At 36.9% G+C, this 72,089-nt stretch overlaps 2 protein-coding genes across 6 annotated transcripts; one reads left to right on the top strand and one right to left on the bottom strand.

The window, feature by feature from the left end:
• The first annotated feature begins 15,678 nt into the window (after nt 1-15,678).
• On the top strand, nt 15,679-20,138 carry LOC126725642 (uncharacterized). Of its 5 annotated transcripts, XR_007655529.1 has the most exons (3): nt 15,679-15,788; nt 18,458-19,774; nt 19,918-20,138. XR_007655529.1 is itself a non-coding variant. In XM_050430450.1 (2 exons), the coding sequence occupies exon 2, from the start codon at nt 18,489-18,491 to the stop codon at nt 19,704-19,706; it is 1,218 nt and encodes a 405-aa protein (XP_050286407.1). In that variant the 5' UTR covers nt 15,679-15,788; nt 18,458-18,488; the 3' UTR covers nt 19,707-20,138. The 5 variants fall into 5 exon arrangements, 4 of the variants coding, with proteins under 4 accessions (XP_050286407.1, XP_050286408.1, XP_050286409.1 ...); XM_050430450.1 differs by having other exon boundaries at nt 18,458-20,138; XM_050430451.1 differs by having other exon boundaries at nt 15,682-15,788; nt 17,277-20,138.
• Nucleotides 20,139-25,056: 4,918 nt separating this feature from the next.
• On the bottom strand, nt 25,057-70,916 carry LOC126725641 (DNA gyrase subunit A, chloroplastic/mitochondrial). The gene is made up of 27 exons (XM_050430449.1): nt 70,334-70,916; nt 68,346-68,415; nt 68,129-68,194; nt 62,029-62,130; nt 56,855-56,899; nt 56,668-56,766; nt 56,481-56,567; nt 51,995-52,065; nt 48,845-48,953; nt 48,672-48,734; nt 48,319-48,384; nt 48,085-48,173; nt 42,574-42,622; nt 41,695-41,781; nt 40,902-40,995; nt 39,342-39,412; nt 38,955-39,044; nt 33,744-33,869; nt 33,340-33,497; nt 32,362-32,443; nt 32,101-32,265; nt 31,903-32,004; nt 28,296-28,432; nt 26,628-26,748; nt 26,478-26,532; nt 26,260-26,359; nt 25,057-25,528 (listed from the first exon to the last, which is right to left on the bottom strand). Exons 1-27 carry the CDS (start codon nt 70,780-70,782, stop codon nt 25,414-25,416), a joined length of 2,868 nt encoding a protein of 955 aa, XP_050286406.1. The 5' UTR covers nt 70,783-70,916; the 3' UTR covers nt 25,057-25,413.
• Nucleotides 70,917-72,089: the final 1,173 nt, after the last annotated feature.

Raw genomic sequence — 72,089 nt, 5'->3', positions numbered from 1 at the left:
TTTTATACAAACCATCATAAGGGCTATCCATCTTTCATTAAACCCCAAATTTCTCATCACCTCCTCCAAGAAACACCATTCCACTCTATCATACACTTTACTTATGTCTAGTTTTAACGCCATAAAACCAGATTTTTTAGAATTGTGATTATTCATGCTATGCAATGTTTCAAAAGCCACAAGAATATTATCTGAAATCAATCTATTTTTTGTGAATGCACTTTGGTGTTCAGTTATGATTGAGGGTAGGATTTTTTTTTAACCTATTTGCAAGGACCTTTGAAAATTTTTTTGTAAAGGACACTGCAAAGGCTAATGGGGCGGTAATCAATGACAGCAATGAGATTTTTTATTTTTGGGATTGAGGTTATGAAAGTGTGGTTTAGGGGATAGGGTAGTGTGGCGGAATTTAAGTATGACAATATGGTTTTGGTGACATCATTACCTACAAGAGTCCAATAGTTTTGGTAGAAGAGAGAAGACATACCGTCAGGGCCAGGAGCTTTTAACGGAGCCATATGTTTTAGTGCAACTTCTACCTCCCATTCCATAAAATCTTGTGACAATTATGCATTCATATCGTCAGTAACCACCTTCTCCATTGACATCAGTCCCAAACTTGGATTGGAAGACTCAAAGAGTTATTGGTAAAATGTTGTAAAAGCCTCAGCAATGCTCTCGGGTTGGCTGACCCAAGTACCCGAAGAATCTTGGACCCCCAAAATCCTATTCCTTCGATGCCTTTGAGTAGCTCTACTATGAAAATACCTTGAATTTTTATCACCATCAACCAACCAAAAAGCCTTAGCTCATTGCCTTCACATCTGATTTTCCTTCACCAACAATTCATTAATCTCCTTTTTCAAGCCCCTCACTTGGAAATTACTCCCATTTTGCATTGCTTCTTGTTCGGCTTTCACCAACCACTTCTTTTTTTCGACTAATTGTCTCCTAACATGGCCAAAGTTCTTATGACTCCATTGTGATAACTCACTCCCACATTTTTCAATCTTCTTGATCACTTGTCTTTCGGCTTCACAAGGGAATGAACCTCTCTATACTACTTCAACCACCCTTCCACACCCTTTATCTAGCATCCATATTTCTTCAAAGCGGAATGGCCTTGAACTTGGTGGGGGATCTATACCACTTGGAACAATCCATAGAGGGGAGTGATTCGAGGTAGTACATGTGAAGTGAACAACCTTGGTGCCAGCAAAGTGGTTAAGCCAATCTGTTCTACATAAAGCCCTATCTAATCTTTCCCATATTGATTGACCCGAAGTATAATGTTTACTCCAAGTGAACCTTGAACCCGAATACCCTAGGTCCACAAATCCACATGCATCAATTGCTTCACGAAACAATTGCATTTGATTGTGACTTCATCTACTGCCCCTCAATTTTTCTTCAGCTCTTACCAACTCATTGAAATCCCCTGCACACAACCATGGACTTTGAAATTTCCTTTTTAGAGTTCGTAGCAAATCTCACGACTCAATCCTCTTTTGTGTATCCGGTTCACCATAAAATCCTATGAAACGCCACTCGTTATCTTTGTTCTTATTTATAATTGTATCAATATGGTTCTTATCCGACCCCTCCACTGAAATATCTTGATGATCTCCAAAACAGCAATAACCCTCCTCCCCTGCTTGTCCTAGGTGATACAAACATGTTTTCAAATTGAAATTTTCTTTTCACATCTTTTAGCATTGCTTCATCTGCCCGTGTCTCAGCTAAAAACACGACAGAAGGATCTTTTGCCCGCACCATCTCAGCAAGCTCGTTTACTGTACATAGGTTCCCAAGCCCACGATAGTTCCACACTAAGCAACTCATTGTGTTTGGCGAGGCTGAGCATCAGCCTCCACCATTGAAAAAAGTTTGTCACTCTCATCTTTTGAAACCTGCCTATGTTTGCTTGGTAACTTCGGATGAACATCCCCACTCCTCTTCCTCCAAAGTGTCCTCACCTCGTCTGAATTGCCCATTGATTTTGAGTGATCCCAGCCATACGGTACCCTACTGTTTCTTGGTTTGTTGCTGGGTGTTGGTTTGGAATTGGAGGAGAGAATTTTTTTTCATGTTGCCCTAGGTCCAGCAAGTCGTGCTCCTTGATTCTCAGCTGAGGTGGCATGCTGATTATGGTAAAAAATCTCCCCCTCAATTGCTACCTCATTAATTTGTCGTGACTCAGTTAAATACGTCATAAACAATTCCCATTACCTCCTCATCAATCCCCTTAATTGGAATTTCAAATAGCTCTGCCATTGGAATCTGATTTGGAATGGATTTCTCTACACCATTAACTTCCTCCATTAATTTAGGAGCATTAATAGGATTAGATATTATTGGGATAGAATCCATATTTGATCGTACCTCTATTTCAGTAACATGTAATGCTTCTCCCACATTAAATTCCTCACACTGCATGCAATCAATGCTCTCATCACTGCTTGTACCCGTTGCCATGGTTGATTGGGGTGCCTCCACCAAACCTCCATTCCCCACCTGCCCCTCTGCTGCACCTGGTTGTGGATTGTTGACTTGAATCGAGGCATGCACTCTAGGTTTCTGCCGCTTATAATACCCAAGGACGAGGAGACCTAAGTACTGTAAGATTTAAGTGTATATATATATATATATATGTGTGTGTGTGTGTGCGTGTGTGTGTGTGTGTGTGAAGCTTACTTCTGGAAACTTGAATATCGATCATTGCCCCCCACACCTCACAAGCACTTATACTTGTGGAGTAATCATCACACCAAGAGTGTTCGATGGTTGAATAGCTATTCTTTAAAATGAGAAATAACTATTCTTCTCTAAAATGATTGTAATAGTTATTCCTTAGTAGGTGTATTAAAATTAATATATTTCCAAATAAGCAAACTTTACATATGCACATAACAATTATGAAAAAAAAAAATCATAAAAAATAACTAATCTCTCTTTCAAATTTAAACAATTTAGAAAATTTTCTAAAATATAATTATATAAATAAAATATTTCCTAAAATATCTCTTAATTTTTATGCTAATGTTACAATTTAAACAATTTGATTTAAAGTGCTTTTATTCCATTGTCTTCATGATTCTACTCTTGTGTTGTCACCCAACAAATGAAAAGTAATAAATATTACATTACAGTATTTTGTATTCCTTATAATACCTATTCATATTCCTATGTAATCACCATTATAGTGTACCAAACGTGTTCTAACTCATTAATTTTGTTTCATGTTTATGGGTTGTGTCAAATACTATTACCCTTAAATTTTTCGTATATGTTAGACATCCTTGACTTATATTTGCCTTTCATTGCAATACATAACTGAAAAAGAAGGCCAAGGAAGTTCTAGTAGACTCTTGCTTTGTTTAAGGTACTTACAACTCACTCAGCAATATTAGGTTGCTCTTGGTGATTAGGGGTGGCAATATCTGACAAGACTCGCAGACACAACACGACACAAAATTAATAGGTTATAGGTTGAGGCTTAATGGGTTTATGTCATATTCGAGTTAACACAATTGACCTATTTAATAAATATATAGTGTTTGTGTCCAAATTATGGAACTCATATGACCTATTTAACTAAATGTCATTTTATCAATATGCCCTTAAAAATCCTAAGTATATAAACTTATAAGTTCTTGTGGTTTATTTTGTTTGACATATATTGAGATTGATTATTTGTAATATTGAGATATACTTTAGTTTTGAATAATTATTTGTAATGCAGTTATTCATTAGTTTTGAATTTTATATTAAAAAAAAAAATCTATTTGTTTGGTTTTTCCTAGTTTAGATTAATTTGGTTAAGTGGGCTCCAGTTAACTTAATTGGTAAAATTTCTGATAATTGACACGACATCGATAAATTCTTATTAACAGTTTGACACAACTGACTAATTTAATAAACAAGTCGTGTTAGAGTTGAAGAATCTTGATTCATTTAATAGTTGTGTTGGGTTAATATTAACTCATATAGTCGAATACTTATGAGTTGACATAACACGAACTCGACACATAAGCAAAATTGTCACCCCTGATGGTGAGCAATTCATCATCATCATCAAATTTATAAATATATTTAAGTAAATATCATGAATGTTTTGGAGATTACAGATAAGTGGATACCAAAAAGTTATATATTGTTAAAAATAATAAAAGAATAATAAATTGTGAAAATAATTAAACGTGGATGGTTTTGAACCAGGGTGTGGGAAGGGTAGGAGAGGTAAAACTTCTCCACTCAACTGCAAGTCTACCATCAATATTTAGAGTGACTGAATTTTGAATTTTCTTTTAGTGGTCGTGTTACTTTTCAATTACTTTTGCAATTCTAATCTCTCTTCTTTTTTTTTTTTTTTCTTTTTCTTTTTTCCTTTTTTGGGGATAGAATTTACTTTTGCTAATACCATAGCCTCTATGCATATCATGCTATATAATAGCCTTATTTACCTATTTACATACATAAGTTTTGATAGAGAAGCGGAAAATAATCCATCTCCAGCTTGTCCAAACGGATTGTCCAGAGCCTACAGCGCAGGTTGATCCAAGAGTTAACCCAGAAGAAGAAGAAACGTCCATGGATAATAGCACCACTCTATAAGTTAAGTCTTCCATGGATGACATGATCGTCCATTAGGGTCGTCCATGAGCAATCATCAGATATCCTTGGACGACTAAACAGTCCTACACCAGACGGACGAAAACGCAACACTTCGAATAAGTTAACTTCCGTTGGCGGTTACAGTTTTATATCCGTTGAGGTAGTTAACTCCGGATTTGTTGGCTTCCACAAATCCTGGGGAGGTTATTGGACAAATAACCGTCCCAGGCTCCCTATATAAGGGACCGATCTGAACCCGACAGCAGTAAGATTTTCTCTCACACAGTTTTCTAAAATACTTGGAACTTCTTTCTCTATGAGACTAACTTCTCCATCGGAGGGGGTTCGACCGGTCTTCTTCGGTCTCCTCTTTGATTGTATTTTCTTCCTTGCAGACCTTCAACCGTTTCCACAGCCCACTGAAGCCAGGCCATCCACCTTACTGATTCGGAACAATATCAGTTGGCGCCGTTTGTGGGAAAGAAAAGGTTGTTTTGCGACTTTCTTTTCCGCGACAAAGGGTTAGGATGGTCAAGACCAGGTCAAGGGCTACTAGCCCTGGCCGTCAGGGAAGCAGAGGCGCTTCAAGTGATCCCCAGCGTGATCGCCAATCCGCACCAGTCATGCAGACGTCATCCGTTCAACATGTGCAATCCATGGCGGCTGCAATGGCGGAATTGACTCGCCAAAACCAGGAGTTGAGAATAGAGATCAATCAGAGAAGACAGACACGTGAGGAACACGCAGGACAGACACAAGGCCATGGTGATAGAGAGAATACTGAGATTGGAAGTCAGTTTAGAGGCACCACTTCACGGGCGGTACCACACTTGAAAGAGGAGGTGGACCAAATGAAGAAAGTCATGGAGGAGATAAAGGAGAACATGAGGAGGACGAATCCTATAGAAGATTTGGTCCACAGAACTAACTCTCCTTTTACGGCTTCCATCAATGGCCACCCTCTACCGTCAAAGTTCAAACTGTCTTCCCTAGACTCGTATGATGGGACGCGTGACCCCTTTGATCACATTGCAACATTCAAGACGACAATGCACCTTCAAGGGGTCCCTGATGAAATCATGTGTCGAGCCTTCCCTACTACCCTTAAGGTCCCTGCACGAGTTTGGTTCAGTAAAATACCCCCAAGTTCCGTAAGTTCTTTCGAAGAGTTGAGCAAATTGTTTGTTAACAATTTCATCGGGGGACAGAGGCACAAGCGCTCTTCGTCCAGCTTACTGACCATAGAACAAGGGGAGAACGAAAGCCTGCGGTCATTCATCACTCGCTTCAACAGAGAAGCCCTTAGTGTGGACGAGGTGGACGACAAGCTTCTACTGGCAACCCTCCACAACGGGATTAATTCGGATTTATTTATCCACAAGCTATATGAGAAGGAGCCTCAAACCATGGCCGAGCTCGTCCATTCGGCTCAGAACTTCATGAATGCAGAAGATGCAATCATAGCCAAGAAGAGGAAAAGAGCTGAAAGGATGGAAGCGCACCCAGCTCAACACTCAGAACAAGCCCCCTGTCCAAAGAAGGGACGGACGGAAGATAGAAAGGAACGAGATAACAGGAAGACAGGTTCCTTGGGAAGAAGCCAGAATTATACGCCCCTGAACGCTCCGCTTGATCAGGTGCTCATGCAAATCAAAGACGATCCTTCTTTAAAATGGCCAGAGAAGATGAAAGGGGATCCCAATAAGCGCAATAAGAACAAATATTGTCACTTCCACAGGGACCATGGGCATGACACGGATGAATGTTATGACCTGAAACATCAAATTGAGAACCTTATCAAACAAGGAAAGTTGAGGCATTTCGTTGGAAGGGATCGTAAAGATGAGAAGTTGAAAGGCAAAATAGAGGAATCATCCCGGCCCCCACTAGGAGAGATAAGGATTATCGTCGGAGGGAACTCGATGGGGCAATCTTCCAAGTCGAAGAAGACGTATCTCAAAGCGGTACAAAATGTCCAGCTCTCTGGACGATCACCAAGGACGAGATCAATGGACGAGCCAACTATTTCCTTCACCGACGAAGATGCTGAGAGGATCCATCACCCGCATGACGATGCGATCGTCATTACACTGCTTATTGCAGATTATACAACCAGGAGAGTGTTAGTTGACAATGGAAGCTCAGCAGACATATTGTACTACCCCGCCTTCCAACAGATGAGGCTTGGACGGGATCAACTTCGTCCAGTCTGCTCGCCACTGATAGGATTTAGAGGAATGAAGGTGCAGCCCGTGGGTACCATTACATTACCAGTTGTGGTAGGGTCATACCTGCAACAGGTAACCAAGGAAGTCAATTTTCTCGTGGTAGACTGTACCTCTTCATACAATGCCATTATTGGAAGACCCACTCTTAATAGTTGGAAGGCGATGACCTCTACCTACCATCTATCAGTCAAATTCCCTACGGAGTACGGAATAGGACAAGCACAAGGAGATCAGTTGGCAGCCAGAGAATGCTACTTGGCCATGATGGCTTTGGACGAACAGGTGCAGACAATGAGCATCGAGGAAAGAAAAGTTGTTGCAGAGCCCACGAAAGTATTGGAAGATGTTCTTTTGCAAGAAGATGATCCCGAGAAATTCACCAGAATTGGAACAGGTATGAAGGAGAAGGCAAGAAAAGACCTCATCCAGTTCCTGAGAAAGAGTATCGACGTTTTTGCATGGAGTCATGACGACATGCCAGGAATCGACCCGAGTGTGATCACTCATCGATTGAATGTGTACCCCTTTTTTAAGTCTGTTCGTCAGAAGAAGAGGGTATTCGCTCCCGAGCGGGATAAGGCGATCAAGGAAGAAGTTCAGAAACTGACCACGGCACAATTCATTAAGGAAGTCTATTACCCGGATTGGTTAGCCAATGTGGTGATGGTGAAGAAAGCTAATGGAAAGTGGAGAATGTGCGTAGACTTCACTGACTTGAACAAAGCATGTCCCAAGGATAGTTATCCTCTGCCACGCATTGATCAATTGGTGGACTCTACTGCTGGACATCAGTTGCTGAGCTTCATGGACGCCTTCTCAGGATATAATCAGATCAAGATGAATGAAGCTAATCAGGAAAAAACTTCCTTCATTACCAGCCAAGGTTTGTTTTGCTACAAAGTGATGCCCTTCGGTTTGAAGAATGCAGGGGCAACTTATCAAAGGTTAGTGAATCACATGTTTCGTCTACAGATAGGACGGAATGTGGAGGTTTACGTCGACGACATGCTCGTAAAGAGCATAGACGAGGGAAGCCATCTAGATGACCTACAGGAAACCTTCGAAACACTTCGGCGATATAAGATGAAGTTGAACCCAAGCAAGTGTGCATTCGGAGTATCGTCAGGAAAGTTTCCGGGGTTCATGGTCTCGCAAAGAGGAATTGAGGCGAATCCGAACAAGATCCAGGCTATATTGGACATGGAGCCACCGAAGAGTATCAAGGAAGTCCAATCCCTCACAGGACGAGTTGCCGCTTTGAACAGGTTTGTCTCGAAAGCCACAGATAAGTGTTTACCTTTCTTTAAAGTCCTCAGGAAGGCATTTGAATGGACGGACGAATGCCAAAGGGCCTTCCAAGACCTGAAGGACTATCTCACAACTGCCCCATTATTAAGTCCATCCGTGCAAGGAGAAGAACTGTACCTATACTTAGCGGTGTCCCCACACGCCGTAAGTTCAGCTTTAATCAGAGAAGAGGGGAAAGTACAAAAACCGGTGTACTACACTAGCCGGGCACTCAGAGGAGCGGAGGGAAGGTATCCACTCATGGAGAAATTGGCTTTTGCACTGATAACGGCTTCTAGGAAGTTAAGACATTACTTCCAAGTTCATGTCATCAATGTCATGACGGACCATCCGCTTAAGAAGGCAATGAACAAGCTAGAAGCCGCAGGACGGCTGATTCAGTGGGCAGTTGAACTTAGTGAATTCGACATTCGGTACCAACCAAGAAATGCAATAAAAGCTCAAGCCCTAGCAGACTTTATCGCAGAGTTCACTCCGAGTTACGAAGACCTGAGGGAAGGAGAGTACGACAAATGGATCGTCCATGTAGATGGATTGTCTACATTGTATGCTGGAGGAATAGGAGTTGTTTTGCAGTCGCCAGAAGGAGACAAATTGAAATACAAGGCCCGTTTGCAATACCAGACTACTAACAATGAAGTGGAGTATGAAGCCCTTTTAAAGGGGTTGGAGCTGGCCAAATCCGTAGAAGCAGATTCAATACTTGTCCTGGGAGACTCTCAATTAGTCATAGGCCAAGTAAATGGGACATGTGAAGCCAAAGAAGACAGAATGAAGAAATATCTAAGGAAGGTAGTACGCCTTGTGAAGAAATTCAAAAAAGCAGATTTTGTCCAAATCCCAAGGGAAGAGAATGTGGAGGCAGATACTCTGGCGAAGGAAGCGTCTGGGAATGAGGCGTTGGACGAAATAGATGATGTACATTACATGCCGAGTATAGACCTTCCAGAACTGATGCAAATAGAGGGAGAAGGAAATTGGATGACCCCAATAGTGTCATACTTAAAGGACGGAAGGCTTCCAGAAGGGAAGGATGAAGCCAGGAAGCTCAGGGTCAAGTCAGCCAGGTATGTACTTATGGACGAGGTGTTATACAAAAGAGGTTTTTCCCAGCCTCTCTTAAGATGTTTGGCTCCGGACGAGGCAAATTACATGTTGAGGGAGGTTCACGAAGGAGCATGCGAAAACCATTTGGGAGCTAGATCACTCGTCCATAAAGTCATCCGTAGCGGATTCTATTGGCCAACCATCCAAGCTGATGCTAAAGCATATGTCAAAGTATGTGATCAATGTCAACGCTTCAGCAACATTCCCAGACAGCCAGCAGAATATCTCATGCCAATGATGGCCCCTTGGCCCTTCGCGCAATGGGGACTAGACATTTTGGGGCCCTTTCCGACTGGAACTCGGCAAATGAAGTTTCTGGTGGTGGGAATAGATTACTTCACAAAATGGGTGGAAGCCGAACCCTTAACTAAAATTACGCAGCAGAATGTCAAGAACTTCGTCTGGAAGAACATTGTATGTAGATTCGAAGTACCTAGAGTACTAGTGTCTGACAATGGACGACAGTTTGACAACACACCTTTCAGGGAATTTTGTGAACAGCTTGGAATGAAGAACCATTACTCCTCACCCTCCCACCCATAGGCCAATGGCCAGGCAGAAGTAGCGAACCGATCCTTGCTGAAGATCATCAAGACTCGGCTCGAAGGGGCAAAAGGAATATGGCCGGATGAATTACCAGGTGTTTTATGGGCTTATAGAACGACAGCGAAAACTCCAACAGGAGAAACTCCTTTTAAACTAGCCTATGGAAGTGAGGCAGTTATACCAGCAGAAGTACACATGACGAGCCACAAGGTGAGGAAGTATCAAACTGAAGAAAATGAGGAACAGCTCCGTCTTAACCTTGACCTTATGGACGAGATCAGGATGGATGCAGAACAAAGGACAGCGAGGTACAAAAATCTCATGGCAAGGCAATATGACACCATGGTGAAGCCTAGGCGTTTCAACATCGGGGATCTCGTCTTGAAGAGGGTTACCTTGGCAACAAGAAACCCGGCCTACGGGAAACTTGGCCCAAATTGGGAAGGACCCTATAGGGTTATCAACTGCAAAAGGCAAGGGTCCTACTATTTGGAGGCTTTGGATGGGCGGAAGCTGGAACACCCTTGGAATGTTGAGCACCTCAGGAAGTACCATCAATAAGTGCTGACTCTTCACCAGTGTCCTTGGACGGGATATCTGGACGAGCATAAGTGTTTACTAGTATCTAGTGTTTTTAAGTATTTTAATAATCCCCTAGAAAGTACATTAGTGTTTTCACTTTTGTGCTATTCATGGATGAGTTGGTTTGTATTTTTAATTCAATAAGGCACTAGCTCATGAGCATGTGCCATGCCTGTGGACGAATGTTTGCATAAGTTTGGATTTTCAAATATATATATATATATATATTGTGCTTTCAAGTATATTATTGGAATCCTTGTATGTTCATTCAAATTGATCCGCAAAAAAAAAAAAAAAAAAAAAAAAAAAAAAGAAAGAAAGAAAGAAAGTAAGTATGGACGAGTGAAATCCTTGGACGCAAGGATATATCGTCCATAAGCCTTCCTCCAAAGGAAAAATGAAGCTAAGGTCCATCCGTCTAGAACATAGGACGAGATGCAACCCAAGCTAAAAATAAAGCTAAGGTCCATCCGTCCAGAACATAGGACGAGGTGAAACCCAAGCTAAAAATTAAGCTAAGGTCCATCCGTCCAGAACATAGGACGAGATGAAACCTTAGCTAAAAATAAAGCTAGGTTCATCCGTCCAGAACATAGGACGAGATGATAACTAAGTTAAGGGCATACTCATCTAGACCTCAAGACGAGATGAATTCCCAGAAGTGTTCGTCCGAGACATGGACAAGCAAAGACTTTAAAACTAGTTTAACAATCCATTACACTGGACGAGAAATCGCTGAAAAGTCTAATCATCAAGGACGACAAAATGATCGTCTATAATTTTGGAATGATGAAAAATCTAGCTAAAAGGAATCAATTTACTCTATCTTGGTGATGTAATAAAAATTCACCCCCATGCTCAAGACGAGGTGAACTGAATTCCTGGATGGACGAACCATACTGATGATATGAAAATAAAAATTTCATACATAAAGCTGGAAATAAATATATTCAAACACAATGGAAGATAAAAACAGAAGTATTCATTTCTTTCATGAAATTCAAAGAAGGGTGGACGACCAAACGTCCAAAGACCCCTTAAGTTGGGAAAATGAAACTATTTATAAAACTCATCCACAATCTTGGACGAGACCATTGTACTTGTATGAACTAAAAAAAAAAAAAAAAAAAAAAAAGAAACAAAGCCCAAAACAACGGGCACTTCCAGATAAAAGTAAAACAAATTTTAAATTGCAAATCATTTAGGCAAACTAGCCTTAGGATCGTCCTGTGTGACTTCAGTGTTAGCGTCGTCCATGATGTTGACGTCCTCGGAGCTCGTCTGCAGCACAGAACTCTCTGTAGCAAGAGGAAGCTTGAAGGAGTTGAAGTCCAAATCAGGATATGCCTCTTTGGCATCAGCACGGAAGTCTTCATAGCCAGCTGCATAATGACTGTCTAGACGATTCTTATACTCGTCAGACTTCTTAAAAGCAGCAATTGCTTCTTCACGTGCCTTCTCCAAGGACGAGGTAAGCTCTGAAACTTGCCCTTCGAGATGGACGATGCGGGTATCCTTCTCCAAGTTGTCAGTTTTGAGCTCTTCCACTTCGTTCTTCAGCTTCGTCTCGCTTCCCAGCAGACGATTAAAATCCTCGGTCAACCTAATGACCTCCCCCTTCTTGGATAAAATCTCATGGCTTAGCTCCTTAGCCTTATCCTTGGCCGTCTTAGCATCTGAAGCAAGCTCTTTGGCTTGATAGGTTGCTGTATAAAACTTTGACATAGCCTGCATTTGGACGAAAAAGAGTTAGACATTTCATTCAAGATAAAATGTTTATACACAAGGACGAGGAAGAAACTTACCTTGAAAAGGTCATGGATGCCAGAACGTTCAAACTCCTTCACTGACATGTTGTAACATTCGTTAACTTCACGTTCAGTGACGATTCCTTTGAACGTCCTCCATGCGTAACCCTCATCTAGAACCAAATTAGGTGGACGATCAGAGGACTCAGAAGGGCTAGGCTTATGAGAAGCTTTGGGAGGAGGGGGAGGATCAGACTGGACAGGATGGATTGTTTGGACGGGCTCCACGTCCACCACAGGTTCGTCCAAGTTCACTGTTGGTGGTACGAACTTAGGAACCTTTGGAAGGGAAGTCTTACTTGACTTCTGCTTCTTGTGGCCACGACGGCTGGGGAGGTCGTCCAGGTCCACATTACTTGAGATTGGCTTAGACTTCCTCTTCCCAGCCTGGACGGAAGCCACTTTGGCAGTAGGGGCAGCAACATCCTCGTCCCCGCTAGCCACTTTTTTTTCTTTGTTTTCCCTCATCGTGCTTATCCCTATGACGAGGAAAATTAATCAGAAAAATTAAAAAAAAAATAAAAAAGAAAGGAGAGCTGAAATAATAGAATATGATGGACGACACTTACTTCGACGAGTGAGCTCCTCATGACTTAAGTTTTCAGTAGTAGGAACTAGACCAAGTACCCAAGTTGCTAGACGACTAAGGGTAACTAAGTCGTGGAAAGTCCTTCCTGAAAAGGTGCGAATCACTTCTATACGATCCAAGAGAAACTTATCTAAGTGTGGACGAACAACAGCTGTATAACCAAGAGAAAGGGTTAGACAATTGACAGATAAAAAAAAAAAATTTAAGCACAAACAGGATAAAATAGAAAGAAAAACATACCCTCAGGACGAAGGCGACCTAGAGGGCTGGTAAAAGGTGGGAAGAGGGGATTACCCACATCAGCTGGGTCCCCAGCCCAATTTCCAGAAATAATAAAAAATTCATTTTTCCAAAACCGGTCAAACGAACTACGGCCCTTAATTAAACTGTAATATGAACCCCTGGACGAGAACTGGTAGAAACTAGCAAATTTTTTTATCTCTGAGGGCTTATAACAGTAAAGGAACTCGTCCACTGTAATTGGACGGTCCCCTTCCAATGCCTCACGCCATAATACTTGCATGGCAACTATCGTCCTCCAATCATTGGGATTGAGTTGGTTAGGTCCTATACCTAACCTTTGGAAGAGGTCTCTACAGAAAAAGTTTAGGGGAAACCTAAGGCCAGCTAAGAAGTAGGAAGCGTATACCCCTAAGCCAGAGGAAGGGGAACAACACCATTCTCCAGCCTTGGGTAGACGAGGGTTAAGCTCTTTAGGGATTTGATATCTATCTACAAGAGTTTTTAACTTAGCACCGTCTAAAGTGGATGCTACCTCTGGGGCACAACTATAGATTACATCTTCTTCGTCCTCTTCCTCGTCTTGAGGGGGACTAGATGGCTGCCTGGACGAATTGGCCCCAGACCCAGAAGCCGCCCTACGTCGTTGTTCCTGAAATTCCTCTAACGGAATGCCAGGAACCCAAGACGAGTAATGCTCGTCTGAGGAATCACTACAGGACGAACTATCTACACTACCCTCACTCTCAGAGGAACCGTCCTGGTAGTCGTCTATCTCTCTCTCTAAACTAGAAGACGAAGACATGGTTGAAATGTAGAGGACTTAAAATGAAAGCCTAAAAAAGAAAGAGGAAATACCTGATGAAACTAGGACGAGAGCTAGACGAGGATCTTGGACGAGTTGGCAGAAGAGAATGAGGAAAAAAGTGAGGGGCATGAAAGAGAATGCACTATTTATAGGCCCCAGCAACAGGGTCAACGAAACGACGCTCGCCACTCAGAGATTGACACGTGGCGATTCCTTTGGGAAACGAGATCGACACGACTGGCCAACCAACAGTTTCGCGACACGTGGCGTACGAAAAAGTGAAATTTTGTTAAAATCACAACGATGTCCTGGACGACCCTTTGAACAAAGGGGCAACTGATAGAGAAGCGGAAAATAATCCATCTCCAGCTCGTCCAAACGGATCGTCCAGAGCCTACAGCGCAGGTTAATCCAAGAGTTAACCCAGAAGAAGAAGAAACGTCCATGGATAATAGCACCACTCTATAAGTTAAGTCTTCCATGGATGACATGATCATCCATTAGGGTCGTCCATGAGCAATCATCAGATATCCTTGGACGACTAAACAGTCCTACACCAGACGGACGAAAACGCAACACTTCGAATAAGTTAACTTCCGTTGGCGGTTACAGTTTTATATCCGTTGAGGTAGTTAACTCCGGATTTGTTGGCTTCCACAAATCCTGGGGAGGTTATTGGACAAATAACCGTCCCAGGCTCCCTATATAAGGGACCGGTCTGAACCCGACAGCGGTAAGATTTTCTCTCACACAGTTTTCCAAAATACTTGGAACTTCTTTCTCTACGAGACTAACTTCTCCATCGGAGGGGGTTCGACCGGTCTTCTCCGGTCTCCTCTTTGATTGTATTTTCTTCCTTGTAGACCTTCAACCGTTTCCACAACCCACCGAAGCCAGGCCATCCACCTTACTGATTCGGAACAATATCAAGTTTCATCATAACATTTATCATCAATGTTTTTATTAAAATCATATATATATATATATATATATATAGACAAAATTTAGGTGCAACATTTAAGTGATGTTTCTTATGTTCTCCATCAGTCATGTGGCAATACTTAACTTAAAATACACTTTCATCTGATGAGAAAAAAGCTATATGGCTGAATTTTAAAAGGAAAATCTAAGGAACAACACTTAAGTATTATATCTAAGTTTTACCATATATATAAATAGAAAGAGAGAGAGAGAGAGAGAGAGAGATACTACGTCTACAACATTTTTACAACAAATCACAAGTAGTTAGTTGTTATTGGTTCAAATTTGAACTTAACACTAAGATTACTTTTTTGCCCCAACAATAACAACCAGTAACAACCTATCACTTAGAATTTGTTGTAAAAATGTTGTGAAAATATTATAGATATATCATTTCTCATATATATATAAATATATATATATATATATATATTCACGGTTAACTAATAATAAAGAAGAATTATTACGATGATCCAATTATTTTAAGCTTAGTCAAAGTTTTTATGGTTAACTAATAATAAAGAAGAATCATTACGATGATCCAATTATTTTAAGTTTAGTCAAAGTTTTTATAATATTAATTTTATATATATATATATATATATATTCAAAATTCTCTTCTCCAAAAAAAAAAAAAAAGTGCTTCAAAATTCAATTGGCCTTCTTACCAGTTCTAAGTACAACCAAAAGGCCCCCAAAATTCTCAACCAAAAAACAAAAAGAAAAAAAGACCAACTTGTGGGCCTGATCTAAAGGGCCATTAAAATTAAACTATTACATCAATTTTTATTGGGCCAATGGGGATATTTTCGTACTATAAAAATATCCACCATCTGCCCAGAACAGCTTTACTTGTATTTATTGTGCACTACTATATATATATAAGGCCACATCCTCTCATCTTCCTTCTACCTAAAACTATAAGCTATTACACATTTTCTAGAAGCTTTCAAAACTTCAAACTCACCTAACTCACGGTAAAAACTTTCATTCGTTCTCTATTTTCTCTTTCTCTTTGTAATAAAGTTGTGTTGTTTTATATTCCTCTTTTTTTCGATGCTACAAGAATACTTGTTCCTCGTACATATGCTACTGTTTATTTGGTCTTTATTTTATCTGGGTTGGTTTGATCTTTCTGGGTAAGTAGTCTGGTTTGATCTTTCAACCCCTTTTTTCTTTTTGTGAAAAATTTCATAGCTTTAATGTTTTTTTCTTTTTGGGTTAATAGGATTTGAACCCAGGTTCTTGATTTTCTCATAAATAAATAAAAAATGAAAAGGTTCTCAATTTTCTGTTGCCTTTTTTTTTGCCCTTAAGTTTTTTCTTTTGTATAGTATTGATTTAATGGCACTTGTGTTTTTGGATAAAGTCTATGGTAGCTATGTGTTTTTTGAGGGTTTAGTATTGGTATTCACTATGATTATTATGACCATGTATTTTAAGGGCTTTAATCTGTAACATTTTTTTTCATGAATATAAATAAAAGACTAAGATTAAAGCACTTTAAACAACGTTTCTGATCATAGTACTATAGAAGAACCCGTTTTTTTCATTGGAAATATTGAAAGATTTCATATTAAATCCAAGATAGTAGGTGGTGAATTCAGAATGTGTGTATATAAACTTATTATGATTTTTGGAGATATGGGTGTGAATTTTCAATCAGGCATACCTTGTGCCATATAGTGACGACAATATATAAACTTTTAGTTATTCAGATTTTTGTTGGAAAAATATATATTTTCATGGTGAAAAGATGTGATTTATTTTATTTTTTTTGGAGTATTGTGCTTAGAATTTAAGAAGAAAAGGGAAAAGGAGGGGGGGGGGGGGGGGGGGAGGGGTTGAAAAGTGACTTGTGGCTTTGTTGGACTTTGCCCCATCTTTTTATTTTTTATTTTAATGCAGGGTGTACAAGCTTAGTTGTATGTTGATAATCAGTAGTAAATGATTGTTTTGTGATGCATTGTTGTTGATTCTTTAATTGAGATTCCTTGCAAATAGAGCAAATTTGTGTGTTTCAACTCCTGTATGTGGAGGTTTAATTTGTTTTGAAAGGACCTCTTCTAGTTGCCTTCCTTTGGAAAGTATTTTATGCACTCACCTCTAGAAATTTTCATTAGATCTATGTAATATGGTTTGTGATGGTAAGTTGTAATGTCTGAGGGAATTGTAATTCAAGTCATAGACTTGGATTTTATTTTTTGGATTTGGAGGGGGGTGGGGGAAGGGAACACTTCAAAGCATGTCAGAGATGTGATCAAGAAATCATTTTCTAACAGAGGAAAAAATTTCCCAGAGGATCTATGCAGACTTTTAGATTAAGTGGAAGATTCTTAAAGTAGTTAGCAAACCAATCCTTGCAGCAATTGCTTAGATATATAATTGTAGGTCGAGGCATTAAGTTGTAGAATCTGGAGTAGCAGATTGTGACATGAGTACTTGTTTTCTTTTTTGGTTTGAAGCACAACAGAGATGGAGCCAAGCAAGCCCTTCATGGTACCATTTTTCATAGGAGAAACAAGTTCTTCAGAGGATCTACAATGGCTTTCAAACCAAGTGAAAGACTCATGTGATGATAGCAAGCCAATCTGCACTACAGTTGAATACTTTATGATGGTGTATAATCTTGCAAGGCAAGGCCAGTCCTAACACTCAAATCAAAATTTGTTTGGATCATTTTTGCTGGAATCTTCATCACTGCCTTAAGGACAAATAATGAGTCAGATTCCACAATTATCTTTTTTATTCCACTCTCCCTAAATCATGTAGATACAGCTTCCTTTTAGTGACATCTAATTAGCTTGCCTTTAGTGCTATTCATTAGAAGTTCCCATCAAGTGGATTGCCTCCTCTCTTGTTTGTGGGTATTTCTTGTAGTTGAGAAGTGTCAATTTAAAACCAAAGGAATATATTTTGATAAGACAAATGAAACATGTAATGACTTGTGGAAATACATTATTAGTTGGTAGCAAGGCCTTGGATTCTTACATTGGATCTAAAGAAAAATGTAGAGGTGCTGTTGCATTATTGTGTGGGACTTTTAGCTTTTAAGTAGTGTCATGAAAACTCAACTTTTTAGATCTTTAGTACTTGAAACTGTTATTGACTTATATATAAAAAGAAATAATAAAAAAATTCTGTTCTTGACTTCTTATTTTTCCCTAATCAAATAGATTCAGGACTTATGAAAACTGGGGTATGCAACATTGATTAAGATAAATGCTCTAGAGCTTGCAATTTAAATCTCTGGAGCTTTGCTGGTCAAGATTGATTATCTTGTCGAGAGAATTATATGTATGATAAAGATTAAAGAAGGCTTTGATATGGCTTGCACTTACTAATTGTTTTTTGCTGGAGAATCATTTATATTTATACATTTTATTGATCTAACTTTGAACTAATTTTATTGTCGACAGTTCTATGCATCTATGTTCCAACTTCAAATTCTATTGCAACACTTATGGCTTGTTAATTTTTAGAAATATATCTGCACTCACACAGATACAGTCTATGAGCACATGCTAATATAGCAAGTAGTTTCTTTGCCCTAATATAGTGAGTAGTAATTGCAGTCGCACACACAAGCATTATGTATGACATTTGGTTTTATATAATACTGTTGTGTTGTGCTGTTATATGGCAGATTTTAGTGCGGTAACAGCTTGACTACCAAAATGCCAAAGGTTAGAAGAAAGCCTTCCTTGTCTGCTGATCAGCCTAGGGCATCTGCATACCCTGAGCAATGTATACCAGAAGAACAATTGGAATCAGCCAATGATGTGAAAGAATGGGAAGAAGCTAGATGCCCAATCTGCATGGAACACCCTCATAATGCAGTTCTTTTAATGTGTTCCTCCCATGAGAAGGGCTGTCGGCCCTACATGTGCAACACCAGCTACCGGCACTCCAATTGTCTCGATCAGTTTTGTAAGTCTTTTGCACCACATGCCTCAATAACACTACTGCAAGAAATTCCTCTCACAAGCACAGACTCTCAGAGAAGGGAAGATGGGTGGCAGCATGGGCAAACAATGCATTGTGGGAGCCCATTGCAACCAAAGCTTGTCTGCCCTCTTTGTCGGGGAGAGATCCATGGATACATTATAGTAGAGCCAGCTCGTAACTTCATGAATTCCAAAGGAAGGAGTTGTTCTTCTGAGACATGTGATTTTACTGGGACCTATTCAGAACTCCGGAAGCATGCAAGGTCTGAACACCCTTCTGTCCGGCCATCAGAGGTGGACCCTATGCGACAAAGTGATTGGACAAGATTGGAAAGTGAGAGGATCTGGGAGGACGTCCTTAGCTCACTTCATCCGGAATTTGGGGAAGAGACTAGTGAAGAACACATTTTCTCAGCTGGTCTTGATGACTTTGCTGCGTTTCATTTTGAGTTTCTTATTTTATCCATTCTGCTCAATTATCCAAGTGATGGAGAACAGTTGCATAATAGGAGATCAGGGAGAATGTCAAGGGTAGACTATGATTATGATCTGGAGGCCAGTCCTATTGCTGGAAGGAACAACAATTTGTTGTCAGACAGTATGCCACAGCCGCGGCAAATTGCTCGACGGGCACATGATTATCCCAGTCGTGCCATTAGGGGGGGGAGCAATACATCAGCACGAGTGCCTCTTCTACAACAAACATCTGGGTGGTCATCAGAAAGTAACTCCCATTCTTCGTCATCACAGAGTAGGTCCTATATTCCCTCCTACAGTAGGCCCCGCTTCCGACAAATGCCTGCACAGGCATCTGGTAGTATGCGGAGTTATCCTAGGCAGTTAACCGAAAATATGCCCCATTCCCGACGATTGCATTGGCGGGGTGAAAGACAGTCACCATACGACTGGCGGTGTGAAAGATGGTCACCATACAATAACCGGCGCTGATTGCAATTACATTGTTACCAAAGTCGCTTTGTAAGTGGGCAGATTTATCATAGGGTCAGGTTCCAATTGTAAGTTATCCATATCCTCGTTTTTTTCCATGTAATATATAAATTTCTTTTTCTTTCGTTGTTTTAGTAGCATGTAATCTTTTGAGGATTGGGCGGATAGAACAAGCTTTTTTTTTTTCTTTTTTTTTTTATTTGCATTTCAGAGGAAGGATTGCTGGAGGTTTCAAGTCTTTTTCTACTCTAGAGGTGAAATAAACACTGATGGTTCCTTTTGTTTCAAGGGACTGAAGAGGTAAAGTTAAAGTTAAGGATCTTTTGGCCTGATTGCTGGATGACTAAGTTGTATGCATTACCTCGTTTTGTATACTCTTTAGTGAAATGCTTTGATTGACATTTTCTTAATGTATGGATATGTTTATTCTTAGTTTCATTGTGAATATTTTGCGTTTTATTTCCTTTTTGTTGGGGTTTTTTGGGGATTGGGGTATGAGCATGTTGTGAACGAGGTGAAATATTGTAGTGACTAGTGAGTTGGAGTTATTGTAAAACAGTAATTTGATGATCCAAAACAGTCAACTCACTAAATGGGCCAAAATACAAAAGGATTTGTAGCAACCCACCAATAAAAAGTAGGCCCAACATTGAAGTAGACCGGAATTGAATTGAATTTTTGATTGTTTAGAATGAGCAACAAAAAAAGGATAGAAATCAAATCGTGGTCAAAATTGAATTTGCGTCTGATATTGATAAGAAAGAAAAGATTGAATTGAAAATTGCATCCATAAAGTCTGGGAAATTTTGATTGGTTCAGGTGCATTGTATTTACATTCAGATTTCTAATTAAATTTAAACGCTGATTGCTATTATCTTTACTTCCATCATCACCCTTGTTATCTATCCATTTCTTGCTGCCACTCTTACTTTTGCTGTCATCATCTCCTTTGTTGCTCTTACTGCTACCTTTGCAATTATCATCTTTCTGACTCTTGTCATCCCTTTTCTCATTCTTGCTGTTTGTTAAAAATTCTTCCCTCAGTTGGTTATCTTGTCCACCAACCAATTAGAATACTCCAGTCATCTTACAAAAGTGAACATTGATCCACTTCGATCAGCTATATCCAACCCAAGAAGCATATTTCTTATAGAAGTTGGAGTTGTGTCTACTGGAATATAAGTCTTCCTCCCTCTACCTCTAGGCATCGCTTGCAAAAACAAAAATTGTCTTAGAAGTCTGTCAAACCCACCAAGAAAATATGGTCTGCACCGGGAGATCTAAGAATTGGAGGAGGACATCTCCACCAATAACAATTCTAACGGACAGTACAGCTTGACTTCTTGCTGAAGAATTTGACCAAATCTCCCTCAGTCACAAACTTTAGTCTTGGTGACAGCTTTGCTAAGAAAATTGCTATGACCATAACTAGAAGGTGGAGCTATATATTCATTCTCTCTATCAACCATATTTGCAAGTTCAATGGGCTCCCTCGGAATTGATGTGATTCCTCCAAATATATAGAGTCCAATACGAGGGTAGTTTCTACTAATATTAGAGGAACCAGGCTATCACCATCTTTCATCTGTTTAATTATTCCCATAGCCTGAGCATCAATAAAACTGGTCTTTTAGGAGATAGTAAGAACTCTCCAATAGCCTGAGCATCAATAAAACTGGTCTTTTAGGAGATAGTAAGAACTCTCCAATAAAGCGAAGAGCCAAGGCAAAATTCTTTTGCATGTTGTTAGAGATATTGTGAGTTTTTCGAAACATAAACTTCTCAACAACCATACGAAGGTTCACCATATAGCCTTCCATCATGTTACAATCTCAATTAGAAGACTCAAGGCATCAAATAGAATCTCCCTATATTTGGGATTACAAGAGACAACCACAGATCTTTTGCCAAACTCATAACCAAGGATGGCTGAAAACTCCTGAATGTCAGGATAGAGCTCAGCAGTTCCAAATCTGAAAAACATGGTCTTCTACATCCCAAAACTTTATTGCAACATGAAGAAACTAATAATGAATCTTCACACCTCTCAAAGGATTTTATTCCCTCCAATTTGAAAGCAGAAAAGTTGGTTTTGTTTGAAAAAAGGTTTTGTTTGAAAAATCAAAACTACGAATCCATCTGTCACATCTTGAGCAATTGAATGAGAAGTAGATTGATTATTTGCCATGTTTGATTGTATTGTTAATCGTGCTTAAATAAGATTCCAAGTTGCCTAGAGTCCATGTTCCACAAGGACAGGGTTTTCAATTTTTTTTTTTTTTTTTTTTTTTTTTTGAGTGCAAAATATCCACACAAAAAAAGGTTTGAACACACATCAAAACACATAAAAATATATATATAAATTGGGGGCTGACAAAGACGTGCTAATCGACACTTTCCATGTGCTGATCGGCACACTCCTCCAAACCTCCCGATTTTGCTCAATTTTGCAATTTGACCCGTTTTGCTCCGTTTTGCTTCATTTTGGGTCCTAAAACAATATATTTAAAAATAAAAATAAAAATTCACCTCATTCTTAAAAACTAGGGGCATTCAACTATCACTCGTCAATATTTGTAAATAATAGATTGATATAAAAAAAAGATCATTGTACAAGTAGAGCATAGTCTAGAATGGGATTATCTTCTAGACGAAATGGCGGTGGAGAAAATAGTCCATGTATTTTCAAACCTTCTTCTTTTTTTTTTTTTACTAATTACAAAAAGGCAAAAGAAATGGGTTAGATACAACGCCCTTTTTCATCTTCTTCTTTTCAATGTTTCTATTTCTCTATTTCTTTGCAATAAGGCGTAAAAGAGTTCTTCTATGAGAGTTTATGTTCCTACTGAATTGAAATCACACTCTCTTCACCTTGTTCTCACAGGTGTTTCTTATGGTGCCTCTCAAACTATGATAGATAGTAATAGTGTTCATCCTCCCTACTTGACATTTATGGAGAAGTCTAGATGTCTAGTTTCCATAGGCTCTAACCTCATTCAATTTGGAAGTGTGGTTGTCGAAATATCATGCTCAGAAGAGAGGTGATGCACTGTAGAAATTTGTAACACTTTTCTTGAAAAATTAATTCCTCATAATTCAAAAGGGATATCGTCGATTCCTTTTTAGATAGAGTAGCTAATCCATCATAATTCAACGTGGTCTAGAAATACTCCCATTGTGGCCAAATTAGTATGGTTAGTTGCGCAAATATGCTCTAAAAATAGCTTTTTTACCTAAAAAATAATGAATTGATGTTTCCTTGATTTTTCATCCATTTCAGCTCCAAATTTCACCCATAAATTCTCATTTTGAAGGAAATTGTATGATCTTTAAGATGGACAAAAATTTATCTTAATCAGACAGTCGGATATTTTGATCAACTTTTTGACGAATCCTGGTTAGGGTTAATCAAAGTTGGTTAATATTAGCTTAAAATGGCAAATTTGGGATTTTGAACCCTTGGATCATTAAAATGGTTTTTCCTTGGCCCAATCAGGATAAAGAGACTTTTTTCATGTAGCTCCATATTTTCTTATGTTTAAAGACTATAATCCCATGTATATGAATGGTACAATTGGGAACACACACGCCTGTGCGCGCATATATATATATATATATATATATATATATACACACACCTAGTAAATAATGGACCATAAAGCTTCATAGTATTATATAAAAGTTTGACAAATTTGGATGACTTTTTTATTTAGTTGCATACACATTTTTGAAATTTTTTATTTTCTAAGTTTAGATGCATGAAGTTGCATGAAAATATAAATAATACAAAATTAGAATATAGTTGAAAGGACACTTAAAATGAAAATTGTGGTACATTTAAAATCTAAAAACACTTAGCATCCTTATCAAAAAAGGGGGGAAATAAAAAAAACTTTAGCATCAAATTATCTAAGGCAGTTAAACTTTCCTTATCTTTCACTTTAATATGATATATATTATTATTCAGATCCCCTCATTATTACTTTAACTTACATTAAAAACTGGGATTTCAATAATAGAACTAAGGTTGCGTTTGGTATTGGCTAAAAAAGGAAGGTTCTTTTTTTTTTTTTTAATATTTAGCTTATATTTGTTACTATTCAGCTTATTTTTGTTATTATTTATAAGCTTCATTGTACTATTTCAGCTACCTTTTAGCTTTAGCTACAATACTTTCAGCAGAAAATTTTCAATTTCAGCTAAATAATTTGTTCCCAATCAAACTCTAAATGTATTTGTCTTGTCCAACCTCCAACTTGACTTAAAATTAGATAAATAAATTGGTTTGAGTTTTTAAAATTTGAGAGATGTTTGGGATAGAGTTTCTAAAATTTAATAAGTAATATAATATACCAAATTCTTTGCGGATTTAAGTTTGAAAAGGCTTTTTCCCTTAAACCCAACTCTTGTCATTACTTGTATTTTTAATTGCTTTAGCTGTACACCCTAGAAAGAAGCAAGCGATAGTGACAAAATTGTTACCGTGTTAGCCTGGGTATAGCACAACCGACTAGTCCAGCTAAACTATGGCTGACAAACCCGAAAATGACCCACATTGTATTAGCAATCCATCAGCAAAAATGCATTTTTCTAGTGTGCTTATCCAATAATACATAAAACTATAACATTGGCAACATATTTTTTCTATTTTTTTAATCATTGAATGATCTAAACGCCCAAACTTCATCCACAAACAACCAAAACAAATCTCATGTCGAACCAAAATCTCCAGTGTCGTCAAAATCCATGGTTGCATGACAACAACATCGATGAGGTAACAAACCCTTCTTGAACTTCACATCCATGACAATACCGGTGAGAGCATGAAGGGAAAGAGAATTAGAGAGAGATATAAAAATTTAAGAAAACAATACTTGAATTAAAAAGAGAAGGGAATAGAGTGGGATGTTAAATGTATTTGAGAGAGAATATGTAAAATAGAAAATATAAATTCTTTAAATTATGATTTGGCTAAGATTTAGTTATGCCAATGCAGATGCTCTAAACTTGTACAATTTTGCACTAGCTTATTTTCTCGTCTTCTTGATTAAGCTCAATTTTTCAAGCATCAGATTTGCGACACTAATATGTTACTCGTCTTAGTTTTCCATGTCCAGAGTAATTAGAGAGGAAATTTATTGCAATAAATCGAATGTTCTGTTGTCCCACAATGAAATTATAAAGTCATCCATGTTCCATACATATGTACGAGAAATGCAACAACCCAAGATTTTCAGAAGATCACCCACCATTCTATCTTTGGTCTCAAAAAAAGAAGATCGCCCACCAAACTAATTCCCATAATGTTCAAATTTTTGTTAAGAAAGTTTTTCAAACTAAAACAGTAAGAGAAAAGAATGTGAAATATTTAATTAGGGCCAGAATAGTTTAATAGATAAACTTGGAGAATTACACTCCACCGTTAGCAAATCTTTTCCAACATGAGGAATTGAGAAAAATATTTGTTATTAACTATGAATGGAATATCATTACAACCTCTACAGAGTAGTTCTACTACCAGTAATGGTATTGCTACAAAAAGAAATTTTCACTTCCACGGGCCATCTATGTGAAGATGTCATAAGATTAAACCACCCCCCTTTCCCTACACATGCTCGCTATGGCCATAAGTAGATACAAAAAACATATGTATATCATGTTGAGAGCTTAGCAGGCATTAGAACAAAGCAGATGCTCCCAATTAAACTCAGCCATGAACTGCAGCAGTTTGAGCTTCTTCCTCAGGCTCAGCCTCTGCTGCAGAGATTAGTGATGCAGACTGAATCTTTCCCGCATGATCCAGCCGCATTAAAATTACTCCCCTGCAGAATATATTTGTCGAAGAAACTAGATCAGGATAGCAAGGATCTAGTACTTAAAAGCCACAATAAGGATGCATCGACAACACATACATCCAAAGGGACTTGGTACTATCAATACACCTAAATACTATATAATAAAGCTAAAGTTTCTTAATTATCTTCATAGTTGTTTCAAACAAATCTCAGAGTATGGCAGCTCTTCTACATGCAGTGATGAAAACTGGAAAATTCAAATCTCAAATCGATAGGAGAAGAGGATGATAGGCATGCATCCCCAATGGCCTGGCATATTTTGGTTATCTGTAGATGGATTTTATCTACAAGGAGCCCCTTCAGTAAATTCTTACCTAAATGGAAATTTTGTGCACCATTTTAAATAAATGGGGTTAACTTAATGCTTAAAGTTGATCTGCATTTAGTAAGAACATATGGAACACAAATACAAAATTATTGCATAAAGGATAGAAAGGGGGGCTTATTCGTAATAATTTTCTTATTGCCCTTTTGAAGCATAAGTGTGTTACTATGTTCTTCAGCTACATCTATGTCTTCGAAATATAACATCATTTAAGTTCAAAAATTAACACCATCAATATAAATTAAGGAAAGAAAATTGTTTCAGTGGAGATGGTGAACTTGCAATTAAAAACCATATTTGAAATAAAGAACTTTCTCAAGAGGCAGAAGGCACATGTATTTCAGAATATAAATAAACCTTACAATATATTTACCTTGCATAGCGAGACTGTATAGAAACATCCCGAACCTTAATTCTGTTGACTGTACCACTTTGGCTAACGAGAACCACTTGTTCATCACTTTCACCATCATCTGTTAATTATTATCACAAATATATATACCCCAAAACAAAAATGGAACATCATCATGAATTGTGTGACAAAAAAAGAATCATACATATCAGAAAATCAGCTCCAAGCTATAGCATTACCTGACAATGAAAATCCAACCACAAAGACTGCTGCCAAACGGTCCTCCGCCGAAAACTGAAAATAGGGCAGCAGAATAGCCATAAGACAAGCTACATTGACAAATGAACAAAATGTAATATTTTTGAATCAGGAAGTTTAAATGGAGACACCTTGTATCCTATCAAACCAACTCTATTTAAAGGTGATGCACGAAAGGAGCTCAAGGGCACACGCTTTCCAAAACCGCTTTCAGACACAAACAACAGCCACGGGCCATTGAGGCTTTTAGCACTGTGGAAATATTTATGAAAGATGTAAGAGATAAAATGCCAATTGTTATGAGATCAAAACAACAAACAGCTAATTAACATATGGTCATCATAAATAAAACAGTAATGAAAACAATATCAAAACAAAGGAGGCCAAAATCCAACCTATTTCTCAGAAGCTCACACCAGAGTATAGCTAACATGAGCTCAAAAAGGAAAGGAGAGAACAAATGATGCAATTTACACTTGTCATCCAATAAAAGTAAAATCCAGAATGGAAAACTGTGCTGCAATAAGTATAGAGATATTTGTTTTTGACCTTTGTTCTTTTGGGAATTATATATTAATGTAGCACCATTTTTTTTTATTGGTAAGTTATGCATGCACCTAGTGGGTCTTGAACTCACGATCTAACCACCCCCCCCCCCCTCCCCCTCTAGAACTTATAAGAAGAGCAGGGGCCAATTGAGCTAGAGGTCATTGCTCTAGCACCATGCATATTCTTTATTAATTCTCCCAAAAACAACAGAGATTAAATATATGAATATGGACAAGTGTGTTCCATTATGATATTTATTTTCTAATATTTACATGACATGTAGAAAAGGGATAAAAGTGAATGAAGTCTAGTTGACTAGGATCTTGGAGATATTTAAATAAGCTTTGTTGTCTTTGTGTCAACAAATAAGGTTAATATTTGATTAAAGCTTAAACTAGGAGTCAATAAGCAATTTGTACAATTTTTGGTCGAGCCCAAGGGTGGCTGGATAAAACCTCTAGGGTAAGAGTTAAAGACTTATATAAATAGAAAAGAAATTGATGAGAGTAAACCCTAATTCCGGCTTGGGTTTAGGTTTGATTGGAGGAGAAACCCTAACAATTGTTTTGAAAACATGTGAAAGTAAATGTTGAAACCTAGGGTTTTTGAGGATTACGTTAGGATTTTGATTGACCATATGTAATGATTGCAATATGGTTATTGATAGTGTTTAATCATTAATAAAATTGCAGAGAAGATTTAGAAGGCAACAAAACCAGGCTCAGATGCTACAAGAAATCAAGAACCAATCAAGACAAGGAATCAGAACTGCAGTAGGATTCAATTAATAGACTGCAATGCATTAGTTATTTTGCACAATCCTTTAGGCTTTTAAGGTTTTATACTAGTATTTCCAAGTGTATTAGAAGCCCAGAGACTCAATTTTGTTGGCAAATATAGATGATCACCATTTAAAATCTCATTTCACCAAATATGAAGTGATAATTGATTTAAAATGATGCGCCACCATGTAACTGTTAAATTTTATATGAAGTGTCACCGGTCACAACTTTAGATTTGTAAAAAATTATATCTTTCACTAGGGGAACTTAAGACTTGTCCAAACACAAAGTCTTTTTAGTTCCAGTTGCCCAAAGTCATCCCCAAATCCAATTCAAAGCCACTGATTCTCATAGGGTATGGATTAAGGTCACAATTGCCTGTGTTATTAATCAACCAACTTATAAGTCTTATATGTTGCTAATTACAGAAAAATAAAAAAAATAAATCCATTTAACAAAAAATATTACCTGCTTGTGTTAGCTTCTGGCACCTTTTTCAAGTCATTTAGCTTAGCTGCAGGTATAATGTCCATGCTTGCCATCATATCCCCTTGTTTTAGTCTCATAGCCACTGCGCCTCTAGTATTTCTGCCTTGTGTTCGAATCTATGTCCAACAGGAGGGAAAAATATATATAAAGATGAGTGATAAAGGACACATAATTTTGATTTGTGATGCCAATGACCTCTAACTCAAATGGCACGCTCTCCTCTCATAAGCATAAGGTAGAAAGTAAGATCATGAGTCCAAGAACCACCGACTGCATGAGTGACTGACCAAAATAATAATACCAAGTTGTTCAAAATTTGTCTCATAGAACAGAAAAGTATTATCAGCATAATTTAGGGGATGACAAATTTCCATAACCCTCTACTTCAACCCCCAACTTGAATTCGAGCAAAACATCCACCACCCACAACTTTATGAAGCATCCTGCTGAGAACCTCCACAGCTAGGATGAAAAAGAAGAGATGATAAGGGAGCTTGGTGTCACAACCCCTTGAGCTACCAAAAAACCCAACCAGGCAGCCGTCAATCTAAAATGAAGAACCAAACTGTTGAAACACAACTATAGCCATTTTCTCCACTAAAACCAAATCTACCCAACAAATAAATCAAAGAATCCCTATTTACATGTCTGTATGACTTTTCAATGTCCAGCTTGCATATAACCCTGGTAATACAACTACAAACTCTACAATCAAGACAGTCATTCACAATGATAACCGAGTTTAAAATTTGTTGACTATCAACATTAGCACTCTATATGCCCAACACGAGACTACCTATTAGACACTCAAATGATTAGTTGACATTGACACTTCTGTCAAGAACTTGTAAACACTGCCCACTAAACTGATAGGACAAATACTATGTTGCATGGACACAGACACGGACACGGGGATACGGCAATTTTTGAAAAATAAGGACACAACACGACGGGGACACGGCAGTTAAATAATTAATTAAATTTTATATTTAGGCATATTTTTTAATATTTTTAGACATAAACGTTTTATATTTAGGCATATTTTTTAATATTTTTAGACATAAACGCTAGAATTTAAATTATGTAAGGACTACAAATAAGTAAACTAACACCCAAAGTAGTACAATAATGCACATAAAATGTTTAGAGTACAAACCAAAAGTTTAAATAGGCTACATTCAACGTGAAACTAAAAACATAAAAGGAAAACAAGATTTAAACTTTTGGGATTAAAATATATATATATATATATATATGTGTGTGTGTGTAGTGAGAGTGGGATTAAAAAAAAATAGAAAAAAAAAAAAAGCGTCATAACTTAAGTAACACTTAACAGTACAGAGTACACAGCATATCTGAAAAAAAAAAAAAAAAAAAAAAAAAAAAAACAGAGAGAGAGAAGAGAAGAGGTCGGACTTGGACCTGTCCACGCCAAGAGAGAGAGAGAGAGATCGGAAGGGACAGAGGGCACAGCGTTGACAGCGACTGTCTATGGAGCTCGCCGACTCGCCGATCGGCCCAATTTTGCACCGGCGACTGTCTATGGGTTTCAACTTTCACGGTATCAGACTCTAAACTTTCACCGGCGACTGTCAAAATCTGTGATTTTCTGTTTTTTTTTTCATTGCTAGCGTGTCCACCGGTGACTGTCTATGGGTTTTCAACTTGAGATGTGGGTTGAGAAATCTGTGATTTTCTTTCTTTTTTTTATTATTTTTTTCACTGCTGGTGTGTCGAACGTGTCAGAGCCATGTCGAAGCCGTGTTGGAGAAGTGAAAAAAAAAAAAAGAGACTCGCCGGACACGGGAATCTGGCGAGTCATACCCGTTTCGGTGTCCGACACCGACACGACGCCAAAAATGGTGTGTCCGTGCAACCTAGGACAAATATCTTCAAGGTTAACAGCACCCATTCTTAGAAATCAGAATAATAAAAGTAGTATCATGGATTTCAGATTTTACAGTTAGCAGAGATCTCATCACAGAATTGCAACTATCACCCTATAAAATTCCCCAACAGTGTTGAAAGAAAGCTATTGTAAAAAAATCTAAAACTAAACCCCTATCACCATTCATATCCTTCAAGACACATCTTCCCATTCAAACAGTTTCTCCATCATACACTAAGATCTTCATCAACAGAAGGGAGATTTAAGCTAATTACCTTTCCATTGTGCTTAATGTGGTGTATTTGAAGGGAGCATAATCGACAGATATTTGAGGATATGGATAGTTCGGGTGACCAGCTGCTTGCTTCCTTCAGTGGTTCTCTGTTTGATTGGTCTAGGCTTAGGGACTCGCATTTAGTGATTCCCTTCTTTTGTTCCTTAGTTCTCTTCTTTTTTGTAATTAATAATCTTCTTTTTTCTTATTCCTTGTATTTTTCTGGGACTGCTTTGTGCTTTTTCTGCATAAAGTAGCTTTTTTAATATACTTCTTTCTTAATTATCCCAAAAAAAAATTACCTAAGGTCTCCACTCAACTGATTGATTAAATTCCCTTTAAAAAAAGAACTACTTCTTCCTTCAATTCTCTCTTCAGAAAATAATACATCATCAACATCTAGATTACCAATGAAATTTACTGTTCTATCTGAATTAACCAACTAGTAAAAAACTTTGTATATTATCACCCTCCCAGAAGCCATAATGCTCTAGAATTTTGAAGTCAACACACCACCACAAAAATGAGCTACCTTTTCTACTTCAGATATAAGAGACTTCTTTTCAATTAATCACTCAGAGATAAACCCTAAACCTCCTTCAAATCCAGCTTCCTTATCTCCTCCAATACCCTCTTATTTCTAAACCCGACAATACATTCCCAAAAACTTCCCTAGTCCACACACTCAAATACCCTATCAAAGCTCATAATTTTTTTACCAAGACTTTTTTAGGCGAGCCTTCAAAATTCTAATCTCTCCACCATCTAGTACTCTCTCCATAAATCTTGCACCTTTAGCCACATATTCTCAAATCTAAAAGGGCTTTTACCTATTGATATGCCATAATCCTCTACAGTACAATAAACAAGGGCAGTAACATGAAAAACGTATAAGTGATGGTATTTGAATTGGATTGCCAAAATGTTCTTCAGAATCATTTGAGACCAAGAATTGATCAATAAGAACATTGATTGAATATGTTGGTTACTAGACCATGTAAAAGAACCCCCTTCAAAGAGAAAACCAACCAGGCTCATCCCATCAATATATTATGAGAATTCCATCACAGCAATAGGAAGTTTATCTGCCCTAGCCCTCTAACTAGGAAAATGAACACTTGCTAAACAGTTAGCTTCAAGAACCACTCACACCACAAAGGGACCTCCACTAATGATGTTAGACTTAGCTATTGTTTCGTTCCAACTATCACACTATCTTCTACTGTCTTTTGCAACAACAGCTGATTATGAAGGGAAAAAATTTCTTAACTTAAAATAAATGTTGAACAAAGGTAGAATTCTTCCTATGCTCATGCCACAGCTCCTATACTAAATGCCCTAACTATATTCTCACAAATGTTATATGGGTTTGAACAGAAATCCAGCTTATTAATTGAAAAAGAAAAGAACGTGTATTAACATACATTTTCACAGGAACATAGATTGACCAATCCATTCTGTGAAGCCATGGCCACAAGGTTATCATTTGTACAACAACGGACCCACTTTAGCTCATCACCAGGAACCTGTCAAGTGTATAGATGAGGCTTGGAAATAATACTAACATAAGACATTGTTGAACAAGCCAAAAATAAATAAATGAATGAAAGAAGAGGACAAACCAATTGAATTGCAATGATTCCTGTTGACCTGATGGATGAGAACGAATTCAAAGATACTTTCTTGACATAGCCATTCATTGTAAGCATCAGTAAGAATTGATCTTCAGAAAATTCACTCACAGGAATAACGGATGTTATTCGTTCACCATCAGATATTGATAAGATCTGCATCCAGAGAAAAAAAAAATACTTATAAATAAATAAAACCTTCAGCAATTACCAGAAAGAATCGATATAAAATGAGATCGACAAGGTGAACACCTGAACAAGTGGGGTGCCAGCAGCAGTTCGGGTGCATTCTGGAATTTTATATGCACGAGCTGAGTACACTATTCCCTTATCACTGCCCAATGTAAAATAATTAATGGGACTTTCTACAGCTGAAAGTAAGTAAATGAGGTGCCAAAGCATAGATTCACAATCCTAATGGCAGGATTCCAGAAACTGGATGGCTCTCAAGAGACAAACTTTATGGTACAAAGAAAAGTCCAAACTATAAATTTTAACCATCATACTGTCTTAAAATTGGAACCAGAAGGGGAACCTATATATGCGCAATGTATTTATTTTCTCCCTGTTGAACATTAGCAATTATGGAAATGATCATTCTAATTGTACATTTTAGATTTATGTACTTTTTGTTAAAGTATTATGCTTCCCTCAGTAGTTGGTACACTTCCTATGAACATGGGGAGCTCTTGTATCTTTTAGGTTTTTTTTTTTCAAATAAAGTTTGCTAATGTTACTTTGTTATTTTTTATTAGCATGTTAATAAGGGTGTTTTTGTAATTATTCTATAAACCCAAATATAAATATAAGTTAAGGCATGGGTCTGACCGATTGCGCCCACAACCTTATTTTCTCTCTTTTCTGTCTCTCTCTCCCTCCATTTTACTCTTCATCTTACTTCTCTTTAACCCTAATTTGCATAGATTACAACTTAACTAAGTTCTCATTATCTATCAAAAACAAACAACTGTACCTGATGACTATTATGCAACCAAAACGGAACAATAATCATAGGAAACAATCAAACAAAAACTGTTTTCTCTAGTCCAGTAAATTTCCCTTCATCATGTATATGACAATCCAAACCTTGCAAGATAAAAATCAGAAGGGTTTTTTTCAAACATAATAACAGAAAGAGAAATAGAGCACATGTTCTGGTTGAAGAAACAAACTAATTTAATTCATCAGAGTGAGTACTTTACATAGTAAGTCAAGACAGATTAGAAATACCTGAAATACAGGATATGGTCATGTGCATGACAAACAATAAACTCTGATGTTGCATCATTTACTCTCAGCTTTCCAATGGATTTACCAATTGTTCCACGATTTTGAAGATTAAAGGTATTAGGCTTCATCCGCTTAACATAACCCTTTTCACTAAGCACCTGAAAATTATATGAAAAAATTACACTTGAATGTAATGTTCTATTTTTTTCTTTTCTTTGGTGTGGAGGGGGCAGTAAGTTACACACACACCCCCAGTGAATCTTAACATCCCAACGTCACCCTTCTTCCCATTAATATGGGAGGAAGTTCCAGTTGATTATAGTTCAGTGGCAATTGGTTTTTTAAGTAAATTCTGAACAAGCTAGACAAGAAAATTCAGTCATGAACATAATTTTCTCATGTACCAATAGCATTTCTTCATTTGGAATAACATCTATGTCTTCAAGTTGGCCACTATCAGTGTCCTCCAACATTGAACGCCTTGGACTGGAAAACTTGTTTTTCAGCTCAATTGCTTCTTGCTCAATTACCTAAATGAAGAAATAAAAAAAGAGAAACATGCGGAAGGGGAAAGGGAGCATCAGCACAATATTTCAAAATTAATCAAGATCTTTATTTGATAAGATTATTATTTGTCCCATGAATTGACAAAACAGTTATAACATTTGACTACTGAAAAAAAAAAGAAGAAGAAGAAGAAGAAGATAGTGGAAGACTTAAGAATATCCAAACAAAAATAATACATAAGTAGAACATCTTTTTCTTTTATTGTTTACACACACATTCAATGGGTTTTGAACACATGACCTTACTCCGACATGTTGTCAGGGGAAGGAGGTACCATTTGAGGTAGAACTCATTAGCATCAAAATACGATGGTTAATAAAAATTGCCTCACTTTAAAGGCAAAAACCACTAAGCTTATAGAACTTCAGGCTTAAGTGTGTTTTTACCAACAATGGGAGAGAAAGGGGGGACGGGATTAAGGGATGGACTATAAGGAATATATTTATAGCCAGACTAGAGAGTTAGATGACGAAGCATCAAAATACGATGATTAATAGAAATTACTTGATTATTGTATAGTCGACAATGATTATCAATTTTGAAGAAAATTTTTCTAACCACTATAAGGTCATCCATACCCTATTGTAGAAAATAATAAATAGTTGAAAAAGACACGAGACTCTTTAAGGTTCAAATGGTAATAGCTTTCCTTGAAAGAGTTTCTAGCACACAAAAGCTCCAAAGAAAGTTTCTTTCTTCATCAAGACTATAGCAGGGAGAAAATATTTGATATATGAAGGCCTTGTTAAAAGAGAAGCTATTTCAGAAGATTGGTGTTGCAAGTGCAAATTGAGTATGGTGAACCATTTGTTAAAGCAGCCCGGGGCTTGTCATTATTTATCCTTAGTATGTTTAAGGTACATTGGGTAGTGCCTAAGAATGTTGTGGATGACTAGATATCCTTTTAGGTGAGAGAAGCTGGTTTCGTAAAAAACAATACTAATCCATCTTAGAACCCTTATTCTATCACAAAACTAAATTCAAATAATTTATCTAGCACCTGGGTCATAATGTTTCCTTCCCCTTCAAGATGAATCTTGTCCTCAAGATTCCCAAACATGGAAATAGATGCTTGCTCACACCATATCTTTCTCCCCCAATTGGAGATAACTAAATCCTGAATCTTAAAGAGTTGAAGGATAAGAATTCAGACCATGGATATTTGCACCAATTCTTTAATCATTTTTGTGAACAGAAAAACCTTGATTTTCATATCCTTGAACTCATCAGGAATGACAAATTCAATGTGTGAAATTAGGCTAGGCTTATTCAAAATCACGAGAAGATCCCTTTGATCTAACTTTAGGCTTATTCAAAATCACAAGAAGATCCCTTTGATCTATCTTTTCCACTTCATTAATCCTTTGAACTTCAAACAAGATTTGTATGGCAGGTGCATCCTCCAACATATTACTCTCTAGAATTATTGGTGATGCTTGGAGTACATCACTTTGATTCTCTGAAATTTCATGGGATTCTTGAACTTTTGATTGTTCTTTGATTTCCAAAACTACATTGGAATGTTTATCTAAGACCTCTATCATTTAATCCCACAAATCTTGCACCCTTGCTTCCATCCTAACTATGCTTTTGGACATGTCCTTGGTAATATCTAACATTCGAGATGACCAATCTCATGAACTTGAGAGAGGAAATAGATTTAATTTTTTGCTTGGCTGTTGCAGCGGCTGCTTGGAAGTATGGTGGCTGTTGTTTGGCTTGGGTTGTAGATGGGAGGAAAGTGTGAAAGTGTGGTTGGTTGGGATGAGAACACAATTTTTTTTTTTTTTTTAATTTAAGAAACTGGATGGATCTGTTGGTTTACCGAATATAAAAGATAGTCATTTAGAGATGACCAATCTCCTAAACTTGAGAGAGGAAATAGACATTTTTGTTATTATTCAACTAATTCTCATTAATGCATTTAACGTACATAAATAGCCAAAATAACAAAGAGGAGATAACCTCATCAACAAATCCTAAAACATAGGAAGTAATCTTATCCTAAAACATAAGAATTAATTTGAATACAAATAAATAACAATACTAATCTATCTAGGAAGCTTTATTCTATCACTAAATTAAATTCAAATAATTTATCTAACATCCAAGTCATAACATTAAACATTGTGGACTGGAAAAATAAAATATAAATTGACAGTTTAGTCAATTCAAGATGATTAATCTCCTGAACTTAGAGAGAAAGAGACTTTTTTGGATTTAATTCTACTTAATTCTCATTAATGCATTTAACGTACATAAATAATCAAAGATGAGCTAACCTCATCAACAAATCCTAAAACATAGAAACTTATCTTATCCTAATACATAGGAATTAATTTGAATACAAATAACAATACTAATCTATCTAGGAAGCCTTATTTCTATCACTAAATTAAATTTAAATAATTTATCTAGCACTCAGGTCGTAACATTCCATTCCCCTCCAAGATGAATCTTGTCCTCAAGATTCAAAGACATAGAAACTGATGCTTGCACACATCAATTGGAGGATTGAGCTTTTTAACCAAGCATTGCTTCGGAAGTGGCTTTGGCACTTTGGGAAGGAAGTTACCCATTTATGGTGTCAGGTTTTTGCCACTAAATATGGGGAGGTTAGTGGAGGTTGGTGCACTAGAGTTGTTAAGAGGGACACATGACTGGATTGTGGAAGAACATTAGGAAAGGTGCAGATAGCTTCTTTGGTCATGTGGTGTATGCAACGGGAGAGGGTATTCGCATTCGGTTCTGGTATGACCCTTGGAGCGGTCCTATTTATTTGAAAGAGTTACATCCGGAATTGTTTGTCTCTGATGCAGTTCAAGAAGCTCTAATTTCTGATATGATTGGAGCGGTCCTATTTCTTTGAAAGAGTCATATTCAAAATTGTTTGCCTATGCTATGGTTCAAGAAGCTCTCATTTCTTATCTGATTTTATATGCACCAGATGGGGAGGTAGGAGTTGGAACTTACTTTTCCTTCGTAACTTTAATGACTGGGAAATGGGGGAGGGTGATTATGTTCTAATTTGGCAGTTGAATTGTAGTGGTATTTTTTATGTGCACTCTTTTTATAATTCTTTATTGAAAGCCCCTTCTGTTTCTTTTCTTTGTCAGAGCATTTGGAGTGTTAAGGTACCTAAAAGGGTGTGTTTCTTTTTATGGACTGCTGCTAGGGGTGGGATTCCTATAATAGATAACCTTGTTAAGAACTCGCCTCTTGTTAATTGGTGTTGCCTATGTCAGCGTGATGAGGAAACTGTAAATCACCTTTTACTCTATTGTAAGTTTGCTCATGCTTTGTGGAGTGAGGTTTATCTTATGTTTGGGTTTCAGTGGGTGATGGCGAATGCAATTGTCTCTCTTCTTTTCGCTTGGAGGGGAATATGGTACCAACATGTCTTATGTGGTTAGTATGGAAGGAACTCAATGCCCAAACTTTTAAGGACATTGAGTGACCTATTGATCTATTGAAGACTTCGCTTGCTGGGACTTTGTTTGAGTGGTCTCATATTTGGGGTTTTACGCGTTGTATTTCCTTGTCTGATTTCCTTATTTCTGTTAGATTTTCCATTTGATTTGTTTGTATTCTTTTCTTTGCTGTGAGTTTCCAATCGTAAACACATTGCACTTTTGCTATCAATAAAACTTTTATTACATATAAAAAAAAAAAGTGATGAATGACGAGAATTTTGACCATGGATACTTGCACCATTATTTCTTTAACCACTTTTGTAAGGATAAAAACTTTGATTCCCACATCCTTGAGCTCATCAGGAGTGACAAATTCAATGTGTGAAATTAGAGTAGGTTTACTCGGAATCATGAGTAGATCCCTTTGATCTATATTTTCTACTTTGTTGATTCTTTGAACTTCAAATGCAATTTTTGTGGCAAGTGCTCCCTCCAACGTATTACTTTCTTGAATTGTTGGTGGTTCTTTGATCATCAAAACTTCAATTGTCGGTTCTTGAATATTTGATTCCTGAACGGGTTGGACAAGAGTTTCAAATGGTTTTCCATAGTAGCCTCCATTGGTGCTTCATTGATTGGTATTCAAAGCCAATCTTGAAGGGTGCATATGACCTCCACCCAATCAATGCATAATCTCACTGCCTCTATGGTTTGAAACCAATCATGTGCCTCTCCTTCCATGTAATAAGAGGCAATGGAAACCATATGACCATATCATGTGGTGGGGTGTTGTTAAAATCAAAGAATTTGTAGACCCTAAAAAGCCACAAAATAGGGTCTCCACCTTTGAATTTTGGCATCTCCATGGATTTCCTTTGAGTTGCAGACATGATGAGCTTAGTGAGCCATATCTTTTTTTTTTTTTTGTGCTGCACAATGGAAACTTCTGTGAATGGCTTGATGGGTACTGTGAGCTGGATTTTGGATTATGGTAGGCTATGGGTCAGTGCATTGTGGGTTTGAAAATATTCTGATGTGTTGATGATGGTGTTGGCTGGATTATTGAGGGTTTGAAAATATTCTGATGTGTTGATGATGGTGTTGCTGGATGTATGTTTCAGTGCTGACAATGATGAGTTTGGTTGTTTGTTGTGATGCAATGATGCTTCAAATGGATCGAAATTCCCTAATACCAAATGTTGTGAGCCAAAAAAAATAAAATATAAATTGCTAGTTTAGTCAATTCAAGATGACTGATCTCTTGAACTTAGAGAGAGAGAGAGAGACCTTTTTTGGGTTCAAATCTGCTTGATTCTCATTAATGCATTTAATGTACAAAAATAGGCAAGATGAGATAACCTTATTAGCAAATCCTAAAACATAGGAACTAATCTTATCCTAAAACATTGGAATTAATTTTAATACAAATAATTAACAATACTAATCTATCTAGGAAGCCTTATTCTATCACTAAATTAAATTCAAATAATTTATCTAGCACCTAGGTCATAACACAAAGATTGAACAAGTAATGGTAATCGAAAAAACATAGGAGACAAGTTTTGATAACCTAGTGCTTAAAATCTTATATAATAATGAAACAAAATTTAAATCGGCATTTAGCATAATGTATACCTGTAATATGTGCCTCTTGCTTGATAAAAGCTCCTCTAATTTGGATATTTGTTCCATCAAGGATTTCCTTTCATCAACAAACTTTTTCCCCTGCACAAAAAAGAGAATAAAATATATGTAACAATTACACATAATAATAAAAATAATAAAATTGCAGTAACTATAACAATTGTGATGATAAATAACCTAAGAAATCATATTGAGAAAACAGGAAAAATATTTTATAAATTTATAATAGAAAAATTCAAGAAGAGGCACAGGTCTTGTACACTAGTGGAATAAAAGAGAGTACAGCCAAAGATAACAGTAACCATCCAAACTTAAAAAGATCTGCTAAAACTCTAGCAAACAGGAAATTAATTATTAACTAGTATAATTGCCTCGCACCTCAAGTAGTGTGAGTCTTCTTAGGCTAATGTCAAGAATAGCCTCTGCTTGTTTCTCCGAAAGATTAAACTCTGCACCATAACCATAAAGGATACAACTTGAGCGATTAGCAGAAACCAAGAAAATATAAAATTGTACGATTGATAAACCAAAAGATAAATCTAGCTAAGCTTGATTCTTTATAGCTTGCTACAGAACAATTTAAAGGTTCACAAGTTATTTTCAGCAGTAGTTACCCAAGATTTCAAGGCATTATCCTTCTAGTGTTCAGATTAGTATTGATTATGACATTCATTGGAGCTTACATGGTATTTAATGGCCATGTCAATCACAGAAACTGACAGAAAGACAACATTAAAAACAATGTCAAACATTAGGGACTATAATTAAATTTGTAAACATCAGGGACCAAAATAAAAATGGACCTCCACTTAAAGGATGAAATTAACTTTTCAATCTAAATATTTTTTAGTGGCTCAAATGAAGTGCTTTTGTAGACCCCATCTCATTTTTTAATAAAAATAGTACCCTTCATAAAAGTTCAACTCCTCATTAAGGGTATTCCGGTCGTTTATGACTTGTCTCAAGGACTTACATATATAGTATAGATGAGTAAAGGGTTGCCAAAATTGCGCATAATATTCTAGTCATATATGGTATAGAAGACCCACAAAGTACAGAGATTCTTGTTAAAAATACAGTGTATGGTAAGAGTGGCTATTCATTTTTTTCGGATACATAGAAGAAATTACTTGATAGGTCACAAACACATCACAACCATTGTACTCAAGAAATATACATAGGAAGAGCCAAAAGGAAACCAACAACAATGATTTTATTTTTATTTTTATTTTTATTTTTATTTTTATTGTCTTTTCAGTACTACAGTAAAACACTAAATGGAAGTCTAGGGAAGACATCAAGACTAATTTTTTTTTTTTGGATAAGTAATAAGGATTTATTGATATCAAAAAGAGAGAGACACCCAAGTACACAGGAAGTATACAGGGGTGAACACATCAAATACAAAAATTACATAAATCAAGAAAATACAAAATTGAAGAAAAATGATGGTTTCTCCACACTGAGAACCAGTCCAATAAGGTTCTGAAAAATAGAAGCTTGAGATCAAGCATAGAACGCCCATTGCTTTCAAAACATCCATTATTTCTTTCCTTCCAAATACACCACTTCAAACAATGAGGAACAACCATCCATATATCTCCATTGCGATGGCGACCAAATCGACCTTGCCAGCAAGCAAAAAGCTCAACAACAAACATTAGCATAACCCAACAAACTCCAAATAAACCAAAAACCATATCCCACAACTCCAGAGCAACCAGACAATGAAAGAATAGATGGTCAACAGTTTCACAATTACACTTGCACATATAACACCAATCCAAAATGCAAACATTTCCCCAAGACTATTAAAAGAAGCATAAAGTCAGTTTCACTATACATTAAGTTATGCTTACCAAAGAGGGGTAGGGGGGGAATAAATCTACAATTGGAAGGCCAAGATGAAGAGAGGAGAGAAAAGAATGTTGAACTCACCATTCCTTAAACCAACCGATGCAATTGCATTGCTTGAAGCTTCCCTTATTATACGAATCACTCCATCCAAATTATCAAGCCCCACAACAATACCCTAAGGGTACAAACAGAAATATTAATACGAGAAGGCACAGGCATCACTTGAAAAATTAGATGTTTCAAACATAAAGAACTTAGCCAAATCAATTTCAGAACACTAAGTTTGAAGGACCACATAATCATGGATTGGTGCTAATACATGACACAAATGGACCAGCAGAGATTTTTAAAATGTACATTACAAATGGACAGATCATTCAATATGCAATGTTGAGAGTAATGAACTGCCAATGAGCACTAGCTCAAAGACATTACCTTCTCCCATAAGAAGGATGGAGGGCAAGGTTGTTCATTTAAAACCCATTAGGAACATGTGTAACTGACCAGTCAAAAGAAAAAGAAAGAACTCATCTCATGTTCTCAACTGTTTATAAGGCATCTTCTCAACAAAAACAACAACAACAACAACAAAATTGTTTATAAGGCACACTCAAATATATATACAAAAGTTATTTTGTACATGGAACAATTAAATAGTAAAAATAGATATGGTATTCACCACATATACATAATAAAGAGGTAGAATCATTTCAAATTCACCATGAAAAAGAATTGATTCATCTCATGTTCTCAACTCCATTTAAGGAAAATACAGGCACATGTACACAAACAAGCAGACATGCACAAACACAAGCCTAAATACATTAAAATTTGTTACAAAGACAATTTAAGCAACTTTGTAAGTTCAACATACCTCAACAATATGTCGTCTTTCCTGTGCTTGTGAAAGCTTAAACCTAGCACGTCTCTCAACAACAGAGCATCTAAAATCTAAGAATGCCTGTTAAGAATTACACCATAAAAACAGTAATGATTGGAGTTCTTGAGCTGGATCCAACACATTTTATAGCACTGCTTTGTGTGGAAGAGTGTTTATAGAGTCCTCATGATCTGTTCAGAGTGATTTGAATTTATGAACGACTACAGGTCATTTTCAGAAAAATAGAATTGTGAAAACAAGAAAATTCTACTTTTATCTTCATATAAGCAAGACAGCATCTAGAATTTATGGTCTGTTTGGCATGAAGGAAATGGACCGGGATTGAAATGGGAGGAACGGAGAGAGAAAAGGATCATGATACTCCATATGGGCCCATACTTTTCAATCCTCCCCAATTTGGAGGGAAACTAAAATGGATGATGAAGGATGCTATGTTTTCACAATTTAACCTCTCATCCTCTTCAGAATAGGTACTATAAAAATACAAATTCCTTTTTCCATCATTCGTATTCTTTGAGAAAAACAATGAAAGGCGAGATTCATAATTCATCATCCTATTTTTACATCCCTCTTACTAAAACATATGATGGGAAATCATCATCTCCCTACTTCTTTCCACCCATTTCACTATCCTTCCCACAAACAGAACCTAATAAAGTCAAAAACCAGGGCAGACATCCCACAGAAGATCAGGAAAAAAGAGATAAAATTTATGAGGAAAAGGAAACAAATAAATAAGTTTAAGAAACTACTAACTTGTATGTCACAACCAGGTTTTAAAAAACAAATACAAACTAAATGATATATATATATATATATAGAGAGAGAGAGAGAGAGAGAGAGAGGGAGAACCTGTAGCAGTTCCTTTAGACCCATCTGTTTCGGTTGTCCATCAAGAATTCTGTCAAAAGTTAATCGTCAAGAAAATCCAAAAAAAGTATTATGATACATCTTTTGAGAAAGGCATAATAAACAGAAAGTAGTACAAATAAGTGACAGTGTAAGTAGGATGCAGCAACACAGTATCATTTCTGAGGAGGAATACAACCTATTACATGTTTTAACAAAATCATAAGGGTCCATTTTTTTTAACAGCCTGAAACTTTCTCAACTTGCTTTAGCCCATTTCAGACAATTTTTTTTAAACAGATTTCAACATCAGTTGCCCCATAAAAATGTTTTATTCTCCTCCAAGTGTTTTTTTTTTTTAAATAAATATGGTGTAAGGTTTAAATAGACAAAAATTATGCACATAAGAAACTGCAACATGATAAAATGAGCTTTTCAAATCTAAAAAGAACTTTGTTATAATCCATGCACTGGTACATACCATCTTGAAGAGGCAAGATATTTACATCTGTCTGAGCCATAATTCATACTACAAGCTTATTTGCATTTCCATACATACAGATGCACAGCAGTACACCACATGTAGACACATGCATACAGCCATACACACACACACACACACGCAACCAGTCATGTAAAGTTGTAAGCAAATAACAACAGAACTCAGGAGAACTAAGTCATTGACCACAGAAGTCCACAGACACATAATAAGAAAATTAAAACTCCTTTTTTTTTTTTGGAAGCACGTCCTCAAGAGATTCCAAATTACAGGGAAAAATATACACAAAAATCATTTTTTTCATCATCTTAGACTTTGTTTTCTTGCTCTTTATAGGAAGCCTGCGATCTATATGATAAATAAAAAGATCTGCCTCTCTAACTAGGGGCTTCCATGAAAAACAACACAACAGTCACATACTGTCCATCTTTTCACTGTCAGATAGTGAACAATCAAAATGATTATCCAAGACACCACCCTGATAAGTGAAACGGGAATTTAGGAAAACCAATAGACAGCAAACAGCCAGAGCAGCAAATAACCCAATGCCAGAGCCACATTTGTGACATTCAACAGGCCATAGATTTCATCCCAAGTGCAACCCTCCCAAATCAGCTTCAATATTACAGGACACTGAGTTGGATGAACTTCATCGAAAGGGTTTTGTTCATCAGAGTTAGTCCATGTGCAATGCCTATAGTGGATTGGCCTGAACCAAAAAACATCTAAGATATTCAAAGTTTTCATGGTCTCTCTACTTTTTGTTGGCGATTCATTTAATGACTTAGTACACTCACGGCTTCCATTACATATTGTATGTAACAACTTGAGGTTAAGTGGTCAAATGCTAGTCTTAAGAAGTGCTCTTTCTATACTAATAAAGTCATCTTAGATTCCGTAGTCTCCTCAAAGGGAGTGTTCACCGACCTACAAATGGTTCGGGCAATAGTGGCCTAAGCCATTGAACATCCATGATATTCAAAGTATTCATGAGCTCGCTGCTTTTTATTAGCTACTCATTCAATAATTTAGTACTATCATGGCCCCCATTACATATTGTATGAAATAACGTGAGTTTAAGGCTCCGTTTGGGAGTTCTTAAGGGAAGGGAAGGGAAGGGAATGGAATGAAATGGAATGATCATAAGAAAATGGAAATGAATGGAATGGAATGGAATGTATGTAAGTAAGGGAAAGGAATGGAATAGAATTAAGTAACATTGATTAGATGTTTTAAAATAAAGAAATGGAAATAAATGAAAATGAATGGAATGTAAGTAATTTTATTTGGGAGCAACATGGAGAGAATAGAATGCAATCATTTTATGACAATATTACTATTAGACCCATATTTTAAAATAAAGAGTTGAATATACAGGGGTATTTTTTGGATTTTTAGTAAAAAAATCATTAAATTTAATTTTGTTCCCTCCCATTCTTCCCAATTTCGGGAGCAATGAAAATTTGAGATTTTAAAGGAATAGAGAGGAATGAGTATTCCCTCCTACCCATTCCATTCACTCCCACTTAAACTCCCAAACAAATGAATGAATTTTCCATTCCTTCCATTAAAACTCCCAAACAAAGGAAGGGAAGAATATACTAAAATGATTCTTGTCATTCATTTCCATTCCATTTCATTCCTTCCTCCCAAACGAAGCCTAAGTGGTCAAATGCTATAGCAAAGGCAATTAGGAAAATCGAGAAAAAGAAGTCTGAAGGTCAGGTCATGTACCTACGCATTTCACAAATTGAAGAGTGCTGTGACGCCTCTGGTATTGGTACAGGTGAGGTGCCAAGAGCATCACCCAATCAGCTATTTTAGTGAAAATTTGAATGAGGCTTACCAAAGTACGACAATGAACTTTACACACCCAACAAAGCTTCCACCTATTCCTCATGCCTTTTAACTAACCGCAATTATCACTAAATTTCGCTCTAAGAACCTGTCTCCATAAATATCTCACTCCACATTGAAAAATGATACTTTCACTTTTCACTATATACATACATATACCAAATATGCTCTCTTCAATGTTATATTGGGTTTTGAAGTTATAACATCCATTGAAACCACTGAATTCCAGAGAAACTATTGTTTCTTTTAAGGCTCAAACTACATCAAGTTCTTTTTTTTTATAAGTAATAAGATATATTGATAAAAAAGGAACACCCTAGTGCATAGGGAGTGAACAAGGGAAAAGAAATCAAATACAAAAATTGCAAGAGTCTAGGAAATCAAAAAAAGAAGGGAATGATTTATTTTGCAAAGCAAACAACCAATCCCTTAAAGTTCTAAAAAAGAGAAGCTTGAGGTCCGGAATAGATCTCTCAATATCTTCAAAACATCTACTATTCCTCTCCCTCCAAAGACACCACAATGAGCAATGAGAAATGATGGACCAAATATAACCATTTCGATGACGACCAAAGCTGCCTTGCCAACACCGTAACAGCCCCAAAACAGTGTGCGGCATAACCCAAGTTACTCCAAAAAGACCCAAAACCATAGACCATAGATCCATAGCAAAAGGACAATGAAGGAATAGATGGTCAACCGATTCACCATTTCTCTTACACATGTATCACCAATCCAAAATCCACACCTTCCTTTTATGTAAATTATCAATCGTCAAGCATTTCCCTAAGACAGCAATCCAAACAAAGAAAGCTACTCTAGAGGGAATCTTCTGCTTCCAAATACTTTTCCAAGGAAAACCATAGAAAGTGGTGCCAGCTAAAATTCTATAATAATCACTAGCCAAGAAACCCTTATCTTTGCTAGGAATCCAACACATTTTATCCTCACCTAGCCCCCTTATAGGAGAGCCATATATGGTTTCCATGAAGTTAGACATAGCCTCTAGATCCCAAGCATGCACACCCCTAATGAATCTCACATCCCAAAAGAGGACACCATTGGTGGACATCATAAGCTCAGCCACACTAGCATCCTTATTCCTACAAAATCTGAACAAGTCCGGATATCTAACAGCAAGAGATGTCTCTCCACACCACCGGTCTTGCCAAAACTTCACTCTAGACCCATCACCAATATCATACAGAATATGGCAAGAGAAAGAAGGCCATCCCTGACTGATATTTTTCCATAAACCAACACCATAAGGGCCAATCACAACTCTGGTACACCAGCCCCACCCACCCCCCCCCCCCCCACACACATCCATATTTCATCTCTATCACTTGTCTCCAAAGGGCATCTTCCTCAATCCCAAATCTCCAAAGCCACTTCCCAAATAAGGCTTCATTGAAAAGTCTTATCTTCCTTATCCCTAAGCCACCCGAAGAAATAGGAGAACAAACAGTAGCCCATTTAACCAGCTAAGAATGGTATGCCTCAAAAACATTATTTTTATAAATAAATAAAATTTTAAAAATAGGAAAAGTATACAAAAAAGTTTGATGCAAAAAATAATTTAAACTACTATGTTGCACGGACACGGACACGGACACGGGGATACGGCAATTTTTGAAAAATAAGTACACGACACGATGGGGTCCCCGCCGGTTAAATAATTAATTATATTTTATATTTAGGCATATTTTTTAATATTTTTAGACATAAAATACGTTTATGTCTAGAATTTAAATTATGTAAGAACTACAAATAAGTAAACTAACACCCAAAGTAGTACAATAATACACAATATTTAACTTTAATAAATAAAACTATAGCAGGACACAAAAACAAAAATCACTAAATTCATAATAAATATTATAATTAATAAGACAAAACAAAAGGCTGAGTAAAGAAATACATTAACTGTGAGAGTGGGATTAAAAAAAAAAAGACAAAACGTTAAAACTTATAATCGGCTCGATCTAGCTCTGGCGAGGGGCAAAGGGCAGCAGCAAAGGTCAAAGGGAGGGTGGGTTGAGAACTTGAGAGGTGGGTTTCTCAAAATCAATGTTATGAATACCGTTTCGGACCCTGTTTCAGTTTGTCTATTGGAACAGAATGTTTCGGTACCGACCTATTTCGGCATATTGTTGCATACTGTTTCGGGCTTACCACTATTTTATATACATATATATATATATTATTGATAAAAAAATCCATATAATAAATATTGAAGGTTTTAAAGTTATAAGTATATAATTTTTTTTTCACCAATCACAATCTATCACATCACAATTGTAACAAAAAGTTGTAAAAAAATTTATAGTCCTATGCTTTTTCTAATTTTAGTGACTATGGAATCAAAAGGTTGAAAGTTTCTTTTTTATTATGAGTCACATGAGGTTCACAAAAACAAAACAAAGAAAAAAAAAATGTTAATTAAATTCAAACGGACAAAACAAAAGAGCCTGGAAGGAATGAGTATTACGTGGGGCTCACAAACACCACAAAACAAAGAAAATATCTAAAGCCTAAAGACTCTAAAGTCTAAACTCTAAACACAAGTGGAGGACAGCCAAGACACACAAATAAAGAAGAAGAGGTAGTCAGGTAGCAGACCGAAACCAAAAGAAGAAGAAGAAGAAGAAGAGGAAGAAGAAGAGACCAAAATTAAGAAGAAGAAGAGGAGGAAGAAAAGCACAAAACCCAGAAGGAGGTAGGATTTTGATTTTGATTTTTTTTTTTTTTTCAGTCAAAATCTTGTATCAGACAAAATTTTCATTTCGGCCGAAATAGCTGGAATGACCCAAAATATGCCGAAATTTTCTTTTTTTTCTTCACTGCTGGCGTGTCGGAGCCGCGTCGGCGTGTGTCGGAGAAACGAAAAAAAAAAAAAAAAAAAAAAAAAAAAAAAAAAAAAAAAAAAAAAAAGAGGACACTCGCCGGACACTGGAATCCGGCGAGTCGTACCCGTTCCGGTGTCCGACACCGACACGACGCCAAAAATGGCGTGTCCGTGCAACCTAGTTAAACTAAGTACCATTTGTAGAAAAAACTGAGTGATATCATATTAGCTTCACTTCATAGAAATGTAATTGAAAATCAGCATATTTACTTTCTGTCCACATTTTATAGTGAGCAGTGAAAATACTCACCCAACCATGTTGCAGCTGAAACCAGACTGAAGTGATGTGAGACGATAAAGATTATTCAGGACAATTGATGGGTCTGATCCCCGTTTTAGCTGAAAAATGGATAAAAATGAGTCATATCTAATATGCACAAATTTTTAAGCAAAAGATCTTTCCATAGTGTTTGAGATGTTAAGAATAATTTCCAGTATCTATTAGTAAATATTCAGATATATTAGCACTTTGACATTTTTATACCTCAATGACTATACGCATTCCGGATCGATCACTCTCATCCCGAATATCACTTATTCCGTCTAAACTCTGTATACAAATAAAACAATTACAAACAAGAAATTTAAAATCTGTAGTTGCAGTGAACAGTACTGTTCAACTTGGAATTAATTAAAATTATTACAATAGTATGTGATAGCACTGCAGGCAAACAACATAGTAAAGCCATGTGGAACATAGAACATAATAATCCAAAACTAGAAATGGTTGTCAATCATCTAAAAACTGAAAACTCACCAATAACATGTTGTGTTTCATAAGCACATACAAATTGACATTTTCCAAATTCCATTGTCTACTTTTCACCATAACATTACCTTGTTTTCCACAAGTTCAGCTATCTTCTCCACAAGGGCTGATTTGTTTGTCTGATAAGGGACCTGTTTCATTCAATACCAACAATGAAACTACCGATCCAACAATTTAATGACAATATGACAATAAATGAGCATGCTTAATGCCAAATCATACAAGAGTCCAAGATCATCACCTCTTTTATGATAATGGCAGTACGTTTTGTTTTTGAATCAAGCAATTCAACATCAGTTTTCCCTCTAACTGTTACACGTCCACGCCCACTACGATATGCCTCTAAGATGCTTGACAAAGGAACAAATATCAGATCATTCATTGCAAATAATTGGATACATTCAATAAGCTCCATAAGGACGGCTAAGCAATTTTGTGAGAAACAACTGACGTACACATTGCACATATACATGTGTAGCAGATTATGTAATGAGTCTGCATGTGCATACACACAAACATGTAGACATATAAACAATGGAGTCTCCATAATAATAATGGGTAGTTTTAGCCCCAGCATTCATTATGGTTTGCTCTTAAAACTCTCTTCATCTACGTTGTATCTCCCATGCTTTCTAATTACATAAATCATAAAGCAGGGAATGCCACCCAGTTTGTACATGCATTACAGCATCAATATAACATATGCATATCCCATAATGCGCAACACCACAACCCACCATCAATTGTATGCAATTTGAGGTAAAGGATGGCAGTCGAGTAAGGTTTTGGCACAACTAGTGGTGTGGAGAGGAATCTCTAAAAATGACGTACCCAGAGTTGTATGCAATTACAACTATTAGGGTCCATTTAGTTGGGGGGAATGGAAAAGTGAGGATAGAAGAGATTTTTTTAGTTCTCTCAAGGTGTTTGGTTGGAAGGATGAAAAGTGGAGAAATAGAAAACTCATTTGTTTGGTTGAGAAGAAAAGTGAGAGGATGGAAAAAGTAGATTGGGGTATAAAAAATTGATGACAAATAGTGGGGGTAGAATGGTAATTTCGATAAGTCCCCCCTCTTTCCCCCACATTTTTCTCCAATTTGGGGGTATAGAAAAGTGGCGAGCCCAGGGAGAAAACTCCCCCACCCCCCATTTTCTCCCCTCCAAAATCACCCCAACCAAACACCCCCCCTCCCCCCTTTAATCTCCTATTTTCTCTCCCCTTTTCACCTGACTGTGGATTGTATGAAGTTTGTGGTAAAGGATGAAAATCGAGTGAGATTTTGGCACAACCAGTGGTGTGGAGAGCAGTCTTTGCAAGAGACGTACCTAGAGTTGTATTTAATTACAACTGCTAAGAGTGCCATCACAGTGATTTTAATTGAGAATTGGAGCCGATAGACTCCTTTGATACTTTGTACTCCCAACATACCAACAGAATGCTTTTAAATATACAGAGGATTGAGGTCAATGATCAACAGAGGGGGTTCGATGCACCCATGGATAATGTTTATGGAGGAGTATAAGCACGGGTAAAAATAGATTTGTGGATTGATTGCAGTTTGAGGTAAAGGATTGTAGTCAAGTAAGGTAAGAGACATACCCAAGGTTATACGCAATTACAGATGCTAAGGATGCAATCAAGTTCGTTCGACGGAGTATTGAGGTCAATAGTCAATGACAAGGGTTAGAGGCACCCATGGATGTTTATGGAGGAGTATTAGTACGCCTAAGGATATATTTGGGGGTTGTATGCAGTTTGAGGTAAAGGATGGCAGTCGAGTAAGGTTTTGGCACAACCAATGGTGTGGAGAGCAATCTTTGAAAGAGAGATACCAAGAGTTGTATGCAATTAAAGCTGCTAAGGATGCCATCATGTTAATTCGTGATTTAAATTGTAACTTTCATTCTCTGTAAAAACCCAATAGTCAAAGAGAGCAAAATAGCTTGAGCAAGGTTTTGGCACAACCAGTGGTGTGGAGAGCAATCTTTGAAATAGACATACCCAGAGTTCTATGCAATTACAGCTGCTAAGGATGCCATCAAGTTCATTCGTGATTTCAATTGTTACTTTCATTTTTTGTAAAAACCCAAGAGTCAGAGAGAGGAATAGCTTGAGCCCATGAACTCATTACCTCCTCCGCCACCATTTGATGGCAAATATCAAAGTTGTTGGGAGCAGTAATCTTTGGGAACCAATCTCACTGAATTCCAAGTTGATCTTTATTCCACAATTTGTTTCTTTTCTTTTAGGTTCTTTTATTTTTCATCCTAATTCTTTTCTGTGCAACAATTTTGTGCTGGAACAGTAGGTGCTTTGAGATTCTCTTTAATGAATCAAAGTTTAGAAGTCACAATGCAATTGTAATGGGGTGTGGCTTTATCGCATTTTACTTGTTCTTCCATTCCAGTTTTATTTGATCATTGTAATTTTGTTTCTTGATTTTTGCCCCCACAGTACATCCCCAATGTACTCGGGTTGGCTACTTTTTTAATAAAATTTTTCGTTACCTATCAAAAAAAAAAAAAAAATTGCAGACCTGTCAGGCCAAATGAGCCATTACAATTTTTTGGCAAAATGAACCCAAAAGCCCCCCAATCCAAGCTACCTCAAGTCCACTAAACCATAGATTTCAGAGTGGGTTAGACAAAAGATCAACAGGTTCACTAGATATATGGGGTGTCTTGTGAAGACTTCGAAGACTTTTGAGGAGCAGTTGTGAGCTTATTTGTAGCAATTGAGGCAAAATAGAAACAGAACACAGCACGTGGCTATTCTCAAAATAGATCAGTTAATTGGGCCACCAAAGGCAAAAGAGAACTGAAGAATTTAGAGTGGTCTTTGAATTGTGAGGCTAAGTGCAAAACCACCATAAGGGAAAAGAAGAGAAGGGGTTCGAATTTTATCCAACAAAGAAGAGAAATCATGGAATAGAGAGGCTTACATGATAGTGAGAAAATGACTTTGGAATCAAAGCTCCTACAATTGAAAACCCCTTCTGATTAGATACATACTAGTGGTGTTTTAATTTGTTAGAATTTCTTGATTTTTTTTATTTTTTCTTCATTTCTTTGGTATATCTTGTATACTCCCATTGCACAACGGTTACATCTCTATGTGTTCTTAATGAATTTGTTTGCTTATCAAAAAAATCATTCTTTGTAATCCTTTAGGACCGCACATCCTGTGTACATGAGGCAGTGCATCTTCAATAATAAAACTTATCTTATAAAAAAATGAGATGAATTCTGTAACTTAAAATAATTTAAGAAATCAGGGGGGGAAGAGAATACCAACTAAAGTTTGTAAAGGAGAAAATCAAAGATCAATTCCATCCGAACTACTCAGCATGATGCTTATGTTTGTAAAGAGGAAGGATAAAATTATACTTACCCAATGTTTCCCATAATGAGTCCACCAGTTGGAAAGTCAGGTCCAGGCATGTATTCCAACAATTCTTGCAACTAAGACGAAGCAAAAGCAAATTATACAACTTAAAGTACTATATACCTTCCAGCTTTAATGTCAATATAGTTAGTTCTAACTTACCAACGCAATGAGTTTAATATTAATATAGTTACTTCTAACTTAACCAAAGCAATGATGACAATCAAATCGCAATAAACTATCGTGTATTCTGATCTAGTTGCATAAATGAGAAATATTTGACTAACCAATTATTTTACTAATGCCAATTAAAGCTGACCAAGTTGACACAAGATAGAGAATTTAAAGTACTTTGATATCAATTTGATGCATGATGCCAGGAATTTCAAGAAATTCAACACTAGATTAGGTTTTTTGGAAGTGGTTTGATGTCTAAAGATTTATGCACAGTTAGATAATGAAAAAGACTGAATTTTGATCTAGAAAAAAATTGCTGGCCTTTTGAAATGAAAAATAAAAAAAGAAGAAGAAAGAATTAAATGAGAGGAAGGGGGGAGAAGATAAAAAATGCTTCTGGAAATAATTGAACTAAATCTCTCTATGAATTTGAATGATTTCATATGGCCATGACATAGGAAAGACTAGGACTCTCAAATAACAGAGAAAAGTAATTAAAAGAACTTCTACATCACATAGAAAACTAATAAACAACTGAAAAGGGGCTCAAAAACATAAATGAAGACTCATGGGCCTACCATAAAGCCATTGTAGAAAATCTACAAATCACCAGATCAACCACACTTACTAAAACCATATTAAAGCTAAACCAGGAACTTTCTAATCAAAAGAAAATCAATAATTGCAGTCAATATTAATTACAGTAATCTAAAAAATTCCAATTAGGTCCCACATCAAATCTAAACCACAATTTATAGAATCTATAGGCATTTGATCTTTTTTCCCCCTTAAGCTCTTTGCTAGCTGCATTAAAATTTTTTGTTTACAACAACCCCCCCCCCCCCAAAAAAAGGAAGAAAATGGCCTTTTAGTTTCTACCTACATGCATGTCTCAACATAGCAAGCCTACAAAGTTGAAAGCTAGTAGGGTACCAAAATTATGCTGCATTTTTTTACCTTTAGGCTCCATTTGTTTCTATGTAAAATGTTTTCCAAACCCCCAGAGGGTAGATCAATTCATTGGCCTCATGAGAACCCCCATGAGGTCTGTTAAATTACCGATTGTCCCAAACGCTTAAACTATTGCGATATAGTAAATTTAATCATTTAACCATATATTTCTAACACTCCATCTCACGTGTGGGCCAAAACTTCCTTTTAATAGGTGAGGCCCATCACGTGGGAATTTAAATGGGAGGTAAAGTAGAGGAGACATAGATCGATCTCAGGATCTCATGCTCCGATACCATGTTAAATTACCGATTGTTTCAAAAGTTTAATATTAGGATATGGTAAATTTAATCATTTAACCACATATTTCTAACAAGGTCTAAAGCTCAAGTCCTGGAATTACCGAATACAAGGTTCTTGCAGGCAGGGTCACGTGTCCTGGGTTTTACTTGACAAGGGTGGGTACACAAAAAGGTCATACATTTTTTTTTTATAAGTACACGAAGCTGTCCTTCCTTGAAGAGGTTTCTTGCCAAAAAAATTTATAAGTAACAAAAATTTTATTGATAAAAAAAGGAGCCTCCAATGTACATGGGGTGTACTTGGGGTTTAAAATCAATCACTCAAATTACAATGCTCAAGCAAATCTAGCAAAGAAGAACAGTGAAGAGGTTGAAAAGCAACATTCCAATACAATAGAGTGTGAAAAAAGAAAATTTTAATCTCAAGAATAGACCATTCACTACCCTCAAAGCATCTTGCATTCCTTTCCCGCCAAAGACACAACATAACGTAATGTGGTACAACCCTCTAGAGAGCTATATTTTGATGTCAACCAAAGGGACCTTGCCATGCTGCTAACAAATCAATAACCCTCTGCAGCATAACCCATATAAGACTAACCAAACTCCGTACCATTGTCCACAATTCATACACTATAGGACAGTGAAGAAGGAAATGAAACACCGATTCCCCACTCATTTTACACATATAGCACCAATTAATAACAATAATGCCTTGCTTGCTTAAATTATCTGTAGACAAATCTTCCCTAAGGCAGCAGTCCACGAAAAGAAAGCCACCCAAGGAGGAATCTTAGATCACCACCCTACCTTCCAAGGAAATGATATGTTCCTAGGCGAGGATAGGGAGTGGTAGTAACTACACACCTCAAAACCCCGACTCTTAGCAGGCCTCCAACAGAGTTTATCTAGCCCGTCACCCTTCATTGATCTAGAGTATATTAAATCCATAAAAGCAGTCGAAGACTCCAACCCCCATTCTTGGACCAATCTAGAGAACTTAACATCTCGGTGAAGTATCCCATTATGGAAATGCATGGCCCCCGCTACAGAAATCTCCTTATTATGGGTAATTTAAAAAAAAAAAAAAATTTTGCTCCAAAATGGTAAATTTTTGGTAGATTAAATCCATAAAAGCAGTCAAAAACATAGGTTCGAACATTTAGTGAAAGCAACGATTGTTTGTCAATGGCAAACAATTTCATGATCAACAGAATTTGAAACAAAATGGAGGACCATACTTCCGATGTTGTGCAACCAAAAATCATTAGTCAAAGAAAAACATTTTCATAGTCAACAAAAATTTACACCAAAATGGCAAATAATGGCTTCAAATAGCATAAACCATTTCCTAGACCAACTATGTGACTCTTCCACATCCCTTACAATCCACTCCTCCATGTCCAACTGTCACCTCCCTCCCCCTCCCTTATGCTGCCGCCGCCACCTTCCTCTTCTCCCTCATGCTGCCACCACCACCATCTTCTCTACTCCCTCACCCTTCTACTACCACCTCCACCTTCCCATTCCCCCACACCATGCCACACCACCACCACCACCTCTCCCTCTCCCACTCTTTCGTGTTGACAACATCTCCCTCTTTTCATCCCTCAGACCAACATCACCTCCCTCTCATGTCCTCCTCCCACACATGCACATTGTCAACCTAAGAAGCACGAACACTCCAAAATTTTCAACTTCCAATGCATCCGTGTTGGACATGTGCTGCTCATGGACATGCCAAAGACATTTCTGCATATGACCTCATTGTGTCAAGAGGAAAGATAAGCTTTCGTACAACCACAAAGCCTTAGACTCAAAAAAAAAAAAAAATGGTCGGCTAAAGATTCTCAAGAGATTAATTAAAATCAGACATGAAAAACTAAGTTTTTGTATTTAAGAAAAGTCCTTTGATTTTAGTTATGTTTTATATATTTTAATTGGTATTATTCATTTTGAAAGCTTAAAATAAACATAAATATGCCTAAAAAGAAATAAAAATATACCTAAAGATACATATTAATTAATTACCGTATCCCCACCACATCGTGTCCTAATTTTTCAATAATTACCGTGTCACTGTGTCCTATGCCGTATCCATGTCCATGCTTCTTAGCCACCAACAACACCACCTCCTCTCCCTTCCATCCCAAGCCACCACAATCATTTTCCTAGACAGTCACCACCACCTATCCCCCCGCCCCCACCAAAAGAAAACTCCCACCACCAAAACCACTACTGCCTACCAACTTTTCATGGGGTTTGTTGGTTTTAATATAAAATTTTTCACTGCAACTAAACACTAGATAATTATTTTCAAGGCCTCCACCAAACAACTAAAAACAAATCATTTCCTTATAAATATTTTTTGCCGATAAAAATGTTATTTTATTGGTTTATACAAGCGCATGGTATGTCTTGAACTCACAACCTCACCTTCCACCTCACCCTTACAAGGGGACGAGATACTATTTGAACTAAAACTCAGTGGCATTTTCACTAAGAAAATGTTTTTTAAGTCAAAATAAATGGAGCTTTAATAAATAATCAATACTGAAATTATCAAAAATAAATGATCGATATTGATATTTTACGAGCATAATCTCCTAGAAACAAGAAGTTTCATAACAGGTTCTTTCCATCAAAAGTGATAGGCTGCAATTTCGAGTTTGAAAACCAGCGTCTCCAAAAAAAAATTGGGGGTAAAATTGCCTACCATACATCCCTCCAAACCTCGCAAAAGTGGAAGTTGTTGTGCATAGGGGCATGATTTTTTATAATATTTCAATTGAAATGGTGAGCATCAAATTCATTATGATATATTCATTCCAAGTATATTGTAAGAAGAATATATATATACACACACACTCACACATATAGAGCAGCAATTTGGCCACATGTATAAATACCATGCTGGTGAGGGTCACTATCCCTACAGTTATTGTTGTTTGAAACACAACAATAATAAACAATACTTGAGTAAAAAAAATGAAATACCTTTGAACATTGGTCATGTATTCTAATTTAATGTAAAACAAGGACTAAAAATTTTGGGTGCTTACTGTGGCTTCAGGATTATGAATCAGTGCACAGAGCACATCTACCAACTCCCCAAGATTATGAGGAGGGATGTTGGTTGCCATGCCAACCTGCAAATGATTACCCACATTTGAGCATAAAGAACACACTATTGTTGACAAAGAAAGTTTTTTTTTTTTTCTTGGGGGGTGGGGGGGCAGGAAAGTTCACCGCAATCCCAGAAGCACCATTCAACAATAAAGTTGGAAGCCGAGCAGGAAGAAGGGATGGTTCTTTTTGTGAATTATCAAAGTTTGGAACAAAGTCAACCTGCAAATAGATGAAGCATATGATACAAAATTACATTAATGATGAAAACATGCTCACTACAAATCACAATGTATGGAATGGCACTAACGGTGTCTTGTTCTAGATCTGCCAATAACATTGCTTCTGTGAGTGCCTGCAAAAATAAACCTGAAATACATGAATATCCTCAAAAATGCTTATTTTCTTTACAATAAATTGTGAAAACCAGAATTAATTGGATTATCTAACGCACTACAGAACAATCACACCTGCAACAAGTTTACACCATTAAAATTACATTGCATACAGTTAATCAAGAATTTGGCAACAGAGTCCAGAACACAATCAACAAGAAACACGCTGTTTCTAGCATCTGGGAGATTATCTAGAAATTATTTTCCAGGCAGAAGGCATCAAGACAATTTAAATTGCCAAAGCCAACACAGCACAGTGGATAGCCTTGGCCTCTAAAAGAAAGGGCTTCAAATCTTTAGCATAGACCCCAGAAAACTAAAAATCCCAACTAAGACACAGAATCATTCACATACTCGGCCAACAAGTAAGGGACAACACAAACACTAGACAAGATTTTTTTTTTTACATTTATTTTTTTGATAAGTAACAAAACTTTATTGAAACCAAAGCAAGTACTCTGAGGATGTACCATGGGGGCAACAGAATAATTAAAACAGTTAACATAGAAACTATTATACTTTAGACACATATCAATAAAAGAGTGACAAAAGGGAAGTTCCCCCCCACCCACAAAACAAGTAATGGACAGAGTGAACACTTGATAAGATTTTTCCTAATACCAGTTACACATCTCACAAGGTAAATATCAGATGAAGCGCACTAAGGTTGAATCATTTTACATGGAACTTGAATCAATGGTTCAAGAGACTATGAGACAAGAACATATATAGATCTTGATTCCAGTTAATTTTTCCTTTTCTTCCTTTATCAAATGGCAATAAAGGAAGGCAAAGAAGTAGCTTATTTGCAACCAAATTTCCTGAGTCTGATGCAGCAGTATCCATGAAGAACCCATTTCCATTAGTCAAACGGGCAGTGTTCAAAACTTTATCTAAATTAGGAAGAATGATTCTTTTTGGATTGTTGAAAAATAAGAAGGGCACCGAAAATATACCCAGAGCTGTCTGTATCAGAAAGAGAAGAAATGCACACATTCATGTTTATTTCTTGAAATGGGCTACCACCCTGACTGACAAAAGAGTTGGAAGTGGACTTCGTTTCCTTCTCATTTGGACCAGTTGCTGTCTTCTCTGGGAATTACTAAAGACTGAGGTCAGAGGCCCATTCCCTACCCACCTCCCCCTTTTACAAGAGACAGGTTTTGAGCAGAATAGAGCTACCAGCAACGTTTCTTTTCTAGTTCATGATCAAGTTTCACGATTACAGAAGACACTTTGACATTCAGAGACAATCTTCAGGAACATTTTTTTATTATTGGAAATTAAATGCACCCAGTGGATCTTGAACCCATCATCTCATCCACAGACATCTAGTGTTGGAGCTCATCTGCAAATCTTTAGGAACATTAATGGCATTTGTTCATGCAAAATTTGTAAACTAGAAATGAATGGGCCCCAATTTTTGACACTTGAATGACCTCTGATTACATAAAGTTAAGCCTCCACTGACTTCTAAATTAGTAGGGAATATTAATTTTTTTTTTTATAAGCAATAAGATTATATAAATCAGAAAAAATGAGTCACCCAAGTATACAGAAATATACTGGGGTAGACAATCAGTTAAAAAAATAGCATAAATCTGATTAATCAATAATAGAAAATTAACAGAGGTTTCTCATGACTGACAGCCAATCCAATAAAGTTCTAAAAAAGATAAACTTAAGACCAGGCATAGAACTTTGGGTTCTTCAAAAATCCTACCATTTCTTTCCCTCCAGATGCACCACATCAAGTAATGGGGGATAACCATCCAAATATGACCATTTAGATGACAACCAAAACAACCTTCCCTTTCTCTTCCTTAAGTTGTCAATTGTCAAAACTTAACCCAAAGCTGCAGTCCACACAACAGAGGCTACTCTCAAAGGGGCTTTTGATCTCTTTTCCAAGGGAATAGCTGCTCACTGGTGACTGCAGCAACATCCAGAAGATGGCAGTGAGTACCAACTTTGAAGCTCTTTTTCTTATCGGGTTTTCAGCACATCTTATCCTCCCCAATCCCCCTAAATTCCCAAACCATAAATGGTATTCATAAAGATCATCAAAGACTCCAATTCCTAATCTTGTATGGCCCATACAAAGTGTAGACCCCAGTGAAGAACTCCATTGGTGAAATGCATTAAATCTGCCACACTTACCTCCTTATTACGACAGATCCAAAATAACTCAGGGTAGCAAACAACAAGAGAACTCTCCCCACTCCATCAGTCTTGCCAAAATTTCACCTGTGTTGCATCCCCAACTTCATATAGAATGGTGGCTTGACACAGATGGCCATCCCTATCTAATAGTTCTCCACATACCAACTCCATAAGGATCAAGAACTGAATTAGAACACCATCCCCCTGGAAAGCACAGTGCGCCGATTGGGTCGGCACACCCGAGTATGATATGCACGGATGCGCCATGCGGCTGTGGACGCAGCTGCACGGGCATCCGTGACCCTTTTTTTTCGTTTTCCGATACGGTCTGATTTGGGCTGATACAGTCTGATTCTATCCAATTCGGTCCGAAACAGGCTGAAACAAACCCTGAATCGGTCCAATATGGGCCAAAATAAGTGTTTTTAAAAAAAAAAAAATTTCAGTAAAAATTTTGTGAAAACACACCATTTTGACATCCTAGTTAAAAAAAAAAAAAAAAAACACCCTAAACTCATCTCAAACCCTAAATTGTCACTTTATTATCTACTATTTCTCTTAAATTGGTATATGTTTACCATTACATGAAAAAAATATACTTAGCAACGTATAGAAAATATAAATAAAAATATATTTAATAATTTATTAATAAACGTATCCCCCGTACCCTACTTTTTAAAAAATTGCCGAGTCGCTATACCACACCCACACCCAAACCTGAATACGCACCCGTGCTTCCTAGCCATCCCCCCATTCGCTACCATACTTCACTTCTATCACTCTTCTCCATAATGCATTCCTCTCATGACTATAATGCCACAGCCATTTCCCTAACAAAGATTCATTAAAAAGCATAAATCTTCTAATACCCCCAACCACCTGCAAAAAGAGGAGTACAAACATCTGCCCATTTAACTAGAATCTAGATGAAGTTTAGTCACTTCCCCCATACCACCCCTTAAAAATTTTCGCTGCAATTTTTCATTATGGTTAGCCACATCTACTGGGATAGGAAATAAAGAAAGGAAGTAGGTAGGCAAGCTTGATAGAGTACTCTTAATTAAGAATAGTAGGGAATATTAATTAAGAGCCAATTGTTTTCCAATTTATTTGTAGCCACCTTTATATTTTCTACCAGGTTAGCTACATAGGGCCTGCAATTTATTTACTAATCTATTCACTTAAGTTACTAAGCCCCTGTTTGGTATCTCTTCTCCAAATGCATTTCACAGGTTTCTATAAAGCAAAATGCATTTTATATTTTCTGAGTGTGTTTGGCAAGTTTTTTTAAACCTGTGAAATGCATTTTATGAATAACACATTTTGCATTTCTTGATTTTTTAAGCCAAAACTGAAGATTCTCATTTTGCATAATCTTTCTAATTTTTGCCAAAGACTGTGGGGCCCACTTCTTGCACATCAAACGAGACCCAACATCACTTTCCAGCCCATTTCTTTTATTCTTATTTTATGCTCCTCCCCTTTCTTCTTCTCCCTTGGGTTTCTCTATGATCCACAGCAACCAAACATGCCTTCAGCATTTTCATCACTCTCACTCTCAGCACTCAGATCATTACTTCAACACTTCCCCTTCAGCCGCACCTCAGACCTGATTCAACTCACTCTCTATGCTCTAAATCAATTTATAGATAGATAGATAGATATCATAAATCAATTTTTTCAATGACTTGAATAATTTTCAAATATTAGATAGTTTGTTTTTTTCCCAAGGAACAACAAGAAAATCTCTTAATTCATTTTATTTTTCTCAGTTTACTCAACTATAAATCTTATGATATCAACGGTGCTTAGGGGCATTCTTGTAGCAAGTCCACATGGTGTTGAGGTCGCCAATGTGGTTCAAGACCAAAGCTACCAATGGTGGTAGATTCATTCAATGGATTTGATTGGGTTCAATGAAGTGACTGGGCTTAGTTGCGATTCATCAATTAGGTTCAATTGGTGAAGATTTGGGGCTATGCACAGTGGCTGTGTCAACTATTGGCAATGAGGCATACTTTTTTTCTTAAGTTAGAAATTTGTGCACGGTGGCCCTGTCACTAATTTTTTGGGGTTTTGAAGGTGGAAATTTGTTTGTGCATATAATTGAAAATTGTAGAAATCATAGAAAATTAGTAGAGAAATGCAAAGAATTATAGAAAATTTGTATAAACTGGTTGAATTTTTTGAAGAAATGAAGAAAATTATTACTAGATATATTGTTTTTTATTAGCAATTTCCTTATGTACAAAATTATCAATTTAAACATAAACTAAAAAATTTTGCTTGTAATAGGAAATTGTGGAAATTTTTTTGATAAGTGAAATTATAGAAATTGTTTAATTTAAAATTTGTTTGTGCAAGTATATTACTTTTTATATTTTACTCTTTATATGTATTTCGAATAGGGCTATATGCATGTACAATTAAGTTTTTTTTTTTTTTTTAAATTGGGACCATCACCTTATTGGCAAAAAATTCATTCCACAAGAATTCATAATCAAACACAATTACATATAGTATAATTATTTTTCAGCATAAGTTTCAGCATAATACCAAACACAATTTTTTAGAAAAATATGTTCTGCCATAATGTATTCTTAAGACTGCATTCTGCTGAAATACAAACATCACCTAAGTCCTTGGATCCTTTCTTCTTTTCATATTTTTATTACAAAAATTTAGGTAAATAGCATCCATCAAAGATAAACCACAGAGGCTGGAATATCTTTTTTTTTTTTTCAATTTTTTTATAAGTAAAAAAATATTAACATTGATCATTTATTTTTATTTCAAAAGAAACCAAAAAGTTCACTAACTGCCTAATTCACAACAACCAGATGTTCTAGAATATAACCAATCCCATGCAAGCATAGCTTGTAAAAACAAGATGACTTGTAAAGAGAAACTAAGAATTGGAACTTACTTCCAATCTACACTCTGTGTAACGCATGGCAGCAGCTGGATCTGCATCTATTGAACCAAAATTCCCATGCCCATTTATAAGTGGACATCGTAAGGAGAAATCCTGAAAAAAAACAATAAGACTACAAGATACTCGAAAGGCAAGAAAATAACTACAATGTGTGTGTGTACATAAATATAGGAATGGAAAAGCAAACAGTAGATGAAATTGAGAACATGGTAATAAATCAAAATAAAGCTTCACTTTTTTTATAACTAATAACCTTTATTGAAATGGAGGAGAGACTCTATGTACACAAGATGTCTACACAAGCTCTCCTAAAAAAAAATATCGTGAAAGAAATACAATTTAAAGGCAAGAGAATCTATAGAAACTACAATCAAATGAATATTGCTAGTTCCAAGAGTAAGTAACCATTAAAACAGAGATCTTAAAAACAACAATTTTAGCTCAATAACTGAGACCTCCATACCATTAATTGTGCGATTGCTTATCTTACACCTCATTGCCCTCATTAGTCATAGAGGAACTACCTTTTTTTTTTTATAAATAAAAAAGACTTCATTGAAGAAAGAGAGTAACAAAGGAACCAAAGCACACAGGCAGTGTGCAAAGGATACAGCAAAAACAAAACATAAAAATTACAACACTCAAGCAAATCAACTAAAGAAACAAAAATATAAGCTTGAGGCATTTGACCACTCGAGTAAGGTCTGGAGGAAAAGCAATATCAAGTCATGGATTGATCTCTGATTTACTTTGAAAGTATGAGCATTTCGTTCCCACCAAATACCACACATGAGACAATGAGGGATCATGGCCCAAATCACTGCAGATCTGTGCCTGCCTGTTGAATTTACTAGGCCAGCTTAAAGCTAACAATTCAGCCACTGAAGCATCCCTGTTACAAGCAATGCTATACAATTCAGCGAAGTTATCCTTTAAAGAGAGCCCCCTAAACCATGGATCATGCCAAAATTTAATAGAGGATCCATCTCCCACCTTAAATCTAACAAAATACTGAAAAGTGTCCCACCCCTTCCTAATACTTTTCCAAAGGCAAACTCCATAAGGCCCCTGTACAGTGATAGAGCACCAGCCCACACACTGCCATATCTAGCAACCACCACCCTCCCCCACAAAGCATCTCTCTCCATTGCAAACCTCCATAGCCATTTACCTAGTAAACCTTGATTAAATAGGGCCAAATCACAGATGCCCAGACCCCCACTTGGAATTGGTACACATACCTCTCTCCAACCCACCAAATGATACTTAAACCCATCCCCTAAATCACCCCAAAGGAAGTCTTGTTGAAGCTTTTTAATATACAGAGCAACACTCATGGGGATAGGAAAAGAGACAGATAATAAGTAGGTAAATTTGATAAGGTGCTCTTCATCAGCATAAGACAGCCCCCTTTGAATAGATACATTCTTTTCCAACCAGCCAATCGTCTCTCCATGAAAGTGGAGCTGAGAGGGAGACCCAGGTATGTCATGGATAACTGACCAACCCTGCAGCTCATTACAATAGCCAGCTCATCCATATTTGGCACATTACCAACTGGAACCAATTCGGACTTCCCCAAGTTATCTTCAACCCAGAGATAATCTGAAACCATGTAAACATAGCTTTCAAATACCAAATTTGCTCTCAATCTGCCCCACAGAAAATCAAAGTGTTATCTGCAAATAGGATTGTGTGATTGCTTTTGTAAACAGAAAATCAAAGTGTCATCTGCAAGGGGACCCACTATCCCCGCCTTTGTTTGTTTTGATAATGGAGGTTTTAAGTAGACTCTTGAAGAAGACAGAGGAGTGTAATTTTATTTGGGGTCCTCATGTGGGAGCTGTGAACTCTGTTGGTGTGTGTATTTCCCATCTGTTATTTGCTGATGACACTATCTTATTTTGTGATGCCTCTAGGGAACAGCTGCTGTCCATAAGGCTGGTGTTGTATTGTTTCCAGGCTTTTACGAGTTTGAAGGTCAATGTAGGGAAAAGTAAGATTGTCCCTGTTGGGGAGGTGAATAATCTAGATACTCTGGCTAATATTCTTCAATGTAGAGTGGGCAGTTTGCCTATGAAATATTTGGGGATGCCTTTGGGAACTTCTTTTAAGACAGCCTCGATTTGGAATCCTATTTTGGAGAAAATGGAGAAGAAGCTATCTGGGTGAAAGCATCTCTATTTATCTAAGGGTGGTAGGCTCATGTTACTAAAGAGTACTCTCTCTAGTCTCCCAACGTACTTTTTATCTCTATTTACTATTCCTAAAGTTGTGGTTGCTAGATTGGAAAGTATTTAGAGGAATTTCCTTTGGGGGTCTTCTGAGGGGAGTTTCAAATATCCTTTGGTGGCTTGGGAAAAGGTGTGTTTACCAGTTGGGATGGGCGGTTTGGGGCTTAGAAGTGTGGTGCCTTTTAATCAAGCTTTATTAGGGAAATGGCTGTGGAGATTTGGTCATGAAGTTACCCATCTCTGGCGGCGAGTTATCTCCACTAAATATGGTGAGGGTCAAAGAGGGTGGAGCACTAATGTTTGCAGGAGGACTTATGGGTGTGGCCTATGGAGAAGCATTAATGAAGGGTGGGAGAGCTTTTCTAAGCATCTGACTTTTGTAGTGGGTGAAGGCACTCATATCTGCTTTTGGCATGATAGGTGGATTGGTGATAATACTCTAAAAGATCTCTATCCTGGGCTCTATGTGCGTTCAGTGGAAAAGAATCCTTGTATCTCTGAGGTTTTGTGGATTCCAGAAGGGGGTACTGTTAGAGTGTGAAACTTAAGGTTTTATAGAGCATTTGAAGATTGGGAGTTGGCTGCATCTTTTTCTCTTCTTCAGCTTATCCAAACTTGTATTCCTTGGAGTGCTAGGAGAGATACTCTTTACTGGTGGCTAAAAGGTGATGGTAAGTTTGACACTCGGTCTTACAACCATGTGATTCGGGGTGCTTCAAATTCTTTGTTTCCTTGAAAGGGTGTTTGGAAACCAAAGATTCCTAAGCACGTGGCATTCTTTTTGTGGACAATTGCACATGGTCGGACTCTCACTTTGGATAATCTAATGCTTAAGGGTCGCCCTTTGGCTACTAGGTGTTGTATGTGCTGCTTTGATGGGGAGTTGGTAGACCACCTTCTTCTTCATTGTCCTATTACCCATTCCCTATGGACTTTTATGCTTCAGGCCTTTGGTATTCATTGGGTTATGCCAAGATCGGTGGCGGGTTTGTTATCTTGTTGGCATCAGTGGCTTGGGAAGCACAATTCAAACATTTGGAACTTGGTTCCACGGTGCTTAATGTGGATTGTGTGGTTGGAACGAAATCGTCGATCCTTTGAGGACAAAGAAAACGTTGCATGAGTTAAAGTTTTATGCCATCGAAGTCTTTTGGAGTGGTCTCGTTGTTGGGGTTTTACTAATTGTTCTTCTCTCTCTGAGTTTTTGTCCTCCCTTAGCTTAGTTTCCTAACTTCCCTCTGTTTGTTGTGCTGTTTGTTTCTTTTATTTCTTCTTGTTCATCATCATGAACTTCTTGTATTTTTCATTTTTCTCTCATTTATAATAGTTTTCTGATTACATATCAAACAAGAAAAAGTACAACATTCTACTAAGAGCCTCCATTCCAAGCGAAGTAGCTCTTAGCAAATTTACCAAACAAGTTTTTTTTTTGATAAGTAATCAGAGAAATTATATAAATGAGGAAAAATAAAAGTACAAGTAGTTCATGATGATGAACAACAAGAAACAGAAAAACCAAACAACAAAACCAAAGATAAGGAAATCAGAAAGAAGAACTAAGGGAAAACATAAACTCTGAAAGAGACGAAGAATCAGTAAAGCCCCAACAACGAGCCCACTCAAAAAGACTACGCTTCCATAAAATCTTTAACTCATCCAACGTCTTCTCCATGTTATCAAAGGAGCGACGGTTTCGTTCCAACCTATGAAGCACGGACGTGGCACCAGAGGTGCCGCACCCGCGTCCGACGCGGCCTGACGCGGCGACGCGCAGGGGACGCCGCTGCCCGCGCGTCCGGCCGCATCCCGCCGCGTCGTGCCACGTGATTTTCGCCGACTCGCGCCGACGCGGCTCCGACAGGGGCCGATTCACCCGGAATCGGGCCGACTCGGGCCTGAATCGGCATGAATCGGCCGAATCGACCGATTCAGGCCAAAATTCAACCAAAAAAAAAAAAGGCGCAGAACGCACCATTTGACTTAATTCTAAACCCTCCTTCAGCCCAGTTTCACACAGACGCCAAAACATAAGCTCCTCTCCTCACATTGATCTTGATGATGAAGAAGTTGGTGTTTGATTGTCTTGTTGATTGTCTTATTGATTATCTTTTATTTAGTTTTAATTTCGAACTTGTGAGTTGTATTCTAATTTCCAAACATTATGGAATGTTTTAGTTTCAATCTTGTGAGTTGTGTCTAATTTATGAAAATCATGTTTTAGTTATTATCTACTATTGCTCTTAAATTTGGTATATGTTTGTATAATGTGAAAAAGTATGCTTAGCAATATATTAAAAATATAAATAAAAATATTTTTAATAATTTTTTAATCGCCGAGTCTCGCCGCACCCGCACCCACCTTTTTCAAAAATTGCCGAGTCCCGCACCCGCACCCGAATCCCAAAACACACCCGTGCTACATAGGTTCCAACCAAACAATCCACATTAAGCACCCTGGAATCAAATTCCAAATATTCGAGTTGTGCTTCCCAAGCCATTGATACCAGCAAGATAACAAACCTGCCGTCGTTCTTGGCATAACCCAATGCACACCAAAAGCCTGAAGCATGAAGGACCATAAAGAATGTGTAACAGGACAATGAAGTAGAAGATGGTCTACTGACTCCCCATCACCACAACACATACAACACCGATTTACCAAAATGCGATCCCTAAGCATGAGATTATCCAAAGTGAGAATCCGATTGTGCGCAGCTGTCCACAAGAAGAAGGCCACTCGCTTAGGAATCTTAGGTTTCCACACACCCTTCCAAGTTCTTCCAAACAAGTTCTTCCATCTAAAGAGTATATCCGCAACTCACTTAGGCATCACCCAAGGAACTTCAATCAATGAAAACCCAAAAAACCACAATTCCTGAGCAACAGCACAATGCACTAATTATCCACAGTTTCACCAGAGCATTCGCACATGTAACATCAATCCACCAATATTGTGATTCTCCTAACAAGATTATCCACCTGTTAATTTTTTGTTAATTATTATCCCATTTTGCTGTTCACACAACAAATGCCACCTTTTTAAAGCCTTAGTACACCAAATCCTCTTCCAAGGAAGTTCACTCCAATGGAACCTTGTAACGCCTCATAATAAGATTGAACATCAGACTTACCATTGCTATTCAACCTCCACGCTCCACACCTCAAATGATTTGAGCCCTACTCTTGGAATGCTTGAATAAAATGTTTCAAACAATAGATCAACTATTTGATTCCCAATTGTTGAAAGCTTGTACAAATTGAACGTGCCGAGAAACTTAATACTAAAGACTCAAGAATAATTTACGTAGCCTATGGAAGGTGCCAAGAAGGCGGCCCCACATTGAAACTAGACCACAATCCCCCTTTTTTTTTGTAAGTAAGCTTTGGCCCCAAGTGGAGGGGGAAGGGGAGATTCTAGCAAACTAGACCACAATTCTAGAATATTTTTGTATTTGATCTTTTCTATTTTCTTGAGCTCTTTGTTGGCTTTAACACAACCACTATTCCAGTCAGAATAAAAGAACAGTTTCCTAAAATGCACAACTTCAAACACACCAAAACACACTATATTTACGTTACAAGTTTATGTTTGTCAAGTTTTTGATGATTCAATGGCCTTAAAGCATTAGTCATATAAATTAGGAAAAAGGGTAACCGTGACACTATTTATATATATATCTATATATATGTGTGTGTGTATGTATATAGTTATTTTGTTACTTCACTATGATGCTAGTTTATATATGCAAATAAATCATAAAATACGCACCCAATACTAGATGGACAGGTTTGACCTGCAATTCACAAATCAACACCTTTTTACCCCTCCATGAATACAAATTACAATCCCAATTTACCTGTGCCATTCGCACTAAGGAATCGTAGACAGCAGAGTCTCCATGCGGGTGAAATTTTCCTAGAACCTACAATAAAAGGAACTACAAATTTTAATCATCAAATTATGCAAACAATGATAGACAAAAGAACAAACCGCAATAACAATATTTTTAGGAAAAGAAAACATATGCATTGCCTCAAATAAAGTGAAACAGAACATCAAAGTCAAAATTTAACCTCTCCAACAACTCTAGCACATTTCTTGAATGGTTTCCGAGATGAAAGGCCCAATTCATGCATTGCAAATCTGTAGCCATAATTTTTGAGAGAACATATCAGTCACACTGTTTACCCAAATAAATGATGTATAATATCCATGCATGAAAAAAAAAACATGTAAAGATAAAAATATAAATACATTCACACAATCATCATATGACAACAACTTACTCTAAATTACAAAATCTAAAATTAGAACAATATAAAAAATGACTGCCCCACCCAGGCTTTACCATAGCACATATCACATGCAGCAGCTAAAATAACAGATAATTAAAACATATATGTGATGATACATATATTAAATTAAAAGAAAAATGACACAATTAAGCACAAAAACAGATCAAAAAAAAAAAATTAAGCACAAACACAGATTACATATGCCATCAGCTAGCTCAAAATTACATAATTTAGAATATGAGTAAATGAGCAATACAAAAATAAAATAAAAAAAATGCACAAACATCACCATAGCACACATTACATGCAACAACATAAATTACTTAACAAATCAGAGTAGGTATTAAAAATTAAAATACATTTATAAAACATGCTTTACAATTAATACCTTAATAATGCATGAACTTGAAATAATCCATTAGGCATTGGTGGAGCTACATTAGGACCATAGCTCCCCCAAATCTTATACATATGAAATGGCTAAGTAGCTAGGCTTATAACCCTATTTAAAAAAGAGTCTGAATTTGATAAGGATGGGATATAAAACCCATGTTTTACACCATCCAATAAAAAATTGCCGCATCAAATTTTTCCTTAAAATTTAATACATCCTACCACACCTAATAACATATCAATAAACTCTCAATTTGGTTGGATTTATTGATGGGTATTAGAATTGATTGATTGTGGTTGTGCTTATTCTTAAATATGTAATAAGATGATGTAGCATGTTCAGATTTGGAGGGTGTAAAACTTGGATTTCACACCACATCCTTATAAAATTTAATCTCTTTATAAAAAAAAAATATAATAAAAAGCACATTATTTTATATATAGAGAGAGAGCCACAACCTCATTATTGATAAGTTGTATACATCAATTACATAAATTAATTGGACACCCATTAAATTATAGTGAACACACAGCTCTCAAATAGTAAAAGAAAAACAAATAGAGGCTCTAGTCCTTACACTTTAATGGCTTATATTTTAAATAAACACACTTAGCTTTTGTATGGTTGAAAATATCAAATCTTTTTACCAATATTTACAAAATTTGTTTTGTTTAGTAGATTTTTTTTTTTTTATATAGTAAGCACTAGGAATCACGATACTAACACTGGTTTGGGGGGTACAACACAGCAACATAAGAAATTTCTAAAAAATTATAACATGAAACAACCGGTACGACATGGATACGAAACATGCACGACATCCTAAATAAAGTGCCCATGCTTCCTAGTAACCAAGGAAGTCAATACCGTACTAGAGAAATATACCGTACCGGCCATTAAACCAGTACAAGTACTCCTCCAAAACATACCAGAAAAAATTCCGGTTATACCCGCCTGTATCAGCCCGTACGAGCCAGTATTGGTGTTTCAACCAGTATAATAAAAAAAATTATTAAAAACATTTTATTTAACCTAATATATTGGTTAATGTAGTTAAGCTAATTAGTAGGCTTATAAAATATGTGGATTTTAAATTTTATGTTGATAAACATAAAAATTAAAAATTAAAATTCATACTTACATGAATAATATAAATATAAATATATAAATAGCGGTAATCCCGTATCAAACGGTACCGAAACAGCCTCGGTAAGAAATTGACTCCCTGCTAGGAACGTATATTTACATTTTATACTGTACTTAGTCCTCTATTTCCTTAAAATTCAGTAACAAATTGTAGAAATTCATATTTTTAGAATCAAAATTTTGAAATTCGTTTCTGTTTAAGACACAGAAAAGTCGAGAAACTGACAGGATTCGGCGATGGACGGGTTTAAGACCGTCGCGAACATCGGGCAGAGCACGGCCGAGGAGGACTGACATGGCGTAGGACATGTACGCCTCGGTGGCCTCCTTGTGTAGCTCAAAAGGCACGATTCTCCCTCCGCCATCTCCATCGCCACCGTCGTCATTTCCGACTCTTCCCTTCACGAAGACGCTGCCGTTCCCGCCGCCGTCGTCGTCGTCGCCGCTGCGTCTGGCTGCTTTCACCACCGACTTAGAGGAGGAGGAGGAGGCGGTGGAGAGAAAACGGAGGTCCGAGAGGCTGTGGCGGAGCCTTGAGGATGAGGAGAAGCGGGTCGGAGCGGTTAAGAGAGAGTAAGGGCGGTGGCGGAGGAGGATTGTGGAGAAGCGGAGTCCTGAAGAGAAAGCCATTGTGGAAGGATAGGAAGAAAAAGAAGGAGGAAAGGATGGTTTCATAGAGGTGGCGGTGGCATTTGCCGGTGGGACTTGTTTTATCTTCTTCTCCTTCTTTGGTTTTTTGGGGTGTGAATAAGAGTAAGATAGGGTTTAAGCTTTTGGGGGGAAATGGAATGGGTTGAGTGGAGTGAAAAACCCTAAATGGGTTGCGCGCCAAGTCGGAGATTTTATTTTTATGTAGCAATTTTGTTTATTTCTTAATTATGAGTGCACGTGCATCTCACATGTTTATAGTTTTTGCTGATTATATTTTTTTTTCAATAATTTTCTTTCTTATGGTAAGGGTGTGCAAGTAGGGATGGACATGGGTAGGGTATGGATCGTGTATACACATACTCGACCCGAAAATTTTACCAATAGATACTTAATTATCAATACCCGTTAATATCCATACCTAAATTTTACCCAAATATATTATCTATGGATAACCATATCCTACCTGAAACCCATTTAATTTTTTTTTTTAATTCAAAACATTTTAACATAAAAACTAACCAATCTTAAAAAAGAAAAAACTAATCAATAAAAAAATTTTATTGATTAGTTTGTATCTACTTCTTTCTTTCTTTCTTTCTTTTTTTTTTTTTTTTTTTTTTTGAGATAAAGATAGAAATTTTATTAGATAAAAAATAAAATAAAATAAAATAAAGAAGCAACATTTTTTTCTGCCTCTTCAGTTGTTTGTCAAGCAAATGGCAACTCCTAAAATAAATTTTACAAAATCAAGGTCAATTTAACGGTAGTAAAAGTCACTTTTAGGCTTTTCAATGTAAAATATTTCCGCTAGATGAAGTCTCCCTGGAACTTTCATAAGTGGTGCATCAAAATAATTCTGAAAATTTTCAGACTCAAGAGTAGCACTCATTACAACTAGCTTCAGATCAGGTCTATTTGTCAACACTTGCTTCAAAAGTCCAAACAGAACATCAATAGCCAATGTTTTTTTGTGAGCCTCATCAAGAATTAGATAAAAAATTTTAAAAAACAAAATAAAATAAAGAAGCAACATTTTCCTCTGCCTCTTCAGTTGTTTGTCAAGCAAATGCCAACTCCTAAAATAAATCACAAAATACTACTATTTCCATGGTAGTGAAGATCAGCATGTAACATTGCATTCCCATCATGAACTCTAACAATGCAGGACCTATCAAAACAAACATAAATAATATTAAAAATCTAATGTAGTGATTCATTAGATTTTTATGGTAAATATAAGATAACACTACATCTCGTTACTTAACTATATTATGATCAAAACGCTACTCATAGCATGAAGTACTGACAACCAGCACTTCTTAAGAAGAAAA

The sequence above is a fragment of the Quercus robur genome, chromosome 5 (genome assembly GCF_932294415.1).
Source record: "Quercus robur chromosome 5, dhQueRobu3.1, whole genome shotgun sequence".
NCBI lineage: Eukaryota > Viridiplantae > Streptophyta > Magnoliopsida > Fagales > Fagaceae > Quercus > Quercus robur.
Note: the sequence above shows the minus strand (reverse complement) of the source record. Positions and strands in the feature narration are given on the sequence as shown.

Bases quoted from the DNA above. Each gene is read 5' to 3' on its own strand.
- LOC126725642 (XM_050430450.1), top strand. From the start codon at position 18,489: ATGCCAAAGGTTAGAAGAAAGCCTTCCTTGTCTGCTGATCAGCCTAGG.
- LOC126725641 (XM_050430449.1), bottom strand. From the start codon at position 70,782: ATGAAACCATCCTTTCCTCCTTCTTTTTCTTCCTATCCTTCCACAATG. The intron at 56,767-56,854 runs GTTAGTGCCATT...ATCTATTTGCAG, and splicing joins CAGATCTAGAACAAGACACC to GTTGACTTTGTTCCAAACTT. The intron at 26,749-28,295 runs GTAATATTTTTT...ATATTTCCACAG, and splicing joins CCAGAAGCTAACACAAGCAG to TGCTAAAAGCCTCAATGGCC.